Below are 63,094 nucleotides of genomic sequence, written 5' to 3'. Positions count from 1 at the left end.
TGTGTAGAATGTGTGTGTCCTGAGTGTGTGTGTCCAGTGTGTGTGTGTGTCCAGAGTGTGTGTGTCCAGTGAGCGTGTTTGTCCTGTGTGGGTGTTTGTGTGTGTGTGTGTATTTGTCCAGTGTGTGTGTGTGTGTCCAGAGTGTGTGTGTGTGTCCAGAGTGTGTGTGTGTGTCCAGAGTATGTGTGTGTGTGTCCAGAGTATGTGTGTGTGTGTCCAGTGTGTGTGTGTGTGTGTCCAGTGTGTGTGTGTGTGTGTGTCCAGAGTATGTGTGTGTGTGTCCAGTGTGTGTGTGTGTGTGTGTCCTGTCTGTGTGTGTGTGTCCTGTCTGTGTGTGTGTGTCCTGTCTGTGTGTGTGTGTCCTGTCTGTGTGTCCAGTGTGTGTGTGTGTGTCCAGTGTGTGTGTGTGTGTGTCCAGTGTCTGTGTGTGTGTCCAGTGTGTGTGTGTGTCCAGAGTGTGTGTTCAGTGTGTGTTTGTCCAGTGTGTGGGTGTGTGTGTCCAGAATGTGTGTGTGTGTCCAGAATGTGTGTGTGTGTGTCCAGTGTGTGTGTGTGTGTCCAGAGTGTGTGTGTGTGTCCAGAGTGTGTGTGTGTGTAGAATGTGTGTGTCCTGTCTGTGTGTGTGTGTCCAGAGTGTGTGTTTGTCCAGAGTGTGTGTTCAGTGTGTGTTTGTCCAGTGTGTGTGTGTCCAGAATGTGTGGGTGTGTGTGTACAGAATGTGTGTGTGTGTCCAGAATGTGTGTGTGTGTGTCCAGTGTGTGTGTGTGTGTCCAGAGTGTGTGTGTGTGTCCAGAGTGTGTGTGTGTGTAGAATGTGTGTGTCCTGAGTGTGTGTGTCCAGTGTGTGTGTGTGTTTGTGTGTGTGTGTGTGTGTATTTGTCCAGTGTGTGTGTGTGTGTGTGTGTGTGTGTGTGTATTTGTCCAGTGTGTGTGTGTCCAGAGTGTGTGTGTGTCCAGTGTGTGTGTTCAGTGTGCGTGTGTGTGTGTGTGTGTGTGTGTGTGTATTTGTCCAGTGTGTGTTTGTCCAGTGTGTGTGTGTGTGTGTGTATTTGTCCAGTGTGTGTGTGTTTGTGTGTGACCACTGTGTGTGTGTGTGTCCTGAGTGTGTGTGTCCTGAGTGTGTGTGTCCAGTGTGTGTGTGTCCAGTGTGTGTGTGTGTCCAGAGTGTGTCTAGTGTGTGTGTGTTTCTAGTGTGTGTCCATTGTGTGTGTGTCTAGTGTGTTTGTGTCCATTGTGTGTCCATTGTGTGTGTGTCCATTGTGTGTCCATTGTGTGTGTGTCTAGTGTGTGTCCATTGTGTGTGTGTGTCTAGTGTGTGTGTTATTATCACGTTATTATTTCAGAGACACCATCAATGTGTCCAGTGTGTGTGTGTGTGTGTTTGTCCAGTGTTAATGTGTGTGTTTGTCCAGTGTGTGTGTGTGTGTGTGTGTTTGTCCAGTGTTAATGTGTGTGTTTGTCCAGTGTGTGTGTGTGTGTGTTTGTCCAGTGTTAATGTGTGTGTTTGTCCAGTGTGTGTGTGTGTGTGTTTGTCCAGTGTTAATGTGTGTGTTTGTCCAGTGTGTGTGTGTGTGTGTGTTTGTCCAGTGTTAATGTGTGTGTTTGTCCAGTGTGTGTGTGTGTGTCCAGAGTGTGTGTGCGTGTCCTGTGTGTGTGTGTGTGTATTTGACCAGTGTGTGTTTGTCCAGTGTGTGTGTGTGTGTGTGTGTATTTGTCCAGTGTGTGTGTGTGTCCAGAGTGTGTGTGTGTCCAGTGTGTGTGTGTCCAGTGTGTGTGTGTGTGTGTCCAGAGTGTGTGTGTGTGTGTCCAGAGTGTGTGTGTGTCCAGAGTGCGTGTGTGTGTGTGTGTGTGTGTGTGTGTATTTGTCCAGTGTGTGTTTGTCCAGTGTGTGTGTGTGTGTGTGTGTGTGTGTGTGTGTGTGTGTGTGTGTGTGTGTGTGTGTGTGTGTGTGTATTTGTCTAGTGTGTGTTTGTCCAGTGTGTGTGTGTGTGTGTGTATTTGTCCAGTGTGTGTGTTTCTAGTGTGTGTCCATTGTGTGTTTGTGTCCATTGTGTGTCCATTGTGTGTGTGTCTAGTGTGTGTGTGTCCAGTGTGTGTCCATTGTGTGTGTGTCTAGTGTGTGTTTGTCCAGTGTTAATGTGTGTGTTTGTCCAGTGTGTGTGTGTGTGTTTGTCCAGTGTTAATGTGTGTGTTTGTCCAGTGTGTGTGTTTGTCCAGTGTGTGTGTGTGTGTGTGTGTGTGTTTGTCCAGTGTGTGTGTGTGTGTTTGTCCAGTGTTAATGTGTGTGTTTGTCCAGTGTGTGTGTGTGTGTGTGTATTTGTCCAGTGTGTGTTTGTCCAGTGTGTGTGTGTGTGTGTGTATTTGTCCAGTGTGTGTGTTTCTAGTGTGTGTCCATTGTGTGTTTGTGTCCATTGTGTGTCCATTGTGTGTGTGTCTAGTGTGTGTGTGTCCAGTGTGTGTCCATTGTGTGTGTGTCTAGTGTGTGTTTGTCCAGTGTTAATGTGTGTGTTTGTCCAGTGTGTGTGTGTGTGTTTGTCCAGTGTTAATGTGTGTGTTTGTCCAGTGTGTGTGTTTGTCCAGTGTGTGTGTGTGTGTGTGTGTGTGTGTGTGTGTGTTTGTCCAGTGTGTGTGTGTGTGTTTGTCCAGTGTTAATGTGTGTGTTTGTCCAGTGTGTGTGTTTGTCCAGTGTGTGTGTGTGTGTTTGTCCAGTGTGTGTGTGTGTGTTTGTCCAGTGTTAATGTGTGTGTTTGTCCAGTGTGTGTGTTTGTCCAGTGTGTGTGTGTGTTTGTCCAGTGTGTGTGTGTGTTTGTCCAGTGTGAATATGTGTGTGTGTGTTTGTCCAGTGTTTGTGTGTGTAATGTGTGTGAGAATCCAGTGTGTGTCAGGTTATTATTTTAGGGACACTGAGGAGGCATAATCGACCCTAAACCCTGGATAGAGGGGCTCAGTGAATGTGGAGGTGAATGTGATCAGGTGGGTCAGTGTGTCAGAGGAGGCTCTATAGAAGGACAGAGTGCCGGCTGACCAGTCCAGATACACTCCTACTCTGTGGGAGCTGGAGGAGGGGACGTCTATGGTAGTGGGTTTATTATTGTGCCTGGCAGAGTAACTGTTGTCAGAGCAGAACAGACTCCAGGACTTGTCATTGTATCCAAGACAACAGTCATCACCCCTTCCTCTCCTGCTGATTCCTTTATATGTCACTCCTATACCAGCCCCCATTATCCCACTCCACTCTACCTCCCAGTAACAGCACCCAGTCAGACCCTCTCTACACAGCACCTGTCCCCAGACCTCAAATCTCTCTGGGTGATCAGGATACGGCTGCTCCTCTGTCCTCCATGTCACCTTTCTGTTCTCCTCAGACAGAGAGAGGCGTCTGTTTACTGTGTTTAGGTCCAGTGTGAGATCACAGACATCTGATGGATGAAACCAGACACAATATTAGAAATCATCATCATTCACATTAGAATGTTAACTCACTTTTCACTAATTCATTTAATGTAGATGTTTCTAGGTATCAAAAGGAGAAGTGAAGGTAACTTGAGACTTGTTGAATGATCATATGTTATACTGTATGGTAATATAAAACACACTGATTCCCATTAATTACACACACACACACACACACACACACACACACACACACACACACACACACACACACACACACACACACACACACACACACACACACACACACACACACACAGTCAAATCAACTCTTTGTAAACGTTGGTGTCCCTGATTTCTGCTTCTGTAGAACTACAGCTGATATTTAATATGACCAAGTCAGTAATGATGTTGGTCTTTGACTTAACTTGAATTAAGACTTATTCTTAGTCATATTCTTCACATCAGTCAACACTCACATTTTCTAAGTCCAGGTTTCATTCTGTTCTCTCCACCATGTTCCACACTGTAGCGGTAAGCAGAAGAACAGACAGTCATTGAGGGATACACCTGAACTCACACACACACACACACACACATACACACACACACGCGAATGTTTGCCTGTGTGTGTGTGTGTGTATGTTTGTGAGTCCAGCGTGTGTGTAAGTGTGTGTCCAGTGTGTGTCTGTGTGTGTGTGTATCCAGTGTGTGTGTGTGTGTGTGTATCCAGTGTGTGTGTGTCCAGTGTGTGTCTGTGTGTGTGTGTATCCAGTGTGTGTGTGTCCAGTGTGTGTGTATCCAGTGTGTTTGTCCAGTGTGTGTGTGTGTGTGTCCTGTGTGTGTCCAGTGTGTGTGTGTACTGTGTGTGTGTGTGAGTCCAGCGTTTGTGTGTGTCCTGTGTGTGTGTATCCAGTGTGTGTTTGTCCAGTGTGTGTGTGTGTGTCCTGTGTGTGTCCAGTGTGTGTGTGTATGAGTTCAGTGTTCAGTGTGTGTGTCCAGTGTGTGTCCAGTGTGTGTGTGTGTGTCCTGTGTGTGAGTGTCTGTGTGTGTCTGTGTGTGTCCAGTGTGTGTCCAGTGTGTGTCTGTGTGTGTGTGTATCCACTGTGTGTGTGTCCAGTGTGTGTGTGTGTGAGTCCAGTGTGTGTCTGTGTGTGTGTGCGAGTCCAGCGTGTGTGTAAGTCCTGTGTGTGTGTATCCAGTGTGTGTTTGTCCAGTGTGTGTGTGTGTGTTTCCAGTGTGTGTTTGTCCAGTGTGTGTGTGTGTGTGTGTGTCCAGTGTGTGTCCAGTGTCATTGAGCACACTGGACACACACACTGGACACACACACACACACACACACTGGAGACACACACACACACACACACACACAGTCAGCATATAACTTTGTCCAAGTGGTGTTCAGAATGTTTGTTTTAACCAGCCTGATAAGTCCAACATGTCTGATATGAACATTGACATAAACCCTCTACATACTTGAGTTTCTCCAGTCTGCAGTGTGGATCCTCCAGTCCAGCAGAGAGCAGTCTGACTCCTGAGTCTCCTGGGTGATTGTAGCTCAGGTCCAGCTCTCTCAGGTGTGAGGGGTTTGACCTCAGAGCTGAGACCAGAGAAGCACAGCCTTCCTCTGTGACTAGACAGCCTGACAGCCTGCAAAGAGTCAAATCATATTAAAATCACACTGATATTCTTTGGTGGTGAAAATAGTGGCAGTATATTTTTTCAACATATTCAGATATATCAGTGTCCTGAAATCTGCCATATCTATTCATAAAATAGTGTATCATTATTATAAATTATCAAAGTATCAGATTTAGATTGTATTGAGTATACAGTCCACACCATATCTATTTAGACAGTGAGGAATCAGATTTAGATTGTATTGAGTATACAGTCCACACCATATCTATTTAGACAGTGAGGTATCAGATTTAGATTGTATTGAGTATACAGTCCACACCATATCTATTTAGACAGTGAGGTATCAGATTTAGATTGTATTGAGTATACAGTCCACACCATATCTATTTAGACAGTGAGGTATCAGATTTAGATTGTATTGAGTATACAGTCCACAATATATATTATACTGACCTCAGAGTCTCCAGTTTACAAATTTAAAACCGTAAGGTGACATTCTGTACTGTCTCCTAATATGAAACATTCAATCGCAAATTCAAAATGCTGGAGCAGAGCACCACATGTAAAACTGTAAGCTTCACTGTCCAAACACATATGGTGTGGACTATGTGTGTCTGGTAAACACATGTGGATCTGGTGAACAGTTATCACTTGTTGACCAACTACAGGAATACTGACCTCAGAGTCTCCAGTTTACAGTGGGGATTCCCCAGTCCAGCAGAGAGCAGCTCCACTCCTGAATCCTTCAGGTCATTGTTACTCAGGTCCAGCTCTCTCAGGTGTGAGGGGTTTGACCTCAGAGCTGAGACCAGAGAAGCACAGCCTTCCTCTGTGACTCCACAGCCTGACAGCCTGACAAAGAGATCATCATGATTTCACAAACATACTGTTAATTTAACACCAGTAGTGTAGAGGGACAATAGTAGATGCATTTGGTTCATTCTCTCAAACAACATATAGATTCATCTTCCGTTTCCTAGAATTGTATGGTCATATTGTTATACTAATGTGAAAATCAATGCATTAATTCAGTATGTTGTTCAATATAATATTATACACATATTATAATATATATTTTTCTCTAAACTGAATATTTCTTCCTGATGATTAGTTCTTATATGTCATTTTATTTACTCACAGAACAGCTCTGGAGGCTTTGACCACTGGCAGCAGCCTCAGAAGACCTTCCTCTGATCTGGAGTATTTCTTCAGGTCAAACACATCCAGCTCCTGTTCTGAAGTCAGCAACACAAAGACCAGAGCTGACCACTGTGCAGGTGACAGGTTGGGTTTTGAGAGACTTCCTGATCTCAGGTATCTTTGGATCTCCTCCACTAGAGAATGGTCATTCAGTTCATTCAGACAGTGGAACAGATTGATACTCCTCTCTGGAGAGAGATCCTCCCCGATCTTCTCCTTGATGTACTTGACTGTTTCTTCATGGCTCTGTGAGCTGCTTCTTGTCTTTGTCAGTAGACCTCGCAAGTGCTTCTGATTGGACTCCAGTGAGAGGCCCAGAAGGAAGCGGAGGAAAAGGTCCAGGTTTCCTGTCTCACTTTGTAAGGCTTTATCCACAGCACTCTTGTAGAAAGTAACTTCAGGCTTGTCGTTTGTTTGCAGTTTGTCCATTAGATTCTCATTGTTGTTGATGAATGAGAGGAACACATATACAGCAGCCAGAAACTCCTGAATGCTCAGATGAACAAAGCAGTACACCTTGTCCTGGTACAGCCCACATTCCTCTTTAAAGAGCTGTGTGCACAATCCTGAGTACACTGAGGCTTCATTGACATCAATTCCAGCCTCTTTCAGGTCTGCTTCATAGAAAATCAAATTGCCTTTCACAAGCTGTTGAAAAGCCAGTTTTCCCAGTGACAGAATGCTCTCTTTATTCCAGTGTGGACCTGTCTCTTCTCTCCCAAGATACTTTGCATTCTTCTGTTTGGTATGAAACACCACAAGGTGTGTGTACATCTCAGTCAGAGTCTTGGGCATCTCTTCTCTCTTATGTTTCAGCATGTGTTCAAGGACTGTTGCAGAAATCCAACAGAAGACTGGAATGTGGCACATGATGTGGAGGCTCCTTGATGTCTTTATGTGTGAGATGATTCTGCTGGACAGGTCCTCATCCCTGAATCTCTTCCTGAAGTACTCCTCCTTCTGCGGGTCATTGAACCCTCGTACCTCTGTCACCTGGTCAACACACTCAGGGGGGATCTTATTGGCTGCTGCAGGTCGGGTAGTTATCCAGAGGAGAGCAGAGGGAAGCAGATTTCCCTTGATGAGATTTGTCAGCAGAACATCCACTGAGGTTGACTCTGTGACGTCCCAACAGATCTTGTTCTTCTGGAAGTCTAGGGGCAGTCGGCACTCATCCAGACCATCAAAGATGAACAGAACTTTGTACTTGTTGTAGATGGAGATTCCTGATTGTTTGGTTTCCATTGAGAAGTGATTGAGAAGTTCAATGAAAGTGTGTTTGTCCTCTTTCATCAAATTCAGCTCCCGAAAAGGGAATGAAAATACAAATTGGACATCCTGATTTGCTTTTCCTTCAGCCCAGTCCAGAATGAACTTCTGCACAGAGACTGTTTTTCCAATTCCAGCGACTCCCTTTGTCAGCACAGTTCTGATAGGTTTGTCTTGTCCAGTTAAGGGTTTGAAGATGTCGTTACATTTGATTGCAGTCTCTGGTCTTGCTTGTTTCCTGGTTGTTGTCTCAATCTGTCTCAGCTCATGTTCATTATTGACCTCTCCTGTTCCACCCTCTGTGATGTAGAGCTCTGTGTAGATCTTATTGAGAAGTGTTGGGTTTCCTTGTTTAGCGATCCCCTCAAATACACATTGAAACTTCTTCTTTAGATTAGATTTGAGTTCACGTTGGCAAATCACAGCGAGCTCATCTGAATCTAGAAATAACACAGAGGATATTAATATTACGTCTGTTTTAATGTCTACAGTATTGTAGGACTGTTATAAAGTTTTACATTATAATAATTTATTCTCTTAACTGACTGTCTAAATGTGTAAATGTTTTCATAATGCATTACAGACTGGTGTGACTGATTATATTATTATTGGTATTATTGATGGTATTATTAATGTTCTCTCTCTAAATTAATCACCACAACACATCCCTGCTGCTACTTGATGAGGTCACTAGGTGTTGTGTTAAGGCTGCTACAATATCATTGAGTTACACAGCTACTTTAGTTGTACTTTAGCTACAGCTTTTAAATGTTATAAAACACCATTCAACATGAGGCAGACAGATCTTACATTTCTCCAGTGTGTCAGCAAGCTCCTTCTGGTTCATTTTCCTCAGGATGTGCAGTGTGATCTTCAGAGCCCCCTCTCTGGCACTGCTCTCCTGCTGCTCATCTTCAGGGTCCACCACTTCCTTATCCTGCTTCTGACTCTCAAAGCCTTCTGGGAGTTCTGGACTAAGAATCCTCTTGAACATCTTCAGCTCGTTCTTCACAAATGTCATAATTTTCTCTTCAAGCAACTGAAATAAATAAAGTAAATAAGTTAAGCAAGAGAATAAATGCTTTCTCATTAACACATTAATGAATGATTGACAGATCAACTTTACTTGAGGTTAACAAAAACAAATGTACATAACAGGACCACATACACTGAATATGGAGGCCAGGTCTGTTTGATGACTCTGGGAAGACTGACCACTGAGAATCTCTGACTCTGGTCTCCCCTGTTGGTTTCTGTGGACAAAACATGATATTACATCTCCTCATCCAGGGAGTACACACACACACACACACACACACACACACACACACACACACACACACACACACACACACACACACACATACACACACACACACACACATACACACACACACACACACACACACAGGGAGGGAATGTTGTGTTTGTTTAATATTGTTTAGGACTATGAAGATGGACAAAAGGATGAGCCTATGGATTATGAAAAACAACAAAAATTAATTGGAAAATGGGAGAGGAGAAATGACTAGAGACAGTGTTGTTTAACTCACTGACCAGGACCCATGAGTTCTTCTTACCTTTGTTCAGTAGAAAAGTCTCCCTTTCTAAACATTATAGGTAGAATCATAGACCGGTCACTCTTCATGGACACACAGCTGGGAACAGGGGAGGCTGGTCTCTCCTGCTTGATTGGACTTCAACACAACAGAGACAAACATTACATCTCTCATCTACTCTGAGCTCAGATGGGGAAACATAAGAAGAGTTTCACAAATAGAACTGACTTCCAGATGTTAGTTAATGGCGCGAGCAGTGTGTCATTTTTAATAACGATTCATTTAGCGTCGCGAACGTTAAAGAAATTATGTTTATAAGTTACGTTTTTTTCAGAGACAAATAATCATGTTTTTTCTAAATTATTTCTATCTGCCTCACTCTCAAAGAAATCAGTAGTACTGCTAGGTTTTACACAGTAATAATATATATCTGTCTCACTCTCAGAGAAATCAGTAGTACTGCTAGGTTTTACATAGTAATAATATATATCTGTCTCACTCTCAGAGAAATCAGTAGTACTGCTAGGTTTTACACAGTAATAATATATATCTGCCTCACTCTCAGAGGAATCAGTAGTACTGCTAGGTTTTACACAGTAATAATATATATCTGCCTCACTCTCAGAGAAATCAGTAGTACTGCTAGGTTTTACACAGTAATAATATATATCTGCCTCACTCTCAGAGTAATCAGTAGTACTGCTAGGTTTTACACAGTAATACACTATATCTGCTAGGTTTTACACAGTAATAATATATATCTGTCTCACTCTGACCTGTTCACCAGACGTGATACCTTGTTGTGCTGCTGATCCAGTTTCTACTGGTCTGCCTGAGGATATGAACTCTGACCTGTTCACCAGACGTGATACCTTGTTGTGCTGCTGATCCAGTTTCTACTGGTCTGCCTGAGGATATGAACTCTGACCTGTTCACCAGACGTGTTACCTTGTTGTGCTGCTGGTCCAGTTTCTACTGGTCTGCCTGAGGATATGAACTCTGACCTGTTCACCAGACGTGTTACCTTGTTGTGCTGCTGATCCAGTTTCTGCTGGTCTGCCTCCGGCTATGGAACCCTGACGTGTTCACAGGACGTGCTACGTTGTCCTTGTGCCTTGTAAATAAAAATAAGGAAATAGCAACACAAAATAACAAGAATGAGGCTATAAGGAGTACCAGTACTGTGTCAATGTGCAGGGTACCAGGTAGTTGAGGTAATAATGAGACTATAAGGAGTACCAGTACTGTGTCAATGTGCAGGGTACCAGGTAGTTGAGGTAATAATGAGACTATAAGGAGTATCAGTACTGAGTCAATGTGCAGGGTACCAGGTAGTTGAGGTAATAATGAGACTATAAGGAGTACCAGTACTGAGTCAATGTGCAGGGTACCAGGTAGTTGAGGTAATAATGAGACTATAAGGAGTACCAGTACTGAGTCAATGTGCAGGGTACCAGGTAGTTGAGGTAATAATGAGACTATAAGGAGAACCAGTACTGAGTCAATGTGCAGGGTACCAGGTAGTTGAGGTAATAATGAGACTATAAGGAGTACCAGTACTGAGTCAATGTGCAGGGTACCAGGTAGTTGAGGTAATAATGAGGCTATAATTGACATAATATGTACATGTAGGTAGAGGTAAAAGTGACTAGAAAATCAGGATAGAGATTACCACTCCTCATCCAGGGAGTGCATACACACACACACACACACACACACACACACACACACACACACACACACACACAAAGGGAGAGAGGGAATGTTGTGTTTGTTTAATATTGTTTAGGACTATGGAAATGGACAAAATGATGAGCCTATGGATTATGAAAACAACAACAATAAATGGGAAAGTGGGAGAGGAGAAATGACTAGAGACAGTGTTGTTTAACTCACTGACCAGGACCCCTGAGTACTTCTTACCTTTGTTCAGTAGAAAAGTCTCCCTCTCTAAACACTATAGGAGGTTCCATAGACTGGTCACTCTTCATGGACACACAGCTGGGAACAGGGGAGGCTGGTCTCTCCTGCTTGATTGGTCTTCAACACAACAGAGACAAACATTACATCTCTCATCTACTCTGAGCTCAGATGGGGAAACATAAGAAGAGTTTCACAAATAGAACTGACTTCCAGACGTTAGTTAACTGCGCGAGCAGTGTGTCATTTTTAATGACGAAATTAATTCAGCGTCGCGAGCGTTGTAGTCAGTCTGTCAGCCCCGCTAAAAGGCTGGTGTCGTTACTCGGCCTTCTCCGGGGGATGTTGAGGTAAATTTACTAACCGGGAGGGTTGAATGATGTAATTTATTGGAGGGCTGGTAGACGCACTCTCGAGGTTGTTTACTCACAATATCAGATATTAAGATGATTTTTATAATGAATGTATACTGAGGTTGAGGTTCTGACTAGTGATTATTTACCCGGTGTTCAATAAACACTAAAGTTACCGTCCATCTGGTGAAGAGAGGAGAACCGGACAGAGGTAGCCAGCATCCGTCAACGAGAGAGGGAGAAGCCTCACCGGGATTTAACAGGTGGAAGAAACAACCGGGGAGCTCCATCGGTCCACAAGAAATGCAGACAGCCGGTGATGATGTAGTGGTAGCTATGGTAACTAGGATGCTGCTGGTAGAGTAGCTAGCTAGTTTACCGAGCTGTACCGACTAGCTAGGATAACTAGGATGCTGCTGGTAGAGTAGCTAGCTAGCTTACCGAGCTGTACCGACTAGCTAGGATAACTAGGATGCTGCTGGTAGAGTAGCTAGCTAGCTTACCGAGCTGTACCGGCTAGCTAGGATAACTAGGATGCTGCTGGTAGAGTAGCTAGCTAGCTTACCGAGCTGTACCGACTAGCTAGCAGGTCGTTCGTCTGTCCCTCGTCTCGATGATGAATCCGGTGAACCACAAAATGAAACAAGGATAGAGAGTGAAAAGGATCTGGCTACACTCATACTGTCCCTGACCGTAAAGAAAAATGCAAATTGAACAATAAACTTCGGTGTCTCAACACTGTAACAAACTCCGTCATTATTCCCCAAGATCACCTCAGTCCACTCTGCGCGTAACCGGCTTGGCGCCACACCGAACGGGGACGCGGACAGTTCCAGAACGCGGACATGAGCAGTGCAACACAATCAACTAAACCCAGTCTTTACAGTGGGTTACATTGGTAATACTCATTTTTTATTATTATGTATGTGTCTCAGAGTAGAACATTGGTCGTATAAGTGCTGAGAATAAAGACAGTTTACACTTATGGGTATAAATTAAAGCTATGCATGAAGTCTCTAGTCCCACCTAGTCGGCAGATATTTAGGACACCTCGTGAGCTGTCCTAAGTAGTTAAGAGTTAACAGCAGCTGTCCTAAGTAGTTAAGAGTTAACAGCAGGTGTCCTAAGTAGTTAAGAGTTAACAGCAGCTGTCCTAAGTAGTTAAGAGTTACCAGCAGGTGTCCTAAGTAGTTAAGAGTTAACAGCAGCTGTCCTAAGTAGTTAAGAGTTAACAGCAGGTGTCCTAAGTAGTTAAGAGTTAACAGCAGGTGTCCTAAGTAGTTAAGAGTTAACAGCAGGTGTCCTAAGTAGTTAAGAGTTAACAGCAGCTGTCTTGATAATACTATAGAATAATGCAGTGAGTCAGTGGTTCCTGCACCACATGTAATTGCTTTGTAGTAGTTAAAATTAATGTTTTATATTTCTATATGATCAATCGATAAATAATGTAGACCTACATGCAACAGTATGTCTTGTGCTTTTGGCAATGATTTATGTATAATAATGATGTATAACAAGTGATATCATGTATGTCTGTGGCGGCAGGTAGCCACGTGGTTAGAGTGTAGAGGCGGCAGGTAGCCTCGTGGTTAGAGTGTAGAGGTGGCAGGTAGCCTCATGGTTTGAGTGTTGGGCCAGTAACCGAAAGATTGCTAGATCGAATCCCTGAGCTGACAAGGTAAATATCTGCCCCTGAACAAGGCAGTTAACCACTGTTCCTAGGCAGCCATTGTAAATAACATCTGCTAACCATGTGTATGTAACCAATAACATCTGCTAACCATGTGTATGTGATCAATAACATCTGCTAACCCTGTGTATGTGACCAATAACATCTGCTAACCATGTGTATGTGACCAATAACATATGCTAACCCTGTGTATGTGACCAATAACATCTGCTAACCCTGTGTATGGGACCAATAACATCTGCTAACCCTGTGTATGTGACCAATAACATCTGTTAACCCTGTGTATGTGACCAATAACATCTGTTAACCCTGTGTATGTAACTAATAACATCTCTTAACCATGTGACTAATAACATCTGCTAACCCTGTGTATGTGACCAATAACGTCTGTTAACCATGTGTATGTGACCAATAACATCTGCTAACCCTGTGTATGTGACCAATAACATCTGCTAACCCTGTGTATGTGACCAATAACATCTGCTAACCATGGGACCAATTTGATTTATATCTGGGACTAAGTTTGTTTATGTGTTGGCTTCATGTTCTGTGTTTGTAAACTCCAGCTCAGATGATTGAGCTTAAAGTATCTGTCCAGTGTTTACAGGTTTATATGAATTCTGACCTAAAATGTTTTCAAATATGAGTGAAATAGTTTTCCTTCTAATAATTGGTAATTAAGTTATTAATTTGTCATTTTATTTCACCTTTATTTAACCAGGTTGGCCTATTAAGAACAAGTTCTCATTTACAACTGCGACCTGGCCAAGATAAAGCAAAGCTGTGCCACAAAAACAACTTAGAGTTCCACATGGGATTCAGTGTGTGCAAATGTAGTACGATTAGGGAATTAAGGCAATAGATAGGCCATCGTGCCATAGTGGTGTTGGCTTTGGGGATGACCAGTGAAATATACCTGCTGGAGCGTGTGCTACAAGTGGGTGTTGCTATGGTGACCAGTGAGCTGAGATAAAGCGTGGCTTTACCTAGCAAAGACATAGATGACCTGGAGACAGTGTGTTTGCCGACAAGTATGAAGCGAGGGCCAGCCAACAACAGCATACAGGTCGCAGTGGTGGGTAGTATATGGGGCTTTGGTGACAAAACGGACGGCACTGTGATAGACTGCATCCGATTTGCTGAGTAGAGTATTGGAGACTATTTTGTAAATGACAGTCGGTAGGCTAGTCAGTTTTAGTCAGTTTTACGAGGGTATGTTTGGCAGCATGAGTGAAGGAGGCTTTGTTGCGAAATAGGAAGCCGATTCTAGATTTAATTTTGGATTGGAGATGCTTAATGTGAGTCTGGAAGGAGAGTTTACAGTCTAACCAGACACCCAGGTATTTGTAGTTGTCCACGTATTCTAAGTCAGAGCCATCCAGAGTAGTGATGCTAGTCGGGTGGGCGGGTGCAGGAAGCAATCAGTTGAAGAGCATTCAGTTTTACTTGGGTATGAGTTAACAGAATACAACCTTTTAAAAGTTCTCTCTCTCTCTCTCTCTCTCTCTCTCTCTGTGGTGTGTACTGGCAGCAGAGAAGTCAGGCAAAAACTGATTTACAACGACGCAGATCAATACATAAAACCACCATAAACAGAACAATAAATGAATGGGTGAACAAAACCCGTTACACACCAGCATCATCATCATGTGCACAAGCACTACAATAAACAGTGTTTGTTTAATGTTGTTTTAGGACTATGCAAATAGACAAAATGATTAGCCTATGGATTATGAAAACAACAACAATAAATGGGAAAATGGGAGAGGAGAAATGACTAGAGACAGTGTTGTTTAACTCACTGACCAGGACCCATGAGTTCTCCTTACCTTTGTTCAGTAGAAAAGTCTCCCTCTCTAAACACTATAGGTAGACGCATAGACCAGTCACTCTTCATGGACACACAGCTGGGAACAGGGGAGGCTGGTCTCTCCTGCTGGATTGGTCTTCAACACAACAGAGACAAACATTACATCTCTCATCTTCTCAGAGCTCAGATGGGGAAACATAAGAAGAGTTTCACAAATAGAACTGACTTCCAGACGTTAGTTAACTGCGCGAGCAGTGTGTCATTTTTAATGACGAAATTAATTCAGCGTCGCGAGCGTTGTAGTCAGTCTGTCAGCCCCGCTAAAAGGCTGGTGTCGTTACTCGGCCTTCTCCGGGGGATGTTGAGGTAAATTTACTAACCGGGAGGGTTGAATGATGTAATTTATTGGAGGGCTGGAAGACGCACTCTCGAGGTTGTTTACTCACAATATCAGATATTAAGATGATTTTTATAATGAATGTATACTGAGGTTGAGGTTCTGACTAGTGATTATTTACCCGGTGTTCAATAAACACTAAAGTTACCGTCCATCTGGTGAAGAGAGGAGAACCGGACAGAGGTAGCCAGCATCCGTCAACGAGAGAGGGAGAAGCCTCACCGGGATTTAACAGGTGGAAGAAACAACCGGGGAGCTCCATCGGTCCACAAGAAATGCAGACAGCCGGTGATGATGTAGTGGTAGCTATGGTAACTAGGATGCTGCTGGTAGAGTAGCTAGCTAGTTTACCGAGCTGTACCGACTAGCTAGGATAACTAGGATGCTGCTGGTAGAGTAGCTAGCTAGCTTACCGAGCTGTACCGACTAGCTAGGATAACTAGGATGCTGCTGGTAGAGTAGCTAGCTAGCTTACCGAGCTGTACCGGCTAGCTAGGATAACTAGGATGCTGCTGGTAGAGTAGCTAGCTAGCTTACCGAGCTGTACCGACTAGCTAGCAGGTCGTTCGTCTGTCCCTCGTCTCGATGATGAATCCGGTGAACCACAAAATGAAACAAGGATAGAGAGTGAAAAGGATCTGGCTACACTCATACTGTCCCTGACCGTAAAGAAAAATGCAAATTGAACAATAAACTTCGGTGTCTCAACACTGTAACAAACTCCGTCATTATTCCCCAAGATCACCTCAGTCCACTCTGCGCGTAACCGGCTTGGCGCCACACCGAACGGGGACGCGGACAGTTCCAGAACGCGGACATGAGCAGTGCAACACAATCAACTAAACCCAGTCTTTACAGTGGGTTACATTGGTAATACTCATTTTTTATTATTATGTATGTGTCTCAGAGTAGAACATTGGTCGTATAAGTGCTGAGAATAAAGACAGTTTACACTTATGGGTATAAATTAAAGCTATGCATGAAGTCTCTAGTCCCACCTAGTCGGCAGATATTTAGGACACCTCGTGAGCTGTCCTAAGTAGTTAAGAGTTAACAGCAGCTGTCCTAAGTAGTTAAGAGTTAACAGCAGGTGTCCTAAGTAGTTAAGAGTTAACAGCAGCTGTCCTAAGTAGTTAAGAGTTACCAGCAGGTGTCCTAAGTAGTTAAGAGTTAACAGCAGCTGTCCTAAGTAGTTAAGAGTTAACAGCAGGTGTCCTAAGTAGTTAAGAGTTAACAGCAGCTGTCCTAAGTAGTTAAGAGTTAACAGCAGGTGTCCTAAGTAGTTAAGAGTTAACAGCAGCTGTCTTGATAATACTATAGAATAATGCAGTGAGTCAGTGGTTCCTGCACCACATGTAATTGCTTTGTAGTAGTTAAAATTAATGTTTTATATTTCTATATGATCAATCGATAAATAATGTAGACCTACATGCAACAGTATGTCTTGTGCTTTTGGCAATGATTTATGTATAATAATGATGTATAACAAGTGATATCATGTATGTCTGTGGCGGCAGGTAGCCACGTGGTTAGAGTGTAGAGGCGGCAGGTAGCCTCGTGGTTAGAGTGTAGAGGTGGCAGGTAGCCTCATGGTTTGAGTGTTGGGCCAGTAACCGAAAGATTGCTAGATCGAATCCCTGAGCTGACAAGGTAAATATCTGCCCCTGAACAAGGCAGTTAACCACTGTTCCTAGGCAGCCATTGTAAATAACATCTGCTAACCATGTGTATGTAACCAATAACATCTGCTAACCATGTGTATGTGATCAATAACATATGCTAACCCTGTGTATGTGACCAATAACATCTGCTAACCATGTGTATGTGATCAATAACATCTGCTAACCATGTGTATGTGACTAATAACATCTGCTAACCCTGTGTATGTGACCAATAACATCTGCTAACCCTGTGTATGTGACCAATAACATCTGCTAACCATGTGTATGTCACCAATAACATCTGCTAACCATGTGTATGTCACCAATAACATCTGCTAACCCTGTGTATGTGACCAATAACATCTGCTAACCATGTGTATGTGACCAATAACATATGCTAACCCTGTGTATGTGACCAATAACATCTGCTAACCCTGTGTATGTGACCAATAACATCTGCTAACCCTGTGTATGTGACCAATAACATCTGTTAACCCTGTGTATGTGACCAATAACATCTGTTAACCCTGTGTATGTAACTAATAACATCTCTTAACCATGTGACTAATAACATCTGCTAACCCTGTGTATGTGACCAATAACATCTGTTAACCATGTGTATGTGACCAATAACATCTGCTAACCCTGTGTATGTGACCAATAACATCTGCTAACCATGGGACCAATTTGATTTATATCTGGGACTAAGTTTGTTTATGTGTTGGCTTCATGTTCTGTGTTTGTAAACTCCAGCTCAGATGATTGAGCTTAAAAGTATCTGTCCAGTGTTTACAGGTTTATATGAATTCTGACCTAAAATGTTTTCAAATATGAGTGAAATAGTTTTCCTTCTAATAATTGGTAATTAAGTTATTAATTTGTCATTTTATTTCACCTTTATTTAACCAGGTTGGCCTATTAAGAACAAGTTCTCATTTACAACTGCGACCTGGCCAAGATAAAGCAAAGCTGTGCCACAAAAACAACTTAGAGTTCCACATGGGATTCAGTGTGTGCAAATGTAGTACGATTAGGGAATTAAGGCAATAGATAGGCCATCGTGCCATAGTGGTGTTGGCTTTGGGGATGACCAGTGAAATATACCTGCTGGAGCGTGTGCTACAAGTGGGTGTTGCTATGGTGACCAGTGAGCTGAGATAAAGCGTGGCTTTACCTAGCAAAGACATAGATGACCTGGAGACAGTGTGTTTGCCGACAAGTATGAAGCGAGGGCCAGCCAACAACAGCATACAGGTCGCAGTGGTGGGTAGTATATGGGGCTTTGGTGACAAAACGGACGGCACTGTGATAGACTGCATCCGATTTGCTGAGTAGAGTATTGGAGACTATTTTGTAAATGACAGTCGGTAGGCTAGTCAGTTTTAGTCAGTTTTACGAGGGTATGTTTGGCAGCATGAGTGAAGGAGGCTTTGTTGCGAAATAGGAAGCCGATTCTAGATTTAATTTTGGATTGGAGATGCTTAATGTGAGTCTGGAAGGAGAGTTTACAGTCTAACCAGACACCCAGGTATTTGTAGTTGTCCACGTATTCTAAGTCAGAGCCATCCAGAGTAGTGATGCTAGTCGGGTGGGCGGGTGCAGGAAGCAATCAGTTGAAGAGCATTCAGTTTTACTTGGGTATGAGTTAACAGAATACAACCTTTTAAAAGTTCTCTCTCTCTCTCTCTCTCTCTCTCTCTCTCTCTGTGGTGTGTACTGGCAGCAGAGAAGTCAGGCAAAAACTGATTTACAACGACGCAGATCAATACATAAAACCACCATAAACAGAACAATAAATGAATGGGTGAACAAAACCCGTTACACACCAGCATCATCATCATGTGCACAAGCACTACAATAAACAGTGTTTGTTTAATGTTGTTTTAGGACTATGCAAATAGACAAAATGATTAGCCTATGGATTATGAAAACAACAACAATAAATGGGAAAATGGGAGAGGAGAAATGACTAGAGACAGTGTTGTTTAACTCACTGACCAGGACCCATGAGTTCTCCTTACCTTTGTTCAGTAGAAAAGTCTCCCTCTCTAAACACTATAGGTAGACGCATAGACCGGTCACTCTTCATGGACACACAGCTGGGAACAGGGGAGGCTGGTCTCTCCTGCTGGATTGGTCTTCAACACAACAGAGACAAACATTACATCTCTCATCTTCTCAGAGCTCAGATGGGGAAACATAAGAAGAGTTTCACAAATAGAACTGACTTCCAGACGTTAGTTAACTGCGCGAGCAGTGTGTCATTTTTAATGACGAAATTAATTCAGCGTCGCGAGCGTTGTAGTCAGTCTGTCAGCCCCGCTAAAAGGCTGGTGTCGTTACTCGGCCTTCTCCGGGGGATGTTGAGGTAAATTTACTAACCGGGAGGGTTGAATGATGTAATTTATTGGAGGGCTGGAAGACGCACTCTCGAGGTTGTTTACTCACAATATCAGATATTAAGATGCTTTTTATAATGAATGTATACTGAGGTTGAGGTTCTGACTAGTGATTATTTACCCGGTGTTCAATAAACACTAAAGTTACCGTCCATCTGGTGAAGAGAGGAGAACCGGACAGAGGTAGCCAGCATCCGTCAACGAGAGAGGGAGAAGCCTCACCGGGATTTAACAGGTGGAAGAAACAACCGGGGAGCTCCATCGGTCCACAAGAAATGCAGACAGCCGGTGATGATGTAGTGGTAGCTATGGTAACTAGGATGCTGCTGGTAGAGTAGCTAGCTAGTTTACCGAGCTGTACCGACTAGCTAGGATAACTAGGATGCTGCTGGTAGAGTAGCTAGCTAGCTTACCGAGCTGTACCGACTAGCTAGGATAACTAGGATGCTGCTGGTAGAGTAGCTAGCTAGCTTACCGAGCTGTACCGGCTAGCTAGGATAACTAGGATGCTGCTGGTAGAGTAGCTAGCTAGCTTACCGAGCTGTACCGACTAGCTAGCAGGTCGTTCGTCTGTCCCTCGTCTCGATGATGAATCCGGTGAACCACAAAATGAAACAAGGATAGAGAGTGAAAAGGATCTGGCTACACTCATACTGTCCCTGACCGTAAAGAAAAATGCAAATTGAACAATAAACTTCGGTGTCTCAACACTGTAACAAACTCCGTCATTATTCCCCAAGATCACCTCAGTCCACTCTGCGCGTAACCGGCTTGGCGCCACACCGAACGGGGACGCGGACAGTTCCAGAACGCGGACATGAGCAGTGCAACACAATCAACTAAACCCAGTCTTTACAGTGGGTTACATTGGTAATATTCATTTTTTATTATTATGTAAGTGTCTCAGAGTAGAACATTGGTCGTATAAGTGCTGAGAATAAAGACAGTTTACACTTATGGGTATAAATTAAAGCTATGCATGAAGTCTCTAGTCCCACCTAGTCGGCAGATATTTAGGACACCTCGTGAGCTGTCCTAAGTAGTTAAGAGTTAACAGCAGCTGTCCTAAGTAGTTAAGAGTTAACAGCAGGTGTCCTAAGTAGTTAAGAGTTAACAGCAGCTGTCCTAAGTAGTTAAGAGTTACCAGCAGGTGTCCTAAGTAGTTAAGAGTTAACAGCAGCTGTCCTAAGTAGTTAAGAGTTAACAGCAGGTGTCCTAAGTAGTTAAGAGTTAACAGCAGGTGTCCTAAGTAGTTAAGAGTTAACAGCAGGTGTCCTAAGTAGTTAAGAGTTAACAGCAGCTGTCTTGATAATACTATAGAATAATGCAGTGAGTCAGTGGTTCCTGCACCACATGTAATTGCTTTGTAGTAGTTAAAATTAATGTTTTATATTTCTATATGATCAATCGATAAATAATGTAGACCTACATGCAACAGTATGTCTTGTGCTTTTGGCAATGATTTATGTATAATAATGATGTATAACAAGTGATATCATGTATGTCTGTGGCGGCAGGTAGCCACGTGGTTAGAGTGTAGAGGCGGCAGGTAGCCTCGTGGTTAGAGTGTAGAGGTGGCAGGTAGCCTCATGGTTTGAGTGTTGGGCCAGTAACCGAAAGATTGCTAGATCGAATCCCTGAGCTGACAAGGTAAATATCTGCCCCTGAACAAGGCAGTTAACCACTGTTCCTAGGCAGCCATTGTAAATAACATCTGCTAACCATGTGTATGTAACCAATAACATCTGCTAACCATGTGTATGTGATCAATAACATCTGCTAACCCTGTGTATGTGACCAATAACATCTGCTAACCATGTGTATGTGACCAATAACATATGCTAACCCTGTGTATGTGACCAATAACATCTGCTAACCCTGTGTATGTGACCAATAACATCTGCTAACCCTGTGTATGTGACCAATAACATCTGTTAACCCTGTGTATGTGACCAATAACATCTGTTAACCCTGTGTATGTAACTAATAACATCTCTTAACCATGTGACTAATAACATCTGCTAACCCTGTGTATGTGACCAATAACATCTGTTAACCATGTGTATGTGACCAATAACATCTGCTAACCCTGTGTATGTGACCAATAACATCTGCTAACCATGTGTATGTAACCTATAACATCTGCTAACCATGGGACCAATTTGATTTATATCTGGGACTAAGTTTGTTTATGTGTTGGCTTCATGTTCTGTGTTTGTAAACTCCAGCTCAGATGATTGAGCTTAAAGTATCTGTCCAGTGTTTACAGGTTTATATGAATTCTGACCTAAAATGTTTTCAAATATGAGTGAAATAGTTTTCCTTCTAATAATTGGTAATTAAGTTATTAATTTGTCATTTTATTTCACCTTTATTTAACCAGGTTGGCCTATTAAGAACAAGTTCTCATTTACAACTGCGACCTGGCCAAGATAAAGCAAAGCTGTGCCACAAAAACAACTTAGAGTTCCACATGGGATTCAGTGTGTGCAAATGTAGTACGATTAGGGAATTAAGGCAATAGATAGGCCATCGTGCCATAGTGGTGTTGGCTTTGGGGATGACCAGTGAAATATACCTGCTGGAGCGTGTGCTACAAGTGGGTGTTGCTATGGTGACCAGTGAGCTGAGATAAAGCGTGGCTTTACCTAGCAAAGACATAGATGACCTGGAGACAGTGTGTTTGCCGACAAGTATGAAGCGAGGGCCAGCCAACAACAGCATACAGGTCGCAGTGGTGGGTAGTATATGGGGCTTTGGTGACAAAACGGACGGCACTGTGATAGACTGCATCCGATTTGCTGAGTAGAGTATTGGAGACTATTTTGTAAATGACAGTCGGTAGGCTAGTCAGTTTTAGTCAGTTTTACGAGGGTATGTTTGGCAGCATGAGTGAAGGAGGCTTTGTTGCGAAATAGGAAGCCGATTCTAGATTTAATTTTGGATTGGAGATGCTTAATGTGAGTCTGGAAGGAGAGTTTACAGTCTAACCAGACACCCAGGTATTTGTAGTTGTCCACGTATTCTAAGTCAGAGCCATCCAGAGTAGTGATGCTAGTCGGGTGGGCGGGTGCAGGAAGCAATCAGTTGAAGAGCATTCAGTTTTACTTGGGTATGAGTTAACAGAATACAACCTTTTAAAAGTTCTCTCTCTCTCTCTCTCTCTCTCTCTCTCTCTCTCTGTGGTGTGTACTGGCAGCAGAGAAGTCAGGCAAAAACTGATTTACAACGACGCAGATCAATACATAAAACCACCATAAACAGAACAATAAATGAATGGGTGAACAAAACCCGTTACACACCAGCATCATCATCATGTGCACAAGCACTACAATAAACAGTGTTTGTTTAATGTTGTTTTAGGACTATGCAAATAGACAAAATGATTAGCCTATGGATTATGAAAACAACAACAATAAATGGGAAAATGGGAGAGGAGAAATGACTAGAGACAGTGTTGTTTAACTCACTGACCAGGACCCATGAGTTCTCCTTACCTTTGTTCAGTAGAAAAGTCTCCCTCTCTAAACACTATAGGTAGACGCATAGACCGGTCACTCTTCATGGACACACAGCTGGGAACAGGGGAGGCTGGTCTCTCCTGCTGGATTGGTCTTCAACACAACAGAGACAAACATTACATCTCTCATCTTCTCAGAGCTCAGATGGGGAAACATAAGAAGAGTTTCACAAATAGAACTGACTTCCAGACGTTAGTTAACTGCGCGAGCAGTGTGTCATTTTTAATGACGAAATTAATTCAGCGTCGCGAGCGTTGTAGTCAGTCTGTCAGCCCCGCTAAAAGGCTGGTGTCGTTACTCGGCCTTCTCCGGGGGATGTTGAGGTAAATTTACTAACCGGGAGGGTTGAATGATGTAATTTATTGGAGGGCTGGAAGACGCACTCTCGAGGTTGTTTACTCACAATATCAGATATTAAGATGCTTTTTATAATGAATGTATACTGAGGTTGAGGTTCTGACTAGTGATTATTTACCCGGTGTTCAATAAACACTAAAGTTACCGTCCATCTGGTGAAGAGAGGAGAACCGGACAGAGGTAGCCAGCATCCGTCAACGAGAGAGGGAGAAGCCTCACCGGGATTTAACAGGTGGAAGAAACAACCCGGGAGCTCCATCGGTCCACAAGAAATGCAGACAGCCGGTGATGATGTAGTGGTAGCTATGGTAACTAGGATGCTGCTGGTAGAGTAGCTAGCTAGTTTACCGAGCTGTACCGACTAGCTAGGATAACTAGGATGCTGCTGGTAGAGTAGCTAGCTAGCTTACCGAGCTGTACCGACTAGCTAGGATAACTAGGATGCTGCTGGTAGAGTAGCTAGCTAGCTTACCGAGCTGTACCGGCTAGCTAGGATAACTAGGATGCTGCTGGTAGAGTAGCTAGCTAGCTTACCGAGCTGTACCGACTAGCTAGCAGGTCGTTCGTCTGTCCCTCGTCTCGATGATGAATCCGGTGAACCACAAAATGAAACAAGGATAGAGAGTGAAAAGGATCTGGCTACACTCATACTGTCCCTGACCGTAAAGAAAAATGCAAATTGAACAATAAACTTCGGTGTCTCAACACTGTAACAAACTCCGTCATTATTCCCCAAGATCACCTCAGTCCACTCTGCGCGTAACCGGCTTGGCGCCACACCGAACGGGGACGCGGACAGTTCCAGAACGCGGACATGAGCAGTGCAACACAATCAACTAAACCCAGTCTTTACAGTGGGTTACATTAGTAATATTCATTTTGGATTATTATGTAAGTGTCTCAGAGTAGAACATTGGTCGTATAAGTGCTGAGAATAAAGACAGTTTACACTTATGGGTATAAATTAAAGCTATGCATGAAGTCTCTAGTCCCACCTAGTCGGCAGATATTTAGGACACCTCGTGAGCTGTCCTAAGTAGTTAAGAGTTAACAGCAGCTGTCCTAAGTAGTTAAGAGTTAACAGCAGGTGTCCTAAGTAGTTAAGAGTTAACAGCAGCTGTCCTAAGTAGTTAAGAGTTACCAGCAGGTGTCCTAAGTAGTTAAGAGTTAACAGCAGCTGTCCTAAGTAGTTAAGAGTTAACAGCAGGTGTCCTAAGTAGTTAAGAGTTAACAGCAGCTGTCCTAAGTAGTTAAGAGTTAACAGCAGGTGTCCTAAGTAGTTAAGAGTTAACAGCAGCTGTCTTGATAATACTATAGAATAATGCAGTGAGTCAGTGGTTCCTGCACCACATGTAATTGCTTTGTAGTAGTTAAAATTAATGTTTTATATTTCTATATGATCAATCGATAAATAATGTAGACCTACATGCAACAGTATGTCTTGTGCTTTTGGCAATGATTTATGTATAATAATGATGTATAACAAGTGATATCATGTATGTCTGTGGCGGCAGGTAGCCACGTGGTTAGAGTGTAGAGGCGGCAGGTAGCCTCGTGGTTAGAGTGTAGAGGTGGCAGGTAGCCTCATGGTTTGAGTGTTGGGCCAGTAACCGAAAGATTGCTAGATCGAATCCCTGAGCTGACAAGGTAAATATCTGCCCCTGAACAAGGCAGTTAACCACTGTTCCTAGGCAGCCATTGTAAATAACATCTGCTAACCATGTGTATGTAACCAATAACATCTGCTAACCATGTGTATGTGATCAATAACATATGCTAACCCTGTGTATGTGACCAATAACATCTGCTAACCATGTGTATGTGATCAATAACATCTGCTAACCATGTGTATGTGACTAATAACATCTGCTAACCCTGTGTATGTGACCAATAACATCTGCTAACCCTGTGTATGTGACCAATAACATCTGCTAACCATGTGTATGTCACCAATAACATCTGCTAACCATGTGTATGTCACCAATAACATCTGCTAACCCTGTGTATGTGACCAATAACATCTGCTAACCATGTGTATGTGACCAATAACATATGCTAACCCTGTGTATGTGACCAATAACATCTGCTAACCCTGTGTATGTGACCAATAACATCTGCTAACCCTGTGTATGTGACCAATAACATCTGTTAACCCTGTGTATGTGACCAATAACATCTGTTAACCCTGTGTATGTAACTAATAACATCTCTTAACCATGTGACTAATAACATCTGCTAACCCTGTGTATGTGACCAATAACATCTGTTAACCATGTGTATGTGACCAATAACATCTGCTAACCCTGTGTATGTGACCAATAACATCTGCTAACCATGGGACCAATTTGATTTATATCTGGGACTAAGTTTGTTTATGTGTTGGCTTCATGTTCTGTGTTTGTAAACTCCAGCTCAGATGATTGAGCTTAAAGTATCTGTCCAGTGTTTACAGGTTTATATGAATTCTGACCTAAAATGTTTTCAAATATGAGTGAAATAGTTTTCCTTCTAATAATTGGTAATTAAGTTATTAATTTGTCATTTTATTTCACCTTTATTTAACCAGGTTGGCCTATTAAGAACAAGTTCTCATTTACAACTGCGACCTGGCCAAGATAAAGCAAAGCTGTGCCACAAAAACAACTTAGAGTTCCACATGGGATTCAGTGTGTGCAAATGTAGTACGATTAGGGAATTAAGGCAATAGATAGGCCATCGTGCCATAGTGGTGTTGGCTTTGGGGATGACCAGTGAAATATACCTGCTGGAGCGTGTGCTACAAGTGGGTGTTGCTATGGTGACCAGTGAGCTGAGATAAAGCGTGGCTTTACCTAGCAAAGACATAGATGACCTGGAGACAGTGTGTTTGCCGACAAGTATGAAGCGAGGGCCAGCCAACAACAGCATACAGGTCGCAGTGGTGGGTAGTGTATGGGGCTTTGGTGACAAACGGACGGCACTGTGATAGACTGCATCCGATTTGCTGAGTAGAGTATTGGAGACTATTTTGTAAATGACAGTCGGTAGGCTAGTCAGTTTTAGTCAGTTTTACGAGGGTATGTTTGGCAGCATGAGTGAAGGAGGCTTTGTTGCGAAATAGGAAGCCGATTCTAGATTTAATTTTTGGATTGGAGATGCTTAATGTGAGTCTGGAAGGAGAGTTTAACAGTCTAACCAGACACCCAGGATATTTGTAGTTGTCACGTATTCGAAGTCAGAGCCGATCCGAAGTAGTGATGCTAGTCGGGTGGGCCGGGTGCAGGAAGCAATCAGTTGAAGGAGCATTCAGTTTTACTTGGGTATGAGTTAACAGAATACAACCTTTGTAACAGTTCCTCTCTCCTCTCTCTCTCGTCTCTCTCTCTCTCGTGGGTGATACTGGCAGCAGGAGAAGTCAGGCAAAAAACACTGATTTACAACGACGCAGCAGCAATACATAAAAACACCATAAACAAACAATAAATGAAAATGGGGAACAAAACCCGTTTACACACCAGCATCATCATCATGTGCACAAGCACTACAATAAACAGTGTTTGTTTAAAGGTTGTTTTAGGACTATGCACATAGACAAAATGATTAGCCTATGGATTATGAAAACAACAACAATAAATGGTAAAATGGGAGAGGAGAACATGACTAGAGACAGGTGTGTTTAACTCACTGACCAGGACCCATGAGTGTTCTGCCTTACCCTTTGGTTCAGTAGAAAAGTCGCCCTCTCTAAACACTATAGGTAACGCATGACCTGTCACTCTTCATGGAACACACCAGCGTGGGAACAGGGGAGGCTGGTCTCTCTAGCTGGATGGGTGACTGCAACACAACAGAGACAAACATGACAGCTCGCCATCTTCCGCAGAGCTCAGATGGGAAACAGAAAAGAGGTGTCACAAATAGAACGGACGCTGAAAACGCTCGGTGCAGCGACGCGAGCAGGGTGTCATTTTAAAATAACGAAATTAATTTAGGGCTAGCTCGCGGCCGTTGTAGTCAGTCGGTCAAGCCCCGCGAAAAGCCGCGGTGCTCCGTTACTCTGGCCCTTCGCCGGGGGCAATGTTAGAGGTAAATTTCACATAACCGGGAGGGTGGAATTATAGTAAGTTATTGGAGGGCTGGAAGACGCACTCTCGAGGTGGTTTACCTCACAATATCAGATATTAAGATGATTTTTTATAAGGAATGTATACTGGAGGTTGAGGTTCGGACTAGTGATTATTTACCCGGGGTTCAATACCTGCTATGAGGCGTTCCTGAAAATAATAATTCAAAAGTTCGGTCCTTGGACACAGAGGGTTTAAACACTAAAGTTACCGTCCATCTAGTGAAGAGAGGAGAACCGGACAGAGGTAGCCAGCATCCGTCAACGAGAGAGGGAGAAGCCTCACCGGGATTTAACAGGTGGAAGAAACAACCGGGGAGCTCCATCCGTCCACAAGAAATGCAGACAGCTGGTGATGATGTAGTGGTAGCTATGGTAACTAGGATGCTGCTGGTAGAGTAGCTAGCTAGATTACCGAGCTGTACCGACTAGCTAGGATAACTAGGATGCTGCTGGTAGAGTAGCTAGCTAACTTACCGAGCTGTACCGACTAGCTAGGATAACTAGGATGCTGCTGGTAGAGTAGCTAGCTAGCTTACCAAGCTGTACCGAATAGCTTGGTTAGTTAGCAGGTCGTTCGTCTGTCCCTCGTCTCGATGATGATGACGAATCCGGTGAAACACAAATTGAAACAAGGATAGAGAGTGAAAAGGATCTGGCTACACTCATACTGTCCCTGACCGTAAAGAAAAAAGCAAATTGAACAGTATACTTCGGCGTCTCAACACTGTAACAAACTCCGTAAGTGGACGCGGACAGTTCTGTACGGGACATTCCAGAACGCGGACATGAGCAGTGCAACACAATCAACTCAACCCAGTCTTTACAGTGGGTTACATTAGTAATATTCATTTTTATTATTATGTTAAACAAACATTCTAAGTTTTTCTATAACAATATGTTGAGATCTGGGTCCATACCCACAAAGTGTCTCAGAGTAGAACATTGGTCGTATAAGTGCTGAGAATAAAGACATTTTACACTTATGGGTATAAATTAAAGCTATGCTCTAGTCCCACCTAGTCGGCAGATATTTAGGACACCTCGTGAGCTGTCCTAAGTAGTTAAGAGTTAAAAGCAGGTGTCCTAAGTAGTTAAGAGTTAACAGCAGGTGTCCTAAGTAGTTAAGAGTTAACAGCAGGTGTCCTAAGTAGTTAAGAGTTAACAGCAGGTGTCCTAAGTAGTTAAGAGTTAACAGCAGGTGTCCTAAGTAGTTAAGAGTTAACAGCAGCTGTCCTAAGTAGTTAAGAGTTAACAGCAGCTGTCCTAAGTAGTTAAGAGTTAACAGCAGGTGTCTTGATAATACTATAGAATAAATAATATAGACCTACATGCAACAGTATGTCTTGTGCTTTTGGCACTGATTTATGTATAATAATTATGTATAACAAGTGATACCATGTTTGTCTGCATAGCATTTTATTTTCTAACTAGGTTCTGGCTAGTGATTATTTACCTGGGGTTCAATACCTGCTATATTCACTATATCTGATAGGAGATATATAGCTAACTAAAATAATGAGTTACCATTTTAGAACCTCATGGGACATATAGTCTGTGCATGCTATTTTATGTCAATCATATTGATAACTGATGCTTCTTGGTCTTATGCTGCCATCAACTGGAAATATTTAGCAATTAAAAGTTATTAATTCACGTACAGACATTGGTGAGGCTGCTGAGAAATGAAGTGTATTGTTCTTGTTAATTCCTTAGATCTCTAACCTGCCCCATCTATCCTACGACAATTACTGGACTTTCACATAGAGGTTACTTGGTCACACAGTTCAAACCACATATGAAAAATAAAACACGAGTCTTGTTGATCAAGTGTTCTGCCTTGAAATAATAAATATAATAAAATAACAAAACAAAAACAGCAAAATGCTGAGACAGGTTTAGATTAACAAAATAATCAGTGCTATTTAGTACTATAATGGTATTTACTAACATAATATTATTACTAAAATAGTTTCTAAAAGTGTTCTAGGCTACCCTAGGGTTAAGGTTAGGCTACCCTTCCCTATAATTAGGGTTAAGGCTAAAATACGTAATACGTAGCTAATCAATGAGCTAGACCTGTCCATTTGGTTTGCAACTCAGTCAACCTTCACTCAATTCAATGTCTACGGATGAAGATTTCGATGCATATTAAATTACCCAGCAGCCATTTAGAAACAATGTCGTAAAAAATAAATGAATCTTATTTTAAAAATGTATTCTGGCTGTTTTAAAATCGGCCACATCTTGAAAAAGAGGACATGCTGTAATAATAGTAATTTAATAAAGATATACCCATCTAAAATCTATTAACTGATAATAATATTAATTTAATAAAGATATACCCATCTAAAATCTATTAACTGATAATAATAGTAATAATAATTTAAGATATACCCATCTAAAATCTATTAGTTAAAAATATGAGAACAGTAATTTTGAAGGTACCCATTTCTGATGAAAAAACAAATGTGATGTATTTTGGAAATAAACTCTTAATAATTATTTCAAAAATTGTCATCTCACCTCTTAGCTTTGGTGTCATGTTCCCCAGAGAGACACATTTTAGAGGCAGGGCCCCCCTCCTTTCTCTCCCCAGAGAGATGCCTTTTAGATGCAGGTCCCTCCCCTTTCTTCCCAGAGAGACTCATTTTAGAGCACTGACCCCTAAACAGAGATCCAATACGTTGGTTGTGGTTAACACAGTGACAACTAAACAGAGATCCAACATGTTGGTTGTGGTTAACACAGTGACAACTAAACAGAGATCCATCATGTTGGTTGTGGTTAACACAGTGACAACTAAACAGAGATCCAACATGTTGGTTGTGGTTAACACAGTGACAACTAAACAGAGATCCAACATGTTGGTTGTGGTTAACACAGTGACAACTAAACAGAGATCCAACATGTTGGTTGTGGTTAACACAGTGACAACTAAACAGAGATCAACATGTTGGTTGTGGTTAACACAGTGACAACTAAACAGAGATCCAACATGTTGGTTGTGGTTAACACAGTGACAACTAAACAGAGATCAACATGTTGGTTGTGGTTAACACAGTGACAACTAAACAGAGATCAACATGTTGGTTGTGGTTAACACAGTGACAACTAAACAGAGATCCAACATGTTGGTTGTGGTTAACACAGTGACAACTAAACAGAGATCCATCATGTTGGTTGTGGTTAACACAGTGACAACTAAACAGAGATCCAACATGTTGGTTGTGGTTAACACAGTGACAACTATATAACTACTTTTACTAACAGACATAGAAACAGTCAGGTGATTTAATGTAGTGACAGTTCATATCCATGGCAACTGTCTGTAATAATAATAAGTTACTGTCTGTTAAGGTAGTTATAGACAGTACAGAAACATAAGGCCATGTCTCACAATTATTTGGATTAATCAAAAACAGGCTATTTATTGTCTTTCAATCTGTTATTTTCTAAATGTATCTGAGAATACAGACAGAAGGGCTAAAACGGACATGATTGATCTGAGGGGGAAATCATTGATCCATTCAGAAAGGTTTTTTGCAACAAGTAAGAGATGTTATATTATGTAAAGTAGACTAGGTTATAATGTATAGTAGTGGGTTGTTAGTAATATGTAGATGTTATATTATGTAAAGTAGACTAGGTTATAATGTATAGTAGTGGGTTGTTAGTGATATGTTATATTATGTAAAGTAGGCTAGGTTATAATGTATAGTAGTGGGTTGTTAGTGATATGTTATATTATGTAAAGTAGACTAGGTTATAATGTATAGTAGTGGGTTGTTAGTGATATGTTATGTTATGTAAAGTAGACTAGGTTATAATGTATAGTAGTGGGTTGTTAGTGGTATGTAGATGTTATATTATGTAAAGTAGACTAGGTTATAATGTATAGTAGTGGGTTGTTAGTGATATGTTATATTATGTAAAGTAGACTAGGTTATAATGTATAGTAGTGGGTTGTTAGTGATATGTAGATGTTATATTATGTAAAGTAGGCTAGGTTATAATGTATAGTAGTGGGTTGTTAGTGATATGTTATATTATGTAAAGTAGACTAGGTTATAGTGTATAGTAGTGGGTTGTTAGTGATGTGTTATATTATGTAAAGTAGACTAGGTTATAATGTATAGTAGTGGGTTGTTAGTGATATGTTATATTATGTAAAGTAGGCTAGATTATAATGTATAGTAGTGGGTTGTTAGTGATATGTTATATTATGTAAAGTAGGCTAGGTTATAATGTATAGTAGTGGGTTGTTAGTGATATGTTATATTATGTAAAGTAGGCTAGGTTATAATGTATAGTAGTGGGTTGTTAGTGGGTTGTTAGTGATATGTAGATGTTATATTATGTAAAGTATACTAGGTTAAAATGTATAATAGCAGTTTGTTAGTGATATGTAGATGTTATATTATGTAAAGTAGGCTAGGTTATAATGTATAATAGCAGTTTGTTAGTGATATGCAGTTCAAGGTCTATACCTCGGCTATAGCCTACAAATCATAGATGACCAGTCTAAACCTGTTCAGGTCAGTTCACATAATGTTATAGACCTTCCAGTAGCAGGACAGAGAATGTACTGTATATAACCTACATATCATAGATGACCAGTCTAAACCTGTTCAGGTCAGTTCACATAATGTTATAGACCTACCAGTAGCAGGACAGAGAATGTAGCCTAGGCCTGATATTTTTTACAACATTTTCAATGGAGGCCATCAGGTCGGTCGGCATGATAAGCAGTGATGTATTTTTTTTTTAGGTGAGTGAGCACAGCAAACTATGTAAATGACGTCATAATTTATTAAATCAAAGTTTGTATCGACATATGTAGCCTATTGAATAGTCTATCATTACAGGTCTCTCCAACCGTGTTTCTGGAGCGCTACCCTCCGGTAGGGTTTCACTCCAATCCCAGTTGTAAATAGCATGATTTATCTTATAAACCAACTCATTATTTTAATCCGGTGACTAGTTTTGAATAGTAATGAAAACCTACAGGATGGTATCTCTCCAGGAACAGGATCAGAGAGCCCTGTTTTAGAAGATGGATAAATTCCATCCTCCAATTTTTTTTTACTATTCAGCTTCAGCTAACCGTCCTAAAATCGTATTAGAAATTGGTATATTTTTTGTAACAGTGACGTTACCATTCACCTGGTAATTAAATATAATTAAATATAATTTATTTAGAATTGATCAGAATATTTTATTCGTGTCTTCTTAAATTGAAAGTTCTCCCTCGCACTACACACATGATGATCAGTGATCATAGATCAAACCTAATCTTGACTATTAAATGTCTGATGACGACCTAACTTTATAATAGTTTGTATGTTGCCTCTAGACTTACCAGAATCTGCTCGTCTTTCCTTCAAATCAATACTTTTACCAGACTTCTAATGTTGCCGAGAAATGTGCGCCACAGTTTCAACATCCATTTTGTAAGTGCATTCGCCTGCAAACTTACTTTCAACTTCATGAGGAAATTACATAAACAGAATTCCTAAACCCAGACTCAACATCCCGAGTCTACCGGGACCGCTGGGAAGAAGACTGTAGGTAGTCGACCGATGCCGTGATTTGGGGTTTGAGAAGTTAGAAGTGTAAAATGATTCCTTAGTTGTACATTTTCTCGAAATCTAAAGCCAAAACCTAGATTCGAACCAATGTATTAAGTATTTGAACATGTTATTACTCCAACTTCGTGAAAGTAACAAACTGACACGTTATTATTTGAGTCAAAAATGACTTGATATCGAAGGAGTGTCTTTGATTTGACGGCCTTGCACATGCGCAGTTCGGCGTGAGGCAACCGTTATACCCGATAATTAATTAATGATGTTAAACCCAGGATTTACAGGCAGGACGGTTGATCTACACATGGAGGGAAAACTTACGGAGTTTTGATGGATCGGGCGTCTTTGAGTTGGTGAATTGGAAACGGATAATGGTCAGGGCTAACCAGCCCCTTTATCTGTAACAAATAGGCAAAATGTTGGAATTATAACGTGTTAAAATGTAGGTACTAAATATTTAGAATTAAATCACGGGTTTTAAAAATGTATCTCACGCTTTAACGATAGGGGAAGAGGGGGTTTAGGGGGGTTATTAACTTTATGGAAAACAATATTCACACTATGTGGATTATAAACATGTACATACATAGAGAACCAACACATCAAGATCTAACAGGGATGAGGGGGGATTCATAGTACAACAGGAGGCTTCTGTAACCTGCAATACGTGTTAAATATGTTTTACATACATCCACGACTGAATGGTTTCACAAACTACCTTTAAAGGTTTTGTCAGAAAGTTGTAACAGGCCTCATTCAACAGTCTAGAGATGAACCTAGAGACACCAAAAACATCACCGCTTAGAGCAGCTTGGAGATTATTACCCATGTAAGTGGGGAGCAAAAGAGCTGATTTAACCAACTCTGTACAAACCCGACACGGGGTATGATAACTCTGACGCGTACGTCTAATGATTATTGGAGATGTTTACAACTGAGGGAGTTGACAGTAGGTCAAAGAGATGTATAAAGGCAAATTGACATAACGGACCTCAAAGACCAACAGCCTACTTAATAATATAGAATGCAGGGGTGTGTACTGAACATGTAACCATTATAAAACAAAATGGTCTACGGTCAAATGCGTCTATAGTTTTTAATGAAGGGGTCGCTGCAGTCATTTAGATTATTTCAACATAGTCTAGATCAGTCCACAGGTTGCATATACATTTTTTAGTATCTCAATATTGTGTTATATGTTGGTAGGTCTAATAAACAAATATATTGTATACAATGATAATATTATTTTGTCAGAAATTGAAGCCGTTGATACAGTTGTGTACTCTATCGCCCGCCCTGCTGATCGTGCTCTATCTGAACTACATTAAGCATTCATTATTTTGCATTAAATATTTATGGATCTTAAAGTATTATAGAATACACAATATCTCACCCTTTAATGACAGGAAAATGTCCTTTCCATCCATCACCCCGGTCTGTCACGAAGAAAAAAGACACGGAAAATCAGGGTGCAGCGTGAGTATGCGTGTGACGGAGCAGCAAGAGTGTGTGTGTGTGCGTTTCAAAAACAAAGGGTGTGTGTGTGTTCACAAAGGGTGTGTGTGTGTGCCGACCACCCGGGGTTAAAAATTGATATCTCTAAGCAGAGCCCGGTGCCCCCCACCCTGGTTGTAGACAGAATGTCTCGACATCCCCTCCTGTTGTTTGAATTCACCGCCATTGTTCTCTAAAACAAATATACACGGTGTTGCATACAGGATATCTCCCGAAAAAATCCCACCACGGCCCTGCAAACTCATTCCGTACTTTCGTGAGTTAGGGACAGAACGTGGAGCATATACTTTAACACTATGTTACCACAGCTTTAGCGCAAACCCACAGGCCCGAATATTTAGCTGCCAGGACAGATTAAAAAATAGATGTGAATAAGTGAATCCCTCCTTATAGATATTCCTGAAGGCTACTGGACATAAGTGATTGGGAAGCGACTGTTAGACGTGGATTCTCAGAAGCAAACTGCGTCCTGTCCTTTACGGCGCCCTTCACGATCACACAATTTTAGGCGTAAGTCCAAATAATCACATACCCAAGAATATTTATATATTAAAAAAAGAAAAGTGTGCACTCTGAACGACTTCGCCAGACACCAGGCAGCATAACATAGTCTGTGAAGCCCTCCTAATGGATATTTCTGGAGGTCAGTAAGTGAAAAACGTCCGTGACGCTATATTCCAAATGTGCTGACACAAGCACCTAACATAGACAATCACACAACAATGACAACACAGGCTACCTAAATATGGTTCCCCGTCAGAGACAACGACTAACACCGGCCTCTGATTGAAAACCATATCAGGCCCAAACACAGAAAAAGACAAACTAGACATACAGCATAGAATGCCCACTCAGATCACACCCATACCAACCAAATCTATAAACATACATAGTAATCTATGGTCAGGGCGTGACACAAACCTATAAACATACATAGTAATCTATGGTCAGGGCGTGACACAAACCTATAAACATACATAGTAATCTATGGTCAGGGCGTGACACAAACCTATAAACATACATAGTAATCTATGGTCAGGGCGTGACACAAACCTATAAACATACATAGTAATCTATGGTCAGGGCGTGACACAAACCTATAAACATACATAGTAATCTATGGTCAGGGCGTGACACAAACCTATAAACATACATAGTAATCTATGGTCAGGGCGTGACACAAACCTATAAACATACATAGTAATCTATGGTCAGGGCGTGACACAAACCTATAAACATACATAGTAATCTATGGTCAGGGCGTGACACAAACCTATAAACATACATAGTAATCTATGGTCAGGGCGTGACACAAACCTATAAACATACATAGTAATCTATGGTCAGGGCGTGACACAAACCTATAAACATACATAGTAATCTATGGTCAGGGCGTGACACAAACCTATTGGGAATTCTTGACCAATCAAAATGTACCTGTTTTCCGTATAGAATGACTTGTATACAGATTATATTACAACTTTTTGTGTTTTGACTTAGTGGTTGTTTCTTTACTAACTAGGAAAACTCAACAGTGTGTAAGTCTGAGAAACATTATTGAGCTGGTTGGTTTATTGTTGTTGAAAGCTTGAAATGTACACACATTGAGAAGTGATATTGCAGCAACAGTTTTAAAGTGGGTAATCGTATCATATATATATATATCCTTGCATGTTTGAATTAGAGCTCCTTTAAAGGGTTTTAGATGATGATAATAATGTTATATTATTTTTATAATAATACACATCTGCAAACCAAATGTATTTCTGAAAACCCCTTTTTGCTTCTTCAATAGTTGTAGATGTTCCAACGTTCGTAGATGATCCTCAGGGGCATATAACAACCTGGGTTGTTGTAGAGTGGGCATAAGTTCAACACTCAGGAGTCAATGTCCTAGCTTTGGTCTTTTTCATAGCCTGTGAGAGAGAATATATTCCACAGCCTTGGTTTCATACTTTCTAATCAATAAGCGGGTCAAGTTGACCCTAAGAGGGCAGAAGTTATTGTTTACAAACAGTGTGAATAAAAAAACATTGTTTCATTGTATAAATAGTCTTCATTTTTAAAAACATACATGTAAATGCCTAGAATTAATACCTCTGGTGATTCTGCGCAATGCACTTGGTCCACAGTTGTGCGTTGGTTGTTGGGGCATGGAATGTGTTAATAATTTAAATTAAAAATATTTTTTTTTACATGTTGCCCCCCCCCCTGTTTAAAAGACAAATAACTCGTGTACAGTCGCTTCCCAATCACTTATGTCCAGTAGCCTTCAGAAATATCTATAAGGAGGGATTCACTTATTCACATCTCTTTTTTAACCTGTCCTGGCAGCTAAATATTCGGGCCTGTGTGTTTGCGCTAAAGCTGTGGTAACATAGTGTTAAAGTATATGCTCCATGTTCTGCCCCTAACTATCAAAGGTACGGAATGAGTTTCGGGAGATATCCTGCATGCAACACCTTGTATATTTGGTTTAGAGAACAATGGCGGTGAATTCAAACAACAGGAGGGGATGTCGAGACATTCTGTCTACAAACCGGGGTGGGGGGCACCGGGCTCTGCTTAGAGATATCAATGTTTAACCCCGGGTGGTCGGCAGATATCTGGACATGCATTATGCATGATAGTGCACACCTTGGTTTCTAACGATTCTCTACAGATAGAATGGGGCTACATGCTTGGGCCCCTGTTGAACACACACACACCCTTTGTTTTTGAAACGCACACACACACACACACACACACACTCCTGCTGCTCCGTCACACGCACACTCATGCACGCACCCCGATTTTCCGTGTCTTTTTCTTCGTGACAGACGGGGTGATGTCGGGAAAGGACATTTTCCTATCGTTAAAGGGCGAGATACATTTTTAAAACCAGTGATTTAATTCCAAAATATTTAGTACAAACGTTTTAAAGACATGTTAGAATTAATGACCAAATTGTACTACTATTTAAACATGCATCATTAGTGTTTTATGGAAAAACATTGGAGGCCTACAGTTGTACATTATTACAAACTTTATAACATACCATTGTAGGAAAGACTATAAATTGCTTCTGAGAATCTACGTCTAATATATATATATATATATGTACATATGTACTGTAATTCATACTATATAATTATACATATGTACATACTATATAATTTAAATAAAGGTTGCTTAATATATATATATATATATACTATAAATTATATAGTATGTACATATGTACATATATATATATATATATACTATAAATTATATAGCATGTACATATGTACATATATATATATATATACTATAAATTATATAGTATGTACATATGTATATATATATTAAGTAACCTTTATTTAACTAGGCAAGTCAGTTAAGAAGAAATGATTTATTACAATGACGGTCTACCAGGGAACAGTGGGTTAACTGCCTTGTTCAGGGGAACAGTGGGTTAACTGCATTGTTCAGGGGAACAGTGGGTTAACTGCCTTGTTCAGGGGAACAGTGGGTTAACTGCCTTGTTCAGGGGAACAGTGGGTTAACTGCCTTGTTCAGGGGAACAGTGGGTTAACTGCCTTGTTCAGGGGAACAGTGGGTTAACTGCCTTGTTCAGGGGAACAGTGGGTTAACTGCCTTGTTCAGGGGAACAGTGGGTTAACTGCCTTGTTCAGGGGAACAGTGGGTTAACTGCCTCGTTCAGGGGAACAGTGGGTTAACTGCCTCGTTCAGGGGAACAGTGGGTTAACTGCCTCGTTCAGGGGAACAGTGGGTTAACTGCCTCGTTCAGGGGAACAGTGGGTTAACTGCCTTGTTCAGGGGAACAGTGGGTTAACTGCCTTGTTCAGGGGAACAGTGGGTTAACTGCCTCGTTCAGGGGAACAGTGGGTTAACTGCCTCGTTCAGGGGAACAGTGGGTTAACTGCCTCGTTCAGGGGAACAGTGGGTTAACTGCCTCGTTCAGGGGAACAGTGGGTTAACTGCCTCGTTCAGGGGAACAGTGGGTTAACTGCCTCGTTCAGGGGAACAGTGGGTTAACTGCCTTGTTCAGGGGAACAGTGGGTTAACTGCCTTGTTCAGGGGAACAGTGGGTTAACTGTTCAGGGCAGAACAACAGATGTTTACCTTGTCATCTCCTGTTACTGTCCCAACGCTCTAACCACTAGGTTACCTGCCGCACCAAAAGTGTAATATGCACATACATTTATACTAACTAGACACAGACGCACATATCATGGCAACGTTGTTTTGCTAAATTCATGCGCAGAAACACATTATCGGGTATAACGGTTGCCTCACGCCGAACTGCGCATGTGCAAGGCCGTCAAATCAAAGACACTCCTTCGATACAACTAAGGAATCATTTTTCACTTCTGACTTCTCAAACCCCAAATCACGGCATCGGTCGACTTCCTACAGTCTTCTTCCCAGCGGTCCCGGTAGCTACCGGGATGTTGCGTCTGGGTTTAGGAATTCTGGTATGTCATTTCCTCATGAAGTTGAAAGTAAGTTTGCAGGCGAATGCACTTACAAAATGGATGTTGAAACTGTGGCGCACATTTCTCGGCAACATTAGAAGTCGGGTAAAAGTATTGATTTGAAGGAAAGACGAGCAGATTCTGGTAAGTTTAGAGGCAACATACAAACTATTATAAAGTTAGGTCGTCATCAGACATTTAATAGCCAAGATTAGGTTTGATCTATGATCACTGATCATCATGTGTGTAGTGCGAGGGAGAACTTTCACTTTGAGAATACACGAAGAAAATATTCTGATCAATTCTAAATAAATTCTATTCAATTACCAGGTGAATGGTAACGTCACTGTTACAAAAAATATACATTTCTAGTAAGATTTTAGGACGGTTAGCTGAAGCTGAATAGTAAAAAAATTGTAGGATGGATTTTATCCATCTTCTAAAACAGGGCTCTCCGATCCTGTTCCTGGAGAGATACCATCCTGTAGGTTTTCATTACTATTCAAAACTAGCAGTCCTGATTAAAATAATGAGTTGGTTTATAAGATAAATCATGCTATTTACAACTGGGATCGGAGTGAAACCCTACCGGAGGGTAGCGCTCCAGAAACAGGGTTGGAGAGACCTGTAATGATAGACTATTCAATAGGCTACATATGTCGATACAAACTTTGATTGAATAAATTATGACGTCATTTACATAGTTTGCTGTGCTCCCTCACCTAAAAAAAAATACATCACTGCTTATCATGCCGACTGACCTGATGGCCTCCGTTGAAAATGTTGTAAAAAATATCAGGCCTAGGCTACATTCTCTGTCCTGCTACTGGTAGGTCTATAACATTATGTGAACTGATCTGAACAGGTTTAGACTGGTCATCTATGATATGTAGGTTATATACAGTACATTCTCTGTCCTGCTACTGGTAGGACTATAACATTATGTGAACTGACCTGAACAGGTTTAGACTGGTCATCTATGATATGTAGGTTATATACAGTACATTCTCTGTCCTGCTACTGGTAGGACTATAACATTATGTGAACTGATCTGAACAGGTTTAGACTGGTCATCTATGATATGTAGGTTATATACAGTACATTCTCTGTCCTGCTACTGGTAGGACTATAACATTATGTGAACTGATCTGAACAGGTTTAGACTGGTCATCTATGATATGTAGGTTATATACAGTACATTCTCTGTCCTGCTACTGGTAGGACTATAACATTATGTGAACTGACCTGAACAGGTTTAGACTGGTCATCTATGATATGTAGGTTATATACAGTACATTCTCTGTCCTGCTACTGGTAGGACTATAACATTATGTGAACTGATCTGAACAGGTTTAGACTGGTCATCTATGATATGTAGGTTATATACAGTACATTCTCTGTCCTGCTACTGGTAGGACTATAACATTATGTGAACTGATCTGAACAGGTTTAGACTGGTCATCTATGATATGTAGGCTATATCCGAGGTTTACACCTTGATCTGCATATCACTAACAAACTGCTATTATACATTATAACCTAGCCTACTTTACATAATATAACATCTACATATCACTAACAAACTGCTATTATACATTTTAACCTAGCCTACTTTACATAATATAACATCTACATATGGCTAACAAACCACTATTATACATTATAACCTAGCCTACTTTACATAATATAACATCTACATATCACTAACAACCCACTACTATACATTATAACCAGGTCTACTTTACATAATATAACATCTATTACTTGATGCAAAAAAACATTTCTGAATGGATCAATGATTTCCCCCTCAGATCAATCATGTCCGTTTTAGCCCTTCTGTCTACATTCTCAGATACGTTTAGAAAATAACAGATTGAAAGACAATAAATATCCTACTTTTAATGAATAAAAATAATTGTGAGACATGACCTTGTGTTGCTGTACTGTCTATAACTACCTTAACAAACAGTGACTTATTGTTATTATTATTGACAGTTACCATGGAGATGAAATGCCACAACTACATATTCATGTGATGCATTACATCTTCTGACTGTTTCTATGTCTGTTAGTAAATGTTTTATAAGAGATAGTTAATACATGAGAACAATTCACATTCAAAAATTACTGTTAACCACAACCAACATGTTGGATCTCTGTTTAGGGGTCAGTTCTCTAAAATGAGTCTCTCTGGGGAGAGAGAGGAGGGGGGCCCTGCCTCTAAAATGAGACACTCTGAGGAGAGAGAGGAGGGGGACCCTGCCTCTAAAATGAGTCTCTCTGAGGAGAGAGAGGAGGGGGGCCCTGCCTCTAAAATGAGTCTCTCTGAGGAGAGAGAGGAGGGGGGCCCTGCCTCTAAAATGAGTCTCTCTGAGGAGAGAGCGGAGGGGGGCCCTGCCTCTAAAATGAGTCTCTCTGAGGAGAGAGAGGAGGGGGACCCTGCGTCTAAAATGAGTCTCTCTGAGGAGAGAGAGGAGGGGGGCCCTGCCTCTAAAATGAGACACTCTGGGGAACATGACATCAAACCTAAGAGGTGAGATTACAATTGTGTTTAAAAACTATTGAGTGTTTATGTCCTAAATGCTATTTACACAGTTTTTCACGTTTGTTTTTTAATCAGAAATAGTTGTTCTTGGCTTCAATTACTGTCCTCAGATTGTTAGTAGTATATTTGAGATGTTTATGAAAATTTGTTTCTGAGCAAAACGCTATATATCCATTGTTTACATTTACATTACATTTACATTATAATATAGACTACTTTACATAATATAACATCTACATATCACTAACAACCCACTACCACACATTATAACCTAGTCTACTTTACATAATACAACATCTACATATCACTAACAACCCACTACTATACATTATAACCTAGTCTACTTTACATAATATAACATATCACTAACAACCCACTACTATACATTATAACCTAGTCTACTTTACATAATATAACATATCACTAACAACCCACTACTATACATTATAACCTAGTCTACTTTACATAATATAACATATCACTAACAACCCACTACTATACATTATAACCTAGTCTACTTTACATAATATAACATATCACTAACAACCCACTACTATACATTATAACCTAGTCTACTTTACATAATATAACATATCACTAACAACCCACTACTATACATTATAACCTAGTCTACTTTACATAATATAACATCTACAAATCACTAACAACCCACTACCACACATTATAACCTAGTCTACTTTACATAATATAACATATCACTAACAACCCACTACTATACATTATAACCTAGTCTACTTTACATAACATAACATCTACAAATCACTAACAAACCACTACTATACATTATAACCTAGTCTACTTTACATAATATAACATATCACTAACAACCCACTACTATACATTATAACCTAGTCTACTTTACATAATATAACATCTACATATCACTAACAACCCACTACTATACATTATAACCCAGTCTACTTTACATAATATAACATATCACTAACAACCCACTACTATACATTATAACCTAGTCTACTTTACATAATATAACATCTACAAATCACTAACAACCCACTACCACACATTATAACCTAGTCTACTTTACATAATATAACATCTACATATCACTAACAACCCACTACTATACATTATAACCTAGTCTACTTTACATAACATAACATCTACAAATCACTAACAAACCACTACTATACATTATAACCTAGTCTACTTTACATAATATAACATATCACTAACAACCCACTACTATACATTATAACCTAGCCTACTTTACATAATATAACATATCACTAACAACCCACTACTATACATTATAACCTAGTCTGCTTTACATAATATAACATCTACATATCACTAACAACCCACTACTATACATTATAACCTAGTCTACTTTACATAATATAACATATCACTAACAACCCACTACTATACATTATAACCTAGTCTACTTTACATAATATAACATCTACATATCACTAACAAACCACTACTATACATTATAACCTAGTCTACTTTACATAATATAACACCTACATATCACTAACAACCCACTACTATACATTATAACCTAGTCTACTTTACATAATATAACATATCACTAACAACCCACTACTATACATTATAACCTAGTCTACTTTACATAATATAACATCTACATATCACTATCAACCCACTACTATACATTATAACCTAGTCTACTTTACATAATATAACATATCACTAACAACCCACTACTATACATTATAACCTAGTCTACTTTACATAATATAACATCTACATATCACTATCAACCCACTACTATACATTATAACCTAGTCTACTTTACATAATATAACATATCACTAACAACCCACTACTATACATTATAACCTAGTCTACTTTACATAATATAACATCTACATATCACTAACAAACCACTACTATACATTATAACCTAGTCTACTTTACATAATATAACACCTACATATCACTATCAACCCACTACTATACATTATAACCTAGTCTACTTTACATAATATAACATATCACTATCAACCCACTACTATACATTATAACCTAGCCTACTTTACATAATATAACATATCACTAACAACCCACTACTATACATTATAACCTAGTCTACTTTACATAATATAACATCTACATATCACTAACAACCCACTAATATACGTTATAACCTAGTCTACTTTACATAATATAACATCTACATATCACTAACAACCCACTACTATACATTATAACCTAGCCTACTTTACATAATATAACATATCACTAACAACCCACTACTATACATTATAACCTAGTCTACTTTACATAATATAACATCTACATATCACTAACAACCCACTACTATACATTATAACCTAGTCTACTTTACATAATATAACATCTACATATCACTAACAACCCACTACTATACATTATAACCTAGTCTACTTTACATAATATAACATATCACTAACAACCCACTACTATACATTATAACCTAGTCTACTTTACATAATATAACATATCACTAACAACCCACTACTATACATTATAACCTAGTATACTTTACATAATATAACATATCACTAACAACCCACTACTATACATTATAACCTAGCCTACTTTACATAATATAACATATCACTAACAACCCACTACTATACATTATAACCTAGCCTACTTTACATAATATAACATATCACTATCAACCCACTACTATACATTATAACCTAGCCTACTTTACATAATATAACATCTACATATCACTAACAACCCACTACTATACATTATAACCTAGCCTACTTTACATAATATAACATCTACATATCACTAACAACCCACTACTATACATTATAACCTAGTCTACTTTACATAATATAACATATCACTAACAACCCACTACTATACATTATAACCTAGTCTACTTTACATAATATAACATCTACATATCACTAACAACCCACTACTATACATTATAACCTAGTCTACTTTACATAATATAACATATCACTAACAACCCACTACTATACATTATAACCTAGTCTACTTTACATAATATAACATCTACATATCACTAACAACCCACTACTATACATTATAACCTAGTCTACTTTACATAATATAACATATCACTAACAACCCACTACTATACATTATAACCTAGTCTACTTTACATAATATAACATCTACATATCACTAACAAACCACTACTATACATTATAACCTAGTCTACTTTACATAATATAACACCTACATATCACTAACAACCCACTACTATACATTATAACCTAGTCTACTTTACATAATATAACATATCACTAACAACCCACTACTATACATTATAACCTAGTCTACTTTACATAATATAACATCTACATATCACTATCAACCCACTACTATACATTATAACCTAGTCTACTTTACATAATATAACATATCACTAACAACCCACTACTATACATTATAACCTAGTCTACTTTACATAATATAACATCTACATATCACTAACAAACCACTACTATACATTATAACCTAGTCTACTTTACATAATATAACACCTACATATCACTAACAACCCACTACTATACATTATAACCTAGTCTACTTTACATAATATAACATCTGCATATCACTAACAACCCACTACTATACATTATAACCTAGTCTACTTTACATAATATAACATCTACATATCACTATCAACCCACTACTATACATTATAACCTAGTCTACTTTACATAATATAACATATCACTATCAACCCACTACTATACATTATAACCTAGCCTACTTTACATAATATAACATATCACTAACAACCCACTACTATACATTATAACCTAGTCTACTTTACATAATATAACATCTACATATCACTAACAACCCACTAATATACATTATAACCTAGTCTACTTTACATAATATAACATCTACATATCACTAACAACCCACTACTATACATTATAACCTAGCCTACTTTACATAATATAACATATCACTAACAACCCACTACTATACATTATAACCTAGTCTACTTTACATAATATAACATCTACATATCACTAACAACCCACTACTATACATTATAACCTAGTATACTTTACATAATATAACATATCACTAACAACCCACTACTATACATTATAACCTAGCCTACTTTACATAATATAACATATCACTAACAACCCACTACTATACATTATAACCTAGCCTACTTTACATAATATAACATATCACTAACAACCCACTACTATACATTATAACCTAGCCTACTTTACATAATATAACATAATATAACATATCACTAACAACCCACTACTATACATTATAACCTAGTCTACTTTACATAATATAACATATCACTAACAACCCACTACTATACATTATAACCTAGTCTACTTTACATAATATAACATCTACATATCACTAACAACCCACTACTATACATTATAACCTAGTCTACTTTACATAATATAACATATCACTAACAACCCACTACTATACATTATAACCTAGTCTACTTTACATAATATAACATCTACATATCACTAACAACCCACTACTATACATTATAACCTAGTCTACTTTACATAATATAACATATCACTAACAACCCACTACTATACATTATAACCTAGTCTACTTTACATAATATAACATCTACATATCACTAACAACCCACTACTATACATTATAACCTAGTCTACTTTACATAATATAACATCTACATATCACTAACAACCCACTACTATACATTATAACCTAGTCTACTTTACATAATATAACATATCACTAACAACCCACTACTATACATTATAACCTAGTCTACTTTACATAATATAACATCTACATATCACTAACAACCCACTACTATACATTATAACCTAGTCTACTTTACATAATATAACATCTACATATCACTAACAACCCACTACTATACATTATAACCTAGTCTACTTTACATAATATAACATATCACTAACAACCCACTACTATACATTATAACCTAGTCTACTTTACATAATATAACATCTACATATCACTAACAACCCACTACTATACATTATAACCTAGTCTACTTTACATAATATAACATCTACATATCACTAACAACCCACTACTATACATTATAACCTAGCCTACTTTACATAATATTGCATATCACTAACAACCCACTACTATACATTATAACCTAGTCTACTTTACATAATATAACATATCACTATCAACCCACTACTATACATTATAACCTGGCCTACTTTACATAATATAACATCTACATATCACTAACAACCCACTACTATACATTATAACCTAGTCTACTTTACATAATATAACATATCACTATCAACCCACTACTATACATTATAACCTAGCCTACTTTACATAATATAACATCTACATATCACTAACAACCCACTACTATACATTATAACCTAGCCTACTTTACATAATATAACATCTACATATCACTAACAACCCACTACTATACATTATAACCTACTCTACTTTACATAATATAACATCTACATATCACTATCAACCCACTACTATACATTATAACCTAGTCTACTTTACATAATATAACATATCACTATCAACCCACTACTATACATTATAACCTAGCCTACTTTACATAATATAACACCTACATATCACTAACAACCCACTACTATACATTATAACCTAGTCTACTTTACATAATATAACATATCACTATCAACCCACTACTATACATTATAACCTAGCCTACTTTACATAATATAACATCTACATATCACTAACAACCCACTACTATATACATTATAACCTAGTCTACTTTACATAATATAACGTCTACATATCACTAACAACCCACTACTATACATTATAACCTACTCTACTTTACATAATATAACATCTACATATCACTATCAACCCACTACTATACATTATAACCTAGTCTACTTTACATAATATAACATCTACATATCACTATCAACCCACTACTAGACATTATAACCTAGTCTACTTTACATAATATAACATATCACTAACAACCCACTACTATACATTATAACCTAGTCTACTTTACATAATATAACATATCACTAACAACCCACTACTATACATTATAACCTAGTCTACTTTACATAATATAACATCTACATATCACTAACAACCCACTACTATACATTATAACCTAGTCTACTTTACATAATATAACATATCACTAACAACCCACTACTATACATTATAACCTAGTCTACTTTACATAATATAACATATCGCTAACAACCCACTACTATACATTATAACCTAGTCTACTTTACATAATATAACATCTACATATCACTAACAAACCACTACTATACATTATAACCTAGTCTACTTTACATAATATAACACCTACATATCACTAACAACCCACTACTATACATTATAACCTAGTCTACTTTGCATAATATAACATCTGCATATCACTAACAACCCACTACTATACATTATAACCTAGTCTACTTTACATAATATAACATCTGCATATCACTAACAACCCACTACTATACATTATAACCTAGTCTACTTTACATAATATAACATCTACATATCACTATCAACCCACTACTATACATTATAACCTAGTCTACTTTACATAATATAACATATCACTAACAACCCACTACTATACATTATAACCTAGTCACTTTACATAATATAACATCTACATATCACTATACAACCCACTACTATACATTATAACCTAGTCTACTTTACATAATTATAACATATCACTAACAACCCACTACTAATACATTATAACCTAGTCTACTTTACATAATATAACATCGTACATATCACTACAACCCACTACTATACATTATAACCTAGTCTACTTTACATAATATAACATCTACATATCACCTATCAACCCACTACTATACATTATAACCTAGTCTACTTTACATAATATAACATATCACTAACAACCCACTACTATACATTATAACCTAGTACCTAACTTTACAATTAACATCTACATATCACTAACACCCACTACTATACATTATAACCTAGTACTACTTTACATAATATAACATCTACATAGCACTAACAACCCACTACTATACATTATAACCTAGTCTACTTTACATAATATAACATATCACTAACACCCACACTATACATTATAACCTAGCCTACTTTACATAATATAACATTATCACTAACAACCCACTACTATACATTATAACCTAGTCTACTTTACATAATATAACATCTACATATCACTAACAACCCACTACTATACATTATAACCTAGTCTACTTTACAATAATATAACATATCACTAACAACCCACTACTATACATTATAACCTAGCCTACTTTACATAATATAACATATCACTAACAACCCACTACTATACATTATAACCTAGTCTACTTTACATAATATAACATCTACATATCACTAACAACCCACTACTATACATTATAACCTAGTCTACTTTACATAATATAACATCTACATATCACTAACAACCCACTACTATACATTATAACCTAGTCTACTTTACATAATATAACATATCACTAACAACCCACTACTATACATTATAACCTAGTCTACTTTACATAATATAACATCTACATATCACTAACAACCCACTACTATACATTATAACCTAGTCTACTTTACATAATATAACATCTACATATCACTAACAACCCACTACTATACATTATAACCTAGTCTACTTTACATAATATAACATCTACATATCACTAACAACCCACTACTATACATTATAACCTAGTCTACTTCACATAATATAACATATCACTAACAACCCACTACTAGACATCATAACCTAGTCTACTTTACATATATAACATCTACATATCACTAACAACCCACTACTATACATTATAACCTAGTCTACTTTACATAATATAACATCTACATATCACTAACAACCCACTACTATACATTATAACCTGGTCCTACTTTACATAATATAACATCTACATATCACTAACAACCCACTACTATACATTATACCTAGCCTACTTTACATAATATTGCATATCACTAACAACCCACTACTATACATTATAACCCTAGTCTACTTTACGTAATATAACATATCACTATCAACCCACTACTATACATTATAACCTGGCCTACTTTACATAATATAACATCTACATATCACTAACACCCACTACTATACATTATAACCTAGTCTACTTTACATAATATACACATATCACTATCACCCCACTACTATACATTATAACCTAGCCTACTTTACACAATATACATGCTACATATCACTAGCAACCCACTACTATACGTTATAACCTACTCTACTTTACATAATATAACATCTACATATCACTATCAACCCACTACTATACATTATAACCTAGTCTACTTTACATAATATAACATCTACATATCACTATCAACCCACTACTAGACATTATAACCTAGTCTACTTTATATAATATAACACCTACATATCACTAACAACCCACTACTATACATTATAACCTAGTCTACTTTACATAATATAACATATCACTATCAACCCACTACTATACATTATAACCTAGCCTACTTTACATAATATAACATCTACATATCACTAACAACCCACTACTATACATTATAACCTAGTCTACTTTACATAATATAACATCTACATATCACTAACAACCCACTACTATACATTATAACCTAGTCTACTTCACATAATATAACATATCACTAACAACCCACTACTAGACATCATAACCTAGTCTACTTTACATAATATAACATCTACATATCACTAACAAACCACTACTATACATTATAACCTAGTCTACTTTACATAATATAACACCTACATATCACTAACAACCCACTACTATACATTATAACCTAGTCTACTTTGCATAATATAACATCTGCATATCACTAACAACCCACTACTATACATTATAACCTAGTCTACTTTACATAATATAACATCTGCATATCACTAACAACCCACTACTATACATTATAACCTAGTCTACTTTACATAATATAACATCTACATATCACTATCAACCCACTACTATACATTATAACCTAGTCTACTTTACATAATATAACATATCACTAACAACCCACTACTATACATTATAACCTAGTCTACTTTACATAATATAACATCTACATATCACTATCAACCCACTACTATACATTATAACCTAGTCTACTTTACATAATATAACATATCACTAACAACCCACTACTATACATTATAACCTAGTCTACTTTACATAATATAACATCTACATATCACTAACAAACCACTACTATACATTATAACCTAGTCTACTTTACATAATATAACACCTACATATCACTATCAACCCACTACTATACATTATAACCTAGTCTACTTTACATAATATAACATATCACTATCAACCCACTACTATACATTATAACCTAGCCTACTTTACATAATATAACATATCACTAACAACCCACTACTATACATTATAACCTAGTCTACTTTACATAATATAACATCTACATATCACTAACAACCCACTACTATACATTATAACCTAGTCTACTTTACATAATATAACATCTACATATCACTAACAACCCACTACTATACATTATAACCTAGCCTACTTTACATAATATAACATATCACTAACAACCCACTACTATACATTATAACCTAGTCTACTTTACATAATATAACATCTACATATCACTAACAACCCACTACTATACATTATAACCTAGTCTACTTTACATAATATAACATCTACATATCACTAACAACCCACTACTATACATTATAACCTAGCCTACTTTGCATAATATAACATATCACTAACAACCCACTACTATACATTATAACCTAGTCTACTTTACATAATATAACATCTACATATCACTAACAACCCACTACTATGCATTATAACCTAGTATACTTTACATAATATAACATATCACTAACAACCCACTACTATACATTATAACCTAGCCTACTTTACATAATATAACATATCACTAACAACCCACTACTATACATTATAACCTAGCCTACTTTACATAATATAACATATCACTAACAACCCACTACTATACATTATAACCTAGCCTACTTTACATAATATAACATAATATAACATATCACTAACAACCCACTACTATACATTATAACCTAGTCTACTTTACATAATATAACATATCACTAACAACCCACTACTATACATTATAACCTAGTCTACTTTACATAATATAACATCTACATATCACTAACAACCCACTGCTATACATTATAACCTAGTCTACTTTACATAATATAACATATCACTAACAACCCACTACTATACATTATAACCTAGTCTACTTTACATAATATAACATCTACATATCACTAACAACCCACTACTATACATTATAACCTAGTCTACTTTACATAATATAACATATCACTAACAACCCACTACTATACATTATAACCTAGTCTACTTTACATAATATAACATCTACATATCACTAACAACCCACTACTATACATTATAACCTAGTCTGCTTTACATAATATAACATCTACATATCACTAACAACCCACTACTATACATTATAACCTAGTCTACTTTACATAATATAACATATCACTAACAACCCACTACTATACATTATAACCTAGTCTACTTTACATAATATAACATCTACATTATACTAACAACCCACTACTATACATTATAACCTAGTCTACTTTACATAATATAACATCTACATATCACTAACAACCCACTACTATACATTATAACCTAGTCTACTTTACATAATATAACATCTACATATCACTAACAACCCACTACTATACATTATAACCTAGTCTACTTCACATAATATAACATATCACTAACAACCCACTACTAGACATCATAACCTAGTCTACTTTACATAATATAACATCTACATATCACTAACAACCCACTACTATACATTATAACCTAGTCTACTTTACATAATATAACATCTACATATCACTAACAACCCACTACTATACATTATAACCTGGTCTACTTTACATAATATAACATCTACATATCACTAACAACCCACTACTATACATTATAACCTAGCCTACTTTACATAATATTGCATATCACTAACAACCCACTACTATACATTATAACCTAGTCTACTTTACGTAATATAACATATCACTATCAACCCACTACTATACATTATAACCTGGCCTACTTTACATAATATAACATCTACATATCACTAACAACCCACTACTATACATTATAACCTAGTCTACTTTACATAATATAACATATCACTATCAACCCACTACTATACATTATAACCTAGCCTACTTTACACAATATAACATCTACATATCACTAACAACCCACTACTATACATTATAACCTACTCTACTTTACATAATATAACATCTACATATCACTATCAACCCACTACTATACATTATAACCTAGTCTACTTTACATAATATAACATCTACATATCACTATCAACCCACTACTAGACATTATAACCTAGTCTACTTTATATAATATAACACCTACATATCACTAACAACCCACTACTATACATTATAACCTAGTCTACTTTACATAATATAACATATCACTATCAACCCACTACTATACATTATAACCTAGCCTACTTTACATAATATAACATCTACATATCACTAACAACCCACTACTATACATTATAACCTAGTCTACTTTACATAATATAACATCTACATATCACTAACAACCCACTACTATACATTATAACCTAGTCTACTTCACATAATATAACATATCACTAACAACCCACTACTAGACATCATAACCTAGTCTACTTTACATAATATAACATCTACATATCACTAACAACCCACTACTATACATTATAACCTAGTCTACTTTACATAATATAACATCTACATATCACTAACAACCCACTACTATACATTATAACCTAGTCTACTTTACATAATATAACATCTACATATCACTAACAACCCACTACTATACATTATAACCTAGCCTACTTTACATAATATTGCATATCACTAACAACCCACTACTATACATTATAACCTAGTCTACTTTACATAATATAACATATCACTATCAACCCACTACTATACATTATAACCTGGCCTACTTTACATAATATAACATCTACATATCACTAACAACCCACTACTATACATTATAACCTAGTCTACTTTACATAATATAACATATCACTATCAACCCACTACTATACATTATAACCTAGCCTACTTTACATAATATAACATATCACTAACAACCCACTACTATACATTATAACCTAGTCTACTTTACATAATATAACATCTACATATCACTAACAACCCACTACTATACATTATAACCTAGTCTACTTTACATAATATAACATCTACATATCACTAACAACCCACTACTATACATTATAACCTAGTCTACTTTACATAATATAACATATCACTAACAACCCACTACTATACATTATAACCTAGTCTACTTTACATAATCTAACATCTACATATCACTAACAAACCACTACTATACATTATAACCTAGTCTACTTTACATAATATAACACCTACATATCACTAACAACCCACTACTATACATTATAACCTAGTCTACTTTACATAATATAACATCTACATATCACTATCAACCCACTACTATACATTATAACCTAGTCTACTTTACATAATATAACATATCACTATCAACCCACTACTATACATTATAACCTAGCCTACTTTACATAATATAACATATCACTAACAACCCACTACTATACATTATAACCTAGTCTACTTTACATAATATAACATCTACATATCACTAACAACCCACTACTATACATTATAACCTAGCCTACTTTGCATAATATAACATATCACTAACAACCCACTACTATACATTATAACCTAGTCTACTTTACATAATATAACATCTGCATATCACTAACAACCCACTACTATACATTATAACCTAGTATACTTTACATAATATAACATATCACTAACAACCCACTACTATACATTATAACCTAGCCTACTTTACATAATATAACATATCACTAACAACCCACTACTATACATTATAACCTAGCCTACTTTACATAATATAACATATCACTAACAACCCACTACTATACATTATAACCTAGCCTACTTTACATAATATAACATAATATAACATATCACTAACAACCCACTACTATACATTATAACCTAGTCTACTTTACATAATATAACATATCACTAACAACCCACTACTATACATTATAACCTAGTCTACTTTACATAATATAACATCTACATATCACTAACAACCCACTGCTATACATTATAACCTAGTCTACTTTACATAATATAACATATCACTAACAACCCACTACTATACATTATAACCTAGTCTACTTTACATAATATAACATCTACATATCACTAACAACCCACTACTATACATTATAACCTAGTCTACTTTACATAATATAACATATCACTAACAACCCACTACCATACATTATAACCTAGTCTACTTTACATAATATAATATCTACATATCACTAACAACCCACTACTATACATTATAACCTTGTCTGCTTTACATAATATAACATCTACATATCACTAACAACCCACTACTATACATTATAACCTAGTCTACTTTACATAATATAACATATCACTAACAACCCACTACTATACATTATAACCTAGTCTACTTTACATAATATAACATCTACATTATACTAACAACCCACTACTATACATTATAACCTAGTCTACTTTACATAATATAACATCTACATATCACTAACAACCCACTACTATACATTATAACCTAGTCTACTTTACATAATATAACATCTACATATCACTAACAACCCACTACTATACATTATAACCTAGTCTACTTCACATAATATAACATATCACTAACAACCCACTACTAGACATCATAACCTAGTCTACTTTACATAATATAACATCTACATATCACTAACAACCCACTACTATACATTATAACCTAGTCTACTTTACATAATATAACATCTACATATCACTAACAACCCACTACTATACATTATAACCTAGTCTACTTTACATAATATAACATCTACATATCACTAACAACCCACTACTATACATTATAACCTAGCCTACTTTACATAATATTGCATATCACTAACAACCCACTACTATACATTATAACCTAGTCTACTTTACATAATATAACATATCACTATCAACCCACTACTATACATTATAACCTGGCCTACTTTACATAATATAACATCTACATATCACTAACAACCCACTACTATACATTATAACCTAGTCTACTTTACATAATATAACATATCACTATCAACCCACTACTATACATTATAACCTAGCCTACTTTACACAATATAACATCTACATATCACTAACAACCCACTACTATACATTATAACCTACTCTACTTTACATAATATAACATCTACATATCACTATCAACCCACTACTATACATTATAACCTAGTCTACTTTACATAATATAACATCTACATATCACTATCAACCCACTACTAGACATTATAACCTAGTCTACTTTATATAATATAACACCTACATATCACTAACAACCCACTACTATACATTATAACCTAGTCTACTTTACATAATATAACATATCACTATCAACCCACTACTATACATTATAACCTAGCCTACTTTACATAATATAACATCTACATATCACTAACAACCCACTACTATACATTATAACCTAGTCTACTTTACATAATATAACATCTACATATCACTAACAACCCACTACTATACATTATAACCTAGTCTACTTCACATAATATAACATATCACTAACAACCCACTACTAGACATCATAACCTAGTCTACTTTACATAATATAACATCTACATATCACTAACAACCCACTACTATACATTATAACCTAGTCTACTTTACATAATATAACATCTACATATCACTAACAACCCACTACTATACATTATAACCTAGTCTACTTTACATAATATAACATCTACATATCACTAACAACCCACTACTATACATTATAACCTAGCCTACTTTACATAATATTGCATATCACTAACAACCCACTACTATACATTATAACCTAGTCTACTTTACATAATATAACATATCACTATCAACCCACTACTATACATTATAACCTGGCCTACTTTACATAATATAACATCTACATATCACTAACAACCCACTACTATACATTATAACCTAGTCTACTTTACATAATATAACATATCACTATCAACCCACTACTATACATTATAACCTAGCCTACTTTACATAATATAACATCTACATATCACTAACAACCCACTACTATACATTATAACCTAGCCTACTTTACACAATATAACATCTACATATCACTAACAACCCACTACTATACATTATAACCTACTCTACTTTACATAATATAACATCTACATATCACTATCAACCCACTACTATACATTATAACCTAGTCTACTTTACATAATATAACATCTACATATCACTATCAACCCACTACTATACATTATAACCTAGCCTACTTTACATAATATAACATCTACATATCACTATCAACCCACTACTATACATTATAACCTAGTCTACTTTACATAATATAACACCTACATATCACTAACAACCCACTACTATACATTATAACCTAGTCTACTTTACATAATATAACATATCACTATCAACCCACTACTATACATTATAACCTAGCCTACTTTACATAATATAACATCTACATATCACTAACAAACCACTACTATACATTATAACCTAGTCTACTTTACATAATATAACATATCACTATCAACCCACTACTATACATTATAACCTAGCCTACTTTACATAATATAACATCTACATATCACTAACAACCCACTACTATACATTATAACCTAGCCTACTTTACATAATATAACGTCTACATATCACTAACAACCCACTACTATACATTATAACCTACTCTACTTTACATAATATAACATCTACATATCACTATCAACCCACTACTATACATTATAACCTAGTCTACTTTACATAATATAACATCTACATATCACTATCAACCCACTACTAGACATTATAACCTAGTCTACTTTACATAATATAACATATCACTAACAACCCACTACTATACATTATAACCTAGTCTACTTTACATAATATAACATATCACTAACAACCCACTACTATACATTATAACCTAGTCTACTTTACATAATATAACATCTACATATCACTAACAACCCACTACTATACATTATAACCTAGTCTACTTTACATAATAGAACATATCACTAACAACCCACTACTATACATTATAACCTAGTCTACTTTACATAATATAACATCTACATATCACTAACAACCCACTATTATACATTATAACCTAGTCTACTTTACCTAATATAACATCTACATATCACTAACAACCCACTACTATACATTATAACCTAGTCTACTTTACATAATATAACATCTACATATCACTAACAACCCACTACTATACATTATAACCCAGTCTACTTTACATAACATAACATCTACATATCACTAACAACCCACTACTATACATTATAACCCAGTCTACTTTACATTATATAAAATATCTTACTTATTGCAAAAAACCTTTCTGAATGGATCAATAATTTCCCCTTCAGATCAATCATGTCCGTTTTAGCCCTTCTGTCTGTATTCTCAGATACATTTAGAAAATAACAGATTGAAAGACAATAAATAGCCTGTTTTTGATTAATCCAAATAAGTGTGAGACATGGCCTTGTGTTGCTGTACTGTCTATAACTACCTTAACAAACAGTGACTTATTATTGTTATTATTGTTGCTGTACTGTCTATAACTACCTTAACAAACAGTGACTTATTATTATTACAGACAGTTGCCATGGAGATGAAATGTCACAACTACATATTCATGTGTTTCTTGTGATGCATTAAATCACCTGACTGTTTCTATGTCTGTTAGTAAATGTTTTATTTCTCAAAGAGTAAATTAATAAATGAGAACAATTGACATTCAAGAATTACTGTGTTAACTACAACCAACATGTTGGATCTCTGTTTAGGGGTCAGTGCTCTAAAAGGAGTCTCTCTGGGGAGAGAGAGGAGGGACCTGCCTCTAAAAGGCGTCTCTCTGTGGAGAGAGAGGAGGGACCTGCCTCTAAAAGGAGTCTCTCTGGGGAGAGAGAGGAGGGGGGCCCTGCCTCTAAAAGGCGTCTCTCTGTGGAGAGAGAGGAGGGACCTGCCTCTAAAAGGCATCTCTCTGGGGAGAGAGAGGAGGGGGCCCCTGCCTCTAAAATGTGGCTCTCTGGGGAACATGACACCAAATCTAAGAGGTGAGATGACCATTTTTTAAATAATTATTAAGAGTTTATTTCCAAAATGCATCACATTTGTTTTTTAATCTGAAATGGTTGCTCATGGGTACCTTCAAAATTACTGTTCTCATATTTTGAATTAATAGATTTTAGATGGGTATATCTTAAATTATTATTACTATTATTATCAGTTAATAGATTTTAGATGGGTATATCTTTATTAAATTAATATTATTATCAGTTAATAGATTTTAGATGGGTATATCTTTATTAAATTACTATTATTATCAGTTAATAGATTTTAGATGGGTATATCTTATTAAATTACTATTATTATCAGTTAATAGATTTTAGATGGGTATATCTTTATTAAATTACTATTATTACAGCATGTCCTCTTTTTCAAGATGTGGCCGATTTTAAAACAGCCAGAATACATTTTTAAAATAAGATTCATTTATTTTTTACGACATTGTTTCTAAATGGCTGCTGGGTAATTTAATATGCATCGAAATCTTCATCCGTAGACATTGAATTGAGTGAAGGTTGACTGAGTTGCAAACCAAATGGACAGGTCTAGCTCATTGATTAGCTACGTATTACGTATTTTAGCCTTAACCCTAATTATAGGGAAGGGTAGCCTAACCTTAACCCTAGGGTAGCCTAGAACACTTTTAGAAACTATTTTAGTAATAATATTATGTAAGTAAATACCATTATAGTACTAAATAGCATTTAGATTATTTTGTTAATCTAAACCTGTCTCAGCATTTTGCTGTTTTTGTTTTGTTATTTTATTATATTTATTATTCCAAGGCAGAACACTTGATCAACAAGACACAATAGTTAATTTTTCAAATGTGGTTTGAACTGTGTGACCAAGTAACCTCTATGTGAAAGTCCAGTAATTGTCGTAGGATAGATGGGGCAGGTTAGAGATCTAAGGAATTAACAAGAACAATACACTTCATTTCTCAGCAGCCTCACCAATGTCTGTACGTGAATTAATAACTTTTAATTGCTAAATATTTCCAGTTGATGGCAGCATAAGACCAAGAAGCATCAGTTATCAATATGATTGACATAAAATAGCATGCACAGACTATATGTCCCATGAGGTTCTAAAATGGTAACTCATTATTTTAGTTAGCTATATATCTCCTATCAGATATAGTGAATATAGCAGGTATTGAACCCCAGGTAAATAATCACTAGCCAGAACCTAGTTAGAAAATAAAATGCTATGCAGACAAACATGGTATCACTTGTTATACATAATTATTATACATAAATCAGTGCCAAAAGCACAAGACATACTGTTGCATGTAGGTCTACATTATTTATTCTATAGTATTATCAAGACACCTGCTGTTAACTCTTAACTACTTAGGACAGCTGCTGTTAACTCTTAACTACTTAGGACAGCTGCTGTTAACTCTTAACTACTTAGGACACCTGCTGTTAACTCTTAACTACTTAGGACACCTGCTGTTAACTCTTAACTACTTAGGACACCTGCTGTTAACTCTTAACTACTTAGGACACCTGCTGTTAATTTGCTTTTTTCTTTACGGTCAGGGACAGTATGAGTGTAGCCAGATCCTTTTCACTCTCTATCCTTGTTTCAATTTGTGTTTCACCGGATTCGTCATCATCATCGAGACGAGGGACAGACGAACGACCTGCTAACTAACCAAGCTATTCGGTACAGCTTGGTAAGCTAGCTAGCTACTCTACCAGCAGCATCCTAGTTATCCTAGCTAGTCGGTACAGCTCGGTAATCTAGCTAGCTACTCTATCAGCAGCATCCTAGTTACCATAGCTACCACTACATCATCACCAGCTGTCTGCATTTCTTGTGGACGGATGGAGCTCCCCGGTTGTTTCTTCCACCTGTTAAATCCCGGTGAGGCTTCTCCCTCTCTCGTTGACGGATGCTGGCTACCTCTGTCCGGTTCTCCTCTCTTCACTAGATGGACGGTAACTTTAGTGTTTAAACCCTCTGTGTCCAAGGACCGAACTTTTGAATATTATTTTCAGGACGCCTCAATAGCAGGTATTGAACCCCGGGTAAATAATCACTAGTCAGAACATCAACCTCAGTATACATTCATTATAAAAATCATCTTAATATCTGATATTGTGAGTAAACAACCTCGAGAGTGCGTCTTCCAGCCCTCCAATAAATTACATAATTCAACCCTCCCGGTTATTAAATTTACCTCAACATGCCCCCGGAGAAGGCAGAGTAACGACACCAGGCTTTTAGCGGGGCTGACAGACTGACTACAACGCTCGCGAGCTAAATTAATTTAGTTATTAAAAATGACACCCTGCTCGCGCGCTGCAACGAGCGTCTAGAAGTCAGTTCTATTTGTGAAACTCTTCTTATGTTTCCCCATCTGAGCTCTGAGAAGATGAGAGATGTAATGTTTGTCTCTGTTGTGTTGAAGACCAATCCAGCAGGAGAGACCAGCCTCCCCTGTTCCCAGCTGTGTGTCCATGAAGAGTGACCAGTCTATGGAACCTCCTATAGTGTTTAGAGAGGGAGACTTTTCTACTGAACAAAGGTAAGGAGAACTCAGGGGTCCTGGTCAGTGAGTTAAACAACACTGTCTCTAGTCATTTCTCCTCTCCCATTTTCCCATTTATTGTTGTTGTTTTCATAATCCATAGGCTAATCATTTTGTCTATTTGCATAGTCCTAAAACAACATTAAACAAACACTGTTTATTGTAGTGCTTGTGCACATGATGATGATGCTGGTGTGTAACGGGTTTTGTTCACCCATTCATTTATTGTTCTGTTTATGGGGGTTTTATGTATTGATCTGCGTCGTTGTAAATCAGTTTTTGCCTGACTTCTCTGCTGCCAGTACACACCACAGAGAGAGAGAGAGAGAGAGAGAGAGAGAGAGAGAGAGAGAGAGAGAGAGAGAGAGAGAGAGAGAGAGAGAGAGAGAGAGAGAGAGAGAGAGAGAGAGAGAGAGAGAGAGAGAGAGAGAGAGAGAGAACTTTTAAAAGGTTGTATTCTGTTAACTCATACCCAAGTAAAACTGAATGCTCTTCAACTGATTGCTTCCTGCACCCGCCCACCCGACTAGCATCACTACTCTGGACGGCTCTGACTTAGAATACGTGGACAACTACAAATACCTGGGTGTCTGGTTAGACTGTAAACTCTCCTTCCAGACTCACATTAAGCATCTCCAATCCAAAATTAAATCTAGAATCGGCTTCCTATTTCGCAACAAAGCCTCCTTCACTCATGCTGCCAAACATACCCTCGTAAAACTGACTAAAACTGACTAGCCTACCGACTGTCATTTACAAAATAGTCTCCAATACTCTACTCAGCAAATCGGATGCAGTATATCACAGTGCCGTCCGTTTTGTCACCAAAGCCCCATATACTACCCACCACTGCGACCTGTATGCTGTTGTTGGCTGGCCCTCGCTTCATACTTGTCGGCAAACACACTGTCTCCAGGTCATCTATGTCTTTGCTAGGTAAAGCCACGCTTTATCTCAGCTCACTGGTCACCATAGCAACACCCACTTGTAGCACACGCTCCAGCAGGTATATTTCACTGGTCATCCCCAAAGCCAACACCACTATGGCACGATGGCCTATCTATTGCCTTAATTCCCTAATCGTACTACATTTGCACACACTGAATCCCATGTGGAACTCTAAGTTGTTTTTGTGGCACAGCTATTGGTCACATACACAGGGTTAGCAGATGTTATTGGTCACATACACAGGGTTAGCAGATGTTATTGGTCACATACACATGGTTAGCAGATGTTATTGGTCACATACACATGGTTAGCAGATGTTATTGGTCACATACGCATGGTTAACAGATGTTATTGGTCACATACACAGGGTTAGCAGATGTTATTGGTCACATACACATGGTTAGCAGATGTTATTGGTCACATACACATGGTTAGCAGATGTTATTGGTCACATACACAGGGTTAGCAGATGTTATTGGTCACATACACAGGGTTAGCAGATGTTATTGGTCACATACACAGGGTTAACAGATGTTATTGGTCACATACACAGGGTTAACAGATGTTATTGGTCACATACACATGGTTAGCAGATGTTATTGGTCACATACACATGGTTAGCAGATGTTATTGGTCACATACACAGGGTTAGCAGATGTTATTGGTCACATACACAGGGTTAGCAGATGTTATTGGTCACATACACATGGTTAGCAGATGTTATTGGTCACATACACAGGGTTAGCAGATGTTATTGGTCACATACACAGGGTTAGCAGATG

The 63,094-nt window shown here is 37.9% G+C and overlaps 1 protein-coding gene across 1 annotated transcript; it reads right to left on the bottom strand.

Moving 5' to 3' along the window:
• Positions 1-2,784: 2,784 nt before the first annotated feature.
• LOC116372093 (NLR family CARD domain-containing protein 3-like) lies at positions 2,785-33,252 on the bottom strand. Its single transcript, XM_031821182.1, has 15 exons — positions 33,181-33,252; positions 29,798-29,938; positions 22,789-22,905; positions 18,914-19,030; positions 14,854-14,970; positions 10,985-11,101; positions 10,086-10,175; positions 9,083-9,199; positions 8,671-8,755; positions 8,313-8,541; positions 6,172-7,942; positions 5,712-5,885; positions 4,869-5,042; positions 3,872-3,918; positions 2,785-3,418 (listed from the first exon to the last, which is right to left on the bottom strand). The coding sequence occupies exons 2-15, from the start codon at positions 29,920-29,922 to the stop codon at positions 2,889-2,891; spliced, it is 3,810 nt and encodes a 1,269-aa protein (XP_031677042.1). The 5' UTR covers positions 29,923-29,938; positions 33,181-33,252; the 3' UTR covers positions 2,785-2,888.
• Between the last annotated feature and the right edge of the window lie 29,842 nt (positions 33,253-63,094).

This window comes from Oncorhynchus kisutch, unplaced genomic scaffold, assembly GCF_002021735.2.
Source record: "Oncorhynchus kisutch isolate 150728-3 unplaced genomic scaffold, Okis_V2 scaffold3909, whole genome shotgun sequence".
NCBI lineage: Eukaryota > Metazoa > Chordata > Actinopteri > Salmoniformes > Salmonidae > Oncorhynchus > Oncorhynchus kisutch.
The sequence above is the reverse complement of the archived record's forward strand: the minus strand, read 5'-3'. Positions and strand labels throughout refer to the sequence as shown.

What these genes read in the sequence shown, in the direction of transcription:
- LOC116372093 (XM_031821182.1), bottom strand. Translation starts at nt 29,922, where the DNA reads ATGAGTCTCTCTGGGAAGAAAGGGGAGGGACCTGCATCTAAAAGGCAT. An exon ending in CATGACACCAAAGCTAAGAG is followed by an intron (nt 22,906 to 29,797) that starts GTGAGATGACAA and finishes GTTGTGTTGAAG; the next exon opens with ACCAATCCAGCAGGAGAGAC. An exon ending in TGCTGACACACTGGAGAAAT is followed by an intron (nt 7,943 to 8,312) that starts GTAAGATCTGTC and finishes TGTTATTTCTAG; the next exon opens with ATTCAGATGAGCTCGCTGTG.